Below are 72,089 nucleotides of genomic sequence, written 5' to 3'. Positions count from 1 at the left end.
TCATGTTACCAAGTCATTGATTTTCTATGCTCCTGTACCTAAGAGACCTATTCGGTCACGTATACTCAATCAATTACACTTTCGTGTAAGATTTCTTGTAACAGCACCTCTATGCCCCTGGGCTGTAAGTGCGCTATACAAATGCAAATAAATAAATAAATGTCAGGTATACGGCTCGGGTGTTAGTCCGTTGTCATTCACAATTAACTGTCTGTGAGAAAGTGTTTGTTTCAGGAAAGGGGGGGTTGAATTTCAAGGTATCCTTCCGGGTAGGATGGGGAAAAGATGTTACAGAAAAGGGGATATCGCGTCTCACCCTTTGGTGTCCCACTTCCACTCCCTGAAGACTCCTCATCCAGGTGATCCTCCCGCACTGGTCCACCCTCAGGAACTGGATCCAATAGCGATGGCCGTGTCCAGGCCACCTGGATGACAGATTCCTGGGTACTAGTGGGTGAGACACCTTTAGGTTTCTCACATACCCTTCCCCCATGTGATATAGCCGCATAGGTTTCACAGGGGAACCGGGAGAGGAAATCGCCATTCCTTTGGTTTTTACATTTCGGTGCGCCACAGTGAAACAGTAGGGTTGCAGGTCTAAGGACCATCGCATGACACAAGGGTTGGAGTCCTTGGCTAATCCAAACTAGTGGGGAATGGTCTGTGACAAGTGTGACCTTTCTTCCTAGGAGATAGTATCTAAGGTGGATAATGGCCCACTTGATGGAAAGGGCCTCTAATTCCAACACAGAGTAATTATTTTCATGTGGGAAACGTTTGTGACTTGTAAACAAGATAGGATGCTCTAATCCATTGCAGACTTGTGATAAGACTGCTCCTAACCCTGTAAGGGAGGTGTCTGTTTGCAATACAAATTCTTTTGAGAAATCTACTTCCTTTACGATCGGGTTCTGGCACAGGGTTTGTTTTAGGTTGTTGTAACATATATCATCCTCGTGAGTCCAATGAATTTTCAAGGGGTTCAGCGTTCTTTAGTTTGTCTGTCAGCCTAGTTGTCCTGTCTGAGAAGTTTGGGATAAACCTACGCTAATAACTGATTAACCCTAGAAATGCTCTGAGATCTCTTTTAGGTGTAGGGATATCTAAGACAGCTTTCACTTTCTCGCATTGAGGTTGTACACTGCCAATCCCTACAAAGAAGCTGAGGTGTTTCACAGCTGACTGGGCCAGTCTGCAGTTGGATGGATTGGCAGTTAGGCCGGCCTCTGAGGGCTCTCATAATAGTAAAAAGATGGAAAAGGTGGTCATCTCAAGTTTTACTATAAATGACGATATCGTCAATATAAGCTCCTCAGAAATCGGAGTAGGGCTGTAATATTTTGTCCATAAGTCGTTGGAAAGTGACTGGAGCGCTGTGTAACCCAGAATGGACAACTTCAACTGAAATAGTCCCAGGGGCGTTGAGAGAGCTGTCTTTTCTTTATCAGGCCCATATACTGGGACCTGCCAGTACCCTTTAGTTAAATCTAGGGTTGATAGCAAAGTGGCGTTTCCGAGTTTATCATTTAGGTCATTGAGGCATGGCATGGGATATGCATCACAGTTGGAAATGGCATTAACTGTCAAGACTCGATACGCGCAGACTAGGAATTCCTCTAGCTGTGGTATCCTTCAGATATGAACGCATCTTTGTAACTTCAGGTTTGGACACCACGGCATACCACCGTATGGTGATGGAGCTCCTTCAAGATCAAGCGAGCTATAGACAACTTGGAACGGACCCCACTGAAGCTATCAGACAGCTGATAGTACCAATTCTCGAGGAAGCAAATGCTGAGAACCTCATCAGTAACAAAGAATATGAATTCCTCAATCCAAAATACTCCAAAAAACCGGCCTTCTATGCCCTCCCCAAAGTGCATAAAGGAAGGAATCCACCACCCGGCAGACCCATAGTATCTGGGTTAGGCTCAATACTAGAACCACTGTCACAATTTGTAGATTACTTTTTGAAACCTGAAGTTACAAAGATGCGTTCATATCTGAAGGATACCACAGCTGTGCTAGAACTCATTAAGGACCGACCGTTTGACCCCACAGTGAACATTCTGGTGACACTAGATATTGAATCACTCTACACGAAGATTCCGCAAATGGCTACACTCAGAGTCATTGACAAAATACTACGGGAAAGAGACCCTCCGATGACAACCCCAGTCTCCCTGGTGATGCAATTGGCAGAGATTGCCCTAACTAAAAACGTTTTCATCTATGAGAACTCGTTCTATGAACAAATTTCCGGGACCGCAATGGGAGCTACCTTTGCCCCGAGTCTTGCGAACCTTTATGTAGCAAATTTTGAAGAAGCAATCATCTACAATTTAACCAATCCATGGCTACCCAATTTGGACCTTTGGGCTAGATACATCAACGATGTGTTACTAATCTTTAAAGGTACCGAACCAGAACTTGCAATGTTCATGATATGGCTCAACGGGCAGAACTCTTTTCTCAAATTCTCAGAGACACACAGTACTGAATCTGTACATTTCTTGGATCTCACTATGGAGATACGGAACGCAACCATCATCAGCACAGTATTCAATAAACCTACGGACAGAAACTCACTTCTTACATATGGAAGTTTCCACCCCACCAGTCTGCGAAGGAACCTACCATTTGGACAATTCCTTAGATACCGGAGAAATTGCTCCACACTAGCAGACTACAATCGGCAATCAGCAAGCCTTGCAGCTAAACTCCGTAACAGGGGTTACCCTAAACGAATAATCAAACAGGCACGAAAACGTGCCAGCAACATCCCACGAGAAGTCACTATGGAACATCATGCCAAGCCCAATGAAGCCGAGAATACTATAACTGCAGTAATGAGCTTCTCCCCAATTGCCAACAAAATCAAGAAAGAGATTGTGAAATTATGGCCAATTCTAAACGTTGGCCAGCATAGTATTGGAACCCCGAGGTTTGCATTTAAAAGAAGGAAGAATCTGCACGACACCCTGGTACATTCATATAGAGATAAAGAACCCAGATTGAACACACTGTGGGGGCAGAACCCAGCGACGGGCCACACCCCCTGTGGTACATGTAATGCCTGCTCAAGCACCAAGAGAACCACCTCCATCAACATAGGGTGGCACTATCCGTGGATTCAGAAAACCCTGACGAACTGCAACAGTAGCAACGTGATTTATATGACCACATGCCCATGCGGCAAACGCTACATAGGCATGACAACACGTCCTATAAAAACACGCCTTGCAGAACATAGATCTTGCATCCGCACTAAGAAGATCACGGCACCTATGGTAGAACACTTCCTAGCTGCTAAACACACCCCGGATGACTTCACATGGACAATAATTGAAAAATTGCCCATCCCGACAAGAGGTGGGAACCTACAGAACCTACTGTTCAAACGTGAACAACTTTGGATATTCCGGCTCAAAACAGACAAAGACGGTTTGAACGAAGCAACCAGCTGGCAAACTCTGGCTACTTTATGAATCTAACTGCCAGTTGGTTAACAACTGTCCGGATCGACTGTTACAGGGAGGTGATTCTGATGCACTCCGACTTGGCGTTCCTGATTGTGTTCGTGATAAGTGCTGTATGTGTGAATGGCTGCCTAGGATGATACATATAGGCATTTGCATCATTAATAATGATGGGAAATTGGGGGTTCATTCCACCCACATAATACTTGATGTTGAGTCCCTGGGGACCCGGCTCGTGGGGCCTGACCTAGCGATGGCCGCCGCCTCTTCTCCATGGGACGGCCATGCCAGAGTCAGGCATACGTGATCACGTGACAACGCGCGACCCCATGGCAACATAAATAGTGTACCATTACGGCCCGCGCAGACGTAGCCCTCTCGCGCGCGGCTCGTAATACGGACTGAACTCTGCTCAGAGGTAAGCCCCCTGAAGTACACCTGGTTTAGCCACCCCCACTCCCCTTGTTGTCAGACAAGCGGGCCCTAGCGAGCACCCGGGATGTCCTATATAAATATTTGCTAAACGTGTAGCGACAACGCCGAGTGCGTGTCGCGATAGACAGGAGATTTACTCAATTTGGTTATAACATTTAGTAACGCTTTGTACTGTCACCTTTCTGATCTGAAGTATTCAGATATTAAGTAAGACATTCATTATTGTCCTTTTGGCCCCCAGGTATCGAGCCGTCTCACCGTTCATGATTAAGTCGCCAAATCACACGGAGCGGGTAAGCCTTTTTCCCCTCTTGATGCAGTGTCTTCGAATAGTTCGAAATGACAGCATGTGATATTTACAGCTGTTTTCCCTCTCTCTCTCTTCCCTCCCTCTTGTCACCTCGACAGGGAGAGGACATCAAGAAATGCAGACAGAGCTGCTTTACGAGACTAACAACTGGCACACACCTGATGTCATGCATAAGCCCTGATGAATGTGGCCCACTTATTTGCACCACAGAAACCCGTCGGCTAGGAGAACGACTCTAACCTAGTGCAAAAAACGTACCGCACAGTTTTTGTTCGTTCCATTCGGGGTTACCCTGTTATAAGTATCCAGGGACCCTCTTTTTATCTGAAGCGACCTACTTCAAGAGAGACCTTCGCTGAAGAAAATTCTCCACAATTTTAACTAATTTGCATCTGCACCTGCCTACCCAGAGAAAACCTAATAAAATTAATGTTTATCTTCATTTGGGGGGCAGCTAACACATGCCTAAGTCAAGGTGATAGAGCATGTGTCTTTTAGCACACCACAAGTGCAAAAAAAGAGACTACTCGGAAAGCGCAATTAGGCATACTGGCCTTTCTTTGAAAAACTCTCTACAAATCGATATAACTGTGTTATTATTAGTGTGAAAATGTCATGGAGGCACACCACGCAGATGGGTTCGCCCCGGCACGGCGAAAGCACGTGGGCGGAGCCGCACCATGTGACACTGGAATCGCCACAGCTACCTCCAGCGTGGCCACAGCTCCCAAGGGTTTTGCCTGTGAGAATGGACCGCATAGGTCTTATGGCGTTAATGGAGCATACCACGTATATCCCGCCCAGTGTACTGGTGATTGGTGTAGGATGTATGCATGGGATTGGGACGACTAACTGGAGGGAACGTGACAGGGAGCGTGACAGAGCCACCCCTCAAAGGCCCAGGGACAGGGCTTCAGAACGGAGGTGTGGAAAACAGGATGAATACGCCAAGAGACAGGCAAAGACAAATGATAGGCGACGGGGTTTATCACCTTCGCCACCCTGTAAGGACCAACAAAATGAGGCAGCAGCTTCTTGCAGCCAGGAATGTGACGGTGTCTGGTGGTGTTACGCTCACCTGATATCCACGGGGACACCACCCAGCCAGTTGGTCGTTGGTGCCCTTCCCAATGATTCCCTGGTGTGGTCTCGGTGTCGATGGGATTCGGTCTGGTTGTCGGAATCGGTGGGCTCTCCATCCAGCTCTCTGGGCAGGGGCGCGTTGTCTTTTGTGGGCGCGGGCGGTCCAGTTACTTCACTGACTGCTGCCCTTGTAGTGTCTTTCAGGTAGGTCTTATTGCGATTGATGGCGTCATAATTCTTGCATGACTTTTCTCTGTTCTAAATGTCTCTTTTTTTTATCTCCCTAGGAGCGCGGAGTGTCCGCTTGGAGAACTGGATATGCTGGTTCTCACCGGGAGATGATGGCGCTCTATAGCGCTATGATGCGGTAAGGAGGCGCTATGCGTAGCACAGCGATGTCTTGTCCTCACTGACCTGTGCTTTTCTCTTTTCGTAGGTTGCGGTGAGTTCCCAGCGCAGATGGAGTTCCGGAGCTATGCCGGCCGAAAAGCAACCAACCAGGTAAGTCTTTAAGCGCTTTGTGGTTGTAATGTCTCCACTACCTCCCTTAATGATGTCTTTCTCTTTTTCTCAGGTCCTTCGATCCGGGCGGTGAACTCCACCAACAGAGCTGCCCAGTAGCTGCGAGCAGTGAAGGATGATGAATGCAGGTAAGATTCTGTTGGTAACGATGTTCTTGGTTTTTCTGCAGGTCTGGAATTCACCAGGCTCGTGAGAAAGCTGGACACGGTGAGCATCACGTTGCTAGAAGCAAAGTAACGCGAAGCGTGTTGTCTTGTTCGGGTGTGGTTTAAATAGCCACTGTAAAGTAGTCCAGGTAAAGTAGTCCCTAGGCCACCACACCCAAAACACTAGACCGCATAGCTTGGTTCTAAGAATCAAGCTATGTGGATGCCTCCATGTTGGCTGAAAGCCTAAATAAAGTAGTTCCTCAAGCAGATGTCTTTCCTTACTGATGAGCCTGGCGCCAAAGGCGCCGGGACTGGCCCCAAGAGGGCCTGAGAAGTGGATGCCAGGCCTTATTAGTGATCCGAGCCCTGATTCCACCTGGCCAATGGGCTTGCCAGTGGGGATCAGGGCTGAGGGTCGTGACAGGTGGACAATCAAATCCTGTCCCCTGCAACATAGGACTGGGCCGGGGCATGTTTCTTTTTCGCATCAAGCTGCATCACTGTCTGTGCTTCACGGAGATGAGTGACTGTCTGCCCATGGATGGCGATCAGGTCCCTAAGACAGCCGTTTGCGCAAGTGTTGGCGAAGTAGGCAGTTCAGGGAAGGGTAAGACCTGTGGGTGCTGGCCATAGAGAATAAAACATGGCGAAAAGCCTGTGGAGGCATGAGGAGCGTTGTTATAAGCAAATTCAGCGAGGTACAGAACCTTAACCCAGGGACGCTGTTGTTCTTCATAGGGATAGGTGGAAGAGACAATCGGGAATGGCATGGGTTAAGGCTCTGAGAACCCAGAGTATGTCATCAGGGAAAGTCTATCATCCAATCACAGCCAAGAGAACTTCCTGCTTCCCCAACATGGACAAAGGTTCCCAGCACAAAGTAAGCAGCACGGTCTAGTCTCTGGGCGCAGTTGCCTATATAAACCACGCCCAGGGATCGACACGCGCTTCGTGTGAATTCTGTAGCACACGCTTACCCGGACCTCTCCGCTTACCTGCAGTCCCATGTGGACTTCTCCACTTACCTGCAGTCCCGTGTGGACTTCTCCGCTCACCTGCAGACCTGTGTGGACTTTTCCGCTTACCTGCAGTTCGTGTCGACTTCTCCGCTTACCAGCATTCCCATGAGGACTTTGCGGCCGTCGGTTTGAGATGGAATGAGTACCGATAACAAGTTCATCTCCGGAGTTGCTCGCCTTCGTCCCACAGCCTCCACAGCATACCGGCATCTAAAAAGGAAAACAAGAACAGCAGGTGATTAAGACCGGCTAGTGTCGGAACTTACCTTCGTCTTCTGCAGCGCGTTAAGATATCGCTCTGAGGCCGCTTACAGACACTCACTTCCGGAGTGCGGTCTTCATTTGGAACCGCTGCTGGTCCTGCCTCTTGCTCCTTTTTTTCCATCCAGTACCTCAGCACCTCCCGGAGCGGACCTGGGAAGAGAAAGAGAAGACAAGGTTAGTCTCAGAAAACATTTGCTCACCATTTTCAGACTGCAAATCACGCAGCGCAAGGAACTCGGTGTAACCCAGTGAGGCAACTGGGGAATTGAATTTACCCGGTACCAGAACTTACCTGCCAACTCCAAACCCAGTGAGTTAAGGAAATCTACCAGTGAGGGAACCTGTCCCGAACTGTAACTGAACTAATAAATACCTGAACATTAGCCGTTATAAGCAGCCATCTCCAGTAGCACTCTCCAGTCCCCAGATATTGCGCCCCTGCAAGAGCAGGATGAAGAGTTCGCCCAGTTAAACAGAAAGGTGAGTCATCCCCTGGTTGGGCTCTGGTTAGAAGGGACTGGGTAGAAGGGTGGGGTTTGGACTACTCCCCTCCTCTCCTCTAAAATGTTACCTTTCTTGGCAGATAGTCCTTCCAACAGTAGTGGGGAAGTAGGAGTCAAGAGAAGAGCCGGTGGACTCCATCGCTCCTGCGGAGGCTCAGGTAAGCGTGACAGGTTTGGTTAACACTCACGGTTTGGCCATTGGTTTCAAGGTGGTAAGCGGAAGAAAAAGGGGCATCGATGCCTAATAGGGCCGTGAGTGCTCACCAGAAACGGGAAGCGAACTGGGAACCCCAGTTTGTGATGAGAATGGAAGGAAGACCGAAGAGACAAAAAACTGAGTGAAAGAGCAGAGTGGCAAGAGTGGGAGTGGAAGGAACGCCAGAACAGGTTATAAAACATGCCATCTTGGTGAAAGAGTCCACAACCACCCATATAGTGTCAAAACCCTGAACGTTTGGTAGGTCAGTGACAAAGTCTATGTTTTTTTTTAAAAAAAACATTTTTATTGGTTTATTCAAACAAACAATACAAACCAAACTTGCATATGGTAACATTTCAATTATAAATCGCTTTATTGTGTTCACTGCATCTCCTATCCCATCCCCCCTTTCGAGCCTACTTCCTCTCATGTTCTGTTTCTGCATCTTGTGATAGGGTTTCCTCTTCCATGGGTTCCGTTGGGTCACGCATTGGCCCAAATAACTCTGCTATTAATAATTTGCAGGCCATCAGGGTCTCTGTTTCCTCCTCCCCCACAGCACTGCTCGATTCTTGCCATACCATGGTTTCTGCCTCATGCCATTTCTGTAAATCTTTCCACCATACCTCTAGTCGTGGCCTGTGGCATGTCTTCCACCACATAGCAATTCTCCTCTTAGCAAGTACATACACTGGTCTTTTAGTTTGCTCACATGCTTAAGTTTTCGTGGTCTAGGAAACCCCCCCAACAAGCAGGCCCACACTGTATCCACCACAATCTTAATACCCCTTTCTTCTAGTCTGTGTGCCACTACACTCCAGAAACACTCGATGACTGGGCATGAACAAAACATATGCACCATTCCAGCATTCTCCGCATCACATTTGGGGCATGCTTGTTGTCCTGCATTTTTGAATCTAGCTATCCTCTGGGGTGTCATATACGCCCTACGCGTAATATATAGTTGCATCTGCTTTAGTCTTGCGTTCCTCGATACCTTTTTGTGATACCCTTGGGCTCGTTCCCACATCTCATCATCCATCGGGGCTCCCACTTCCACCTCCCAGTCTTGTCTCAGTTGTACTACCTCCTTTCCCACTTTGGACATCATCATCTCATATATTCTGGATATCTCATGTCCCTCTTCTGCTATGTCATATATTGTATCTATGGTAGCGTCTGGTTCCTCCCCTAGTACCACTTCGGGCCATGTCCTCCTAATACTCTGCACCACTCTATGATACGTGATATACTGGCCTGTGTGTAACCCAGTTTCCTCCCCCAACACTTCGAAATCTATTATCCCCCCCCTTGCCATATATTGCCCATTGTTGCTATCCCAACCGGTTCCCAGTGGTTTCTGTGGGGAACACAGGGATGGGTTCTCCTTAATCTGGCATGCCCTGCGCCACATCTTCCATCCAAGTATCAACATTTTTGGACGCCCTTCCATTTCTGCCTTGGGCAGCCACATAATCTCCTTTAAGTAAAATGGGGCACAATCCTGTCAAAACAGCATGGACTCCTAGGTTGCCTCCTCTGAGAGCCATTTAGCCACATATTGCAGCTGGCTTGCTATATAATACACTTCATAGTTGGGCAGTTGTATACCCCCTCTCTCATAGAAATTCTGTAGCTTCCAGAGGGCCACTCTATTTCGTGTTCCATGCCAAAGGAAATCCCTGCACATACTGTCCAATCTAATCAAGAACTTCTTTGGTATCAAGTGTGGTATAATCCCAAAGTAGTGAAGGAGCCTGGGTAGGACCACCATCTTCAACATTGCCCCACGTCCCATCATTGCTAAGGGCAGCTTCACCCAGAATTTCATACAATTTTCAATTTTTTTAATTGCTACCTCTGTATTGTACTGATGCTCCTCTTCCACCATATGGTATATATCTATCCCAGGATATCGAAATGTGCTAACCTCCCATGGTATCTGTAACACCGGTAGCTGTTTTAATGGGATCCCTTTATATCCACCCAATGGGAACATGCTAGATTTCTGAGGGTTCACCGCTATGCCAGACAGCCCTGCATATCTTTCCATCACTTCCAAAATGTATTTGAGGGTTTCTTCCGGGTGTCACAAATACAACAACATGTCATCCGCATACAGAGGGATTAAATGCTGTTCCCCTCCCACGGCAATACCTATTGTATCATACTGTTGCCTCGAGTATATCGCTAGGGGTTCCTGGGCCAGTATATAAAGCATAGGGAACCATGGACATCCCTGTCTGGTACCCCTACGGAGTTGCCATCTTTCTGATATCAGTGCTCCCGTTTTAACTCTAGCCAACGGTTTGCTATATAACATTTTTGCCCACTGCAGATATCTAGGCCCCATTCCATAGCCAGCCAAGGCCGCCATCAGCCATGGCCGTTTGACCGATTCAAAGGCCTTTATTGCGTCCAGTGACACAATTGTCAATTCGCCTTCGTTCTCGTTCCCATACTCAATAACTTGATGGAGTCATCTGAGATTATTGGATATGTTCCTATTCGGGCAATAGCCCGTCTGGTCGAGATGTATTAATTTACCAATAACCCTCCTCAGTCTGTTTGCCAAAATGGCCGTCTGTATTTTACTGTCTTGATTTAACATTGATAGGGGTCTATATGAACCACAGCTATGTCCAGGTTTATTAGGTTTGGGAAGGGGTATTATAATCGCTTCTCCGAGTGACTCTGATAGTCTACCCATTTCATATGCCTCATTCAACATCTCATAAAGCAGGGGGAGCACCTCTCCTTTAAATGTCTTATAAAATGTGCTTGGGAGTCCATCAGCCCCTGGAGTCTTGCTGGTGGACAACTGCCTCACCACCTCTTCTAACTCTTCTAAAGTAATCGGTGCGTCTAGCTCCTCTCTTTCCTCGGCACTGATCTGCGGCAGTCCTATATCCTCCAATGTTTCTACTATCTTCGTGTAATTACTCTCCTCATCATCTCCATATAGTAGCCTGTAATAATCTGAAAACTCCTGGTTAACTCCTTGGGTATCAACCATATTCCCATCTTCCCTTGTTATTGTTCTAATTGCGGGTCTGGGGGTTTCACTCTTGTATAGCCATGCCAAGATCCTTCCTGGTTTATCCCCTCCTGCATGCTGTCTCTCTATGTTTTTTTTTATAGTTAAGGTTACACAGTTTTTCCCAATGCCCAGCACATTTCTATTGCAGCCTGAGTATTAGTTCAATGACTTCCTTGGTATTATCTTCTCCCCTCAATGCCCTTTCCAATTCTTTCTCCGTTTCCTGTAATTCAGCCAGGATCCCTCCTTGCAGTCCTTTGGATTTTGCTATGGCTACCCCTCTCATCACTACTTTAAAGGCCTCCCACAGCGTACCCGCTGAGTCCACACTGCCAGTATTTATCTCAAAGTAGTTAACAATCTCCTCCCTCATATCCTCTCTGAAAAAGGGGTCTTTCAGCGCCTCTACTCTGAGGCACCATGTCGGGATCCTCGCTCTCGAGGGTCGATATTGCCATCCCAGGATTAATGGCGAGTGGTCTGAGAGGACACTCGCTTTATATTCTGCCTGCGTGATCTACGTCATTATCTCTTGTGTGACAAAAATATAGTCCAACCTTGTATGTAGTTGCTGCAGGGCAGAATAATGCAAATATTGCCTCTCTCAGGGGTGTTGTGACCTCTATACATCCCCGATCCCAAAATCTTCCAGTAGTGTCTGTAGCGCTTTAGCGGCTCGGGCAGGTCTATCCCTCTTCCCATCTGATCTGTCTACTTTAGGGTTTAGTACGCAATTAAAGTCTCCTCACCAAATCACAGTCCTCCCCGCACAGCTGCTGAGGTTGCTACACAGGGCTCTAAAATATGCCACCTTGTTTTGTTTTGGGGCATACGTATTTACAATGCTTATCTCCCTGTTTTCCACCAATCCCCTCATTATAACTATCCTCCCGTCCGTCTCAACTATCGTCTGCAACAGCTGAATGGGACATGTGGCGCCACCCAGATGATCACTCCCCTAGCACAAGCTGAATATGATGTGCCCACCACAGTCCCCTTCCATTTCTTCTCGATCATCTTCATCTTATCCTGCGTCAGGTGAGTCTCCTGCAGCAGGCCTATGTCTATCTTCTGTCTCCGTAGGTATAGCATAACCTTATTCCTTTTTAAATAGCTGTTGTGCACCCTGACATTCCAAGTAATTATTTTAAGGTCCCCATGGTTTGTTAGCGTCCCACTCCTCCCCTCACCTGTGCAGTCCAAATCCAAATATATTTCCCTTCTATATAGGCCTGTTTCCCAACTTGAACTTCCCTTAACTAAAAACACAACAAACTCCCCAGCCTCCCTCCCTCGCACCTCCCTTCCCTGCCCCAACAAAACTCTCCCCAACTGTTGCCCAGCTCCATCCCTGGATCTCAGGCACCCCCGCATCTAGCCCTTTCTGGCAATAGCCTGTACTCGCAGCTCAGCAGGGTAAAGTTGCCCTAGTGGCTGTCTTACTACTAATTCCTGGGGATAGGTTTCCTTCATCCTGCTGCTCCTGTTTACTTCAAGTTCACCACGCTTAATGCTACCCAGCTTACTTGTGAATTTTATACTCTATATTCCAGTCCAACAGGTTCAACGAGTCCAAAAGTATCATAATACGATTTCAATGGTATCTATCTTTGCCCTACTTCTGTTATCTGTGCCACAGTCTCTTCCTGGGACTCCCCCGTATATATCCCCTCATTGTGCATGTTACATCCCTGTCACTTATCGTGCTCCTGGTCCTCATCTCGCTCCGGACAGCTTTGCAAGTCCAGCCATGCCACTGCTTCCTGTGGGGTATAAAATAAAAACGCTCTTCTTTTTTGCAGGACTTTGAGCTTCGCAGGATACAAAAGCATGTACTTGATCCCAGCTGCGCGCAGTCTTCTCTTGACCGCCACATAGCTGTAACGCTGTCTCTGCACCAGCATGGTGTAATCAGGATAGGCTGTGATATTAGTAGATGCCCTTTCTATCGTTCCAACTTTTACGAAAGTACTCAAAGATCTTCTCTCTATCTTCATAGTTCAGGATCTTTGCAATTATTGCCCGAGAGGGGGCCCGGGTCGTGGTTTGCTCATCAAGGCCCTATGTGCTCGTTCAACAGTAAATCCTTGTGAGAGCTTGTCGGCCCCTATCTCTTGCAGGATCATATTCTCCACATAGTCCGTGGGGTCCTGGCCTTCCTCTCCCTCCGGCAGGCCGACCACGCGGATGTTGTTTCGTCTTGCCCTTCCTTCTGCTTCTTCTGCTCGGTTCTCGAGGTTAGCCACCTGTTGCTTTAATATACGGACCTCCTTCGTGTTACTTGTGCTGGTGTCTATGTTAGTTTTCACCGCACTCTCTAGACCACTTGTTCTTTCTGCCAGCGCTCTGACATCCTGTCGCAGCAGGGTGACTTCTATTCCTACTGCATCTATTTTGGTCTCCAAGGCCGTTCGTAGGTCCGTCATTGCTGTCCCCCATGTGGTTTTCAGCTCTGTTATAGCTGCTAGGATCAGGTGGTTTTCTTTCACCGGGGTACCTTCCACGGATGGTCCTGCTGTGCTTTGTGCCGAAGCGGTAGGAGTCTGTTGCGTCTTGGCAAAGACGTCCATTGTGGGTTGCTTGCTCTTGGCCTTAGCTCCTCTCATCGACATCATGCAACCCTGCCTGTGTATCCAGGTCCAGCCGTTCCGTAACATGCAGGTTCTATTTCTCCGTTCTCCTGTGATGCCACAGGGTCAGTTGGGATCTGGAAGCATCGTCCTCAGAGAGCTGCGGTATATGTTAGTATACGCTGTGTTGGGTTTCGAGTGGGTTGTGTCCTCCCACGTCCTCAACCATTGTTATTTTTTCCTACGTACCTTCTTTAGCTCCTGGCAGAGGCATCCGTCGTCTGCACTTTCTATACGCTGTGTGCCACTGTCGGTGTTCATACAAGGTCTGCAGGTACCATCACTGATCTGGCTCAACCCTGCACACAATGTTTCCACAGCCGTGATAATCAATGGCCCACGGGTTTGTTCCATAGGGCCATTAGATGCACCTCCTTCTACACTACTGCTGCGGGCTCATATGGTGCTTGGTGTTATGTGTTCACCTCGATGAGAGCCTTCTGCAGTGTCAGCATTCAGCTTGCCTGCCGCCTTTATTCTTTTTGTGCCATCATCCAGCAACTGTCCAGGATCAGTCCAATTACTATCATGCCAGTGTTCCTCAACGCTTGTATTTTGCGCAGCTGAGTGCTAGCGTGGCTCCGACTTTATTGCATGGGTCCCACTTTCTCTTAGGGGTGGCAATATTGGATTAGTTCCCCGGGCACATGTCCCCCAGCAAAGTAGGAAAGCACTCCCTCCCCCACTGTGACAAGTGGCCGGCGTCCAACGTCTGTGTCCTTTGGGCACCAGTATAGCACTTTGTTTGTGTGGGATACTTGTTCCTACTAATGTAATGGCAGGGCTGCGTTATGTTTGGTATCTTATTTTGACTTCCACGCACAGCTGTAAGTAAAAAATGTATCATTCAAGCCGCGCTGGCTCCACTCGCACAGCGCAGCTCGTTCACTGTTGTTCGTTCAAGATAACAGTATTTCGTTTTCGCCGGCTCTACACATATTGCTACATGTGCAGCCGCTCGGGACGTTCCTTTCGCGTCTGGAGCTCCGCTGCTGTTGTCTCCAAGGTTCGTTACACGCGGCCACTGTATCTGCCGTGCAGATCGTTCCGCCGCTCCAAGTCCTGTGATTTGCCTCAATCACAGAACGCTGTTTTCTGTGAGCGAGCGCTGCTCATAGTTCTAGGAGCGGACATATGCAAAAGACAGAGCGCGGGGAAAGCAGTTGTTAGGGGTCAATTCATAGCTCAAGCAACGCAATACTACAGGGAGAAAGCCCTTATAACACAGAAATTAGAAGAGGAGGTAAGAAATGCTGAAAAACTCCATAAGACCCGTCAGACGCCCAGAGCCTGGCGAGACCTCAAAAAAGCTAGATCCAAACTTGAAAACCACATGGCGGACAGAACAGCGCAATTGCTTTTAAATACTAAGCAGTCATACTACATACACAGGGGGAAAGTGAGCAAATTCTTGGCAGCCAAATTACACAAGCATGCAACCACATTACCCGGCTAAGAAACAGTAGGGGGGTATTACAAACGGGAGACAAGGAGAAATTAGAAACAATGGTCCACTTCCACAAAAACCTGATGTCCAGTGGGAACCTAAACGCAGCGGATCAAGTGTCCTATTTATCGGCCGTACAATTACTACAGATCTCCGAACAGCAGAAAGAACAATTAGGTGGCCCTTTCACAACACAGGAAGTGGGTGACGCGATAGCAGCACTGTTCAGGGGAAAGGCACCAGGCCCAAATGGTTTGGGGAACGGGTTCTACAAAGTTTTCCTCACCCAACTGACAACTCCCCTCACACGTCTCTTCAACCTAATTAGGGATAAGGGAGCTGTCTCAAAAGACATGGGACACTCGGTCACAATTCTTCCCCTAAAGCCGGGGAAAGACCCGGTGGAATGCTCCAGCTACCACCCCATTGCCCTCCTCAATACTGACGTGAAACTGTATGCAAAAATACTCGCAAATCGGTTGGCGACAGTATTGCCTGAGATAATTCATGCAGACCAGGCGGGTTTCGTACGGGGAAGACACACTCAGGATAATGTCAGGCGGGTAATAGATATCATAGACTGGGGCACCAGAAGCGCACAGAAATTCGCTATCGCCGCACTTGATGCCACACGGGCATTCGATAGCATAGACTGGGAATACATTCGGCAGGTGCTAGAAGGTTTCGGCTGTGGGCCAACATTCACCAAGATGGTGCTGGCTAATTACCAGTTTCCGTCCACTCACCTAATAGTAAACGGCTAAACATCAGAAAGACTCAATATCCAGAGAGGTACTCGGCAGGGGTGCCCCCTCTCCCCCCTTATATTTGCCATTGCAATGGAGCCATTCGCCCACAGGATTAGGGTGAACTCGAGTATTAGGGGAGTGCGAACAGGTGAGACCCAACATAAAATAGCCTTATACGGAGACGATATTATGCTTTACATGGCAGACCCAATGCACACGTTATAATTATAGAACTGCAGGGATTCGGAAAAATATCAGGGTTCACAATAAATTACGCCAAATCCAAAGCACTGAATATAACTGAGGGTAGAGGAAACATAACATACCTAGAGGAACGCTACCCCCTACAGTGGCGAAAAACAGTCCCTGGAATACCTAGAGATCCGCATCACTAGATCCACAAAAAACCTGCTTAAGGCGAATATCACTCCCCTTTGGAAGCGCCTGCAAGAGGACCTACAGAGATGGGACCTCCAGAAATTAGCTTGGTTTGCTAGGATAGCGGCGATAAAAATGACCCTGCTACCCAGGTTGCTGTACGTGGTCAGCTCCAACCCGGTGGTGATCCCCCCGAAACTGATTCAGCAACTACAAAAAGCCATGCTCAAATTTATCTGGGGGAATAAGAAGCCTAGAATCCAAAAAAAGATCATGACGCGCCCAACCCTTCAGGGGGGCTAGGAGTGCCGGACATAAAGAGATATGTGTTCTGATCTTGATGGTCGTGCCGATTATTGAATACCTCCGTCCCCAAGTACCACACAGACAGAATGACCGAATACTATATGTGCAATCTTTGAGGTCACAGGTGTAGTGAGCCGTCAACTGGAACCAGGAAACGCCGGAAGAACCCCTTTGACCGCTGTAAGGCAATAGACGGTTATCAAACTAATGCAATATGGACACAGCAATAAGGAATTGATTGTAGCAAGGCTTACCTAGATGAGCTGTGGGCCAGGTTGTAATGCACTAGGGGCAACCAGCAGAGACAGTGGGCCGGGTTTCAGAGAGGCTAGGTTAGGAATTCCACACCTGGGCAAGTTGACAACAAGAGTCCAAACGAGGAGTCCAAAAACACGTAATGGGGTCAAAGCCAGTTCAAAGCACAAGATCCAAGCAATGGGATAGTCTGTTTAAGCAATCCTTGAAGAAGGTGCAGGGTCGAATATCTTTATAAGCAAGCAAGAAAGGTTCCAGGGCAAAGGTAACAGATGAAGCCAAGAAGAAGTAGAGTATCCAAAAAACAGTCCGTGGTCTTAGAGCCAATGAATCCTTGATGAAAACAATAACGCCAAACAGTCCTTACGAGAAGCAGCTGAGAAGCGCTGCCACCTTGGTTTCCGGCGCTTTTGACTGTTAGTTGTAGTCACATGATGCAAAAACGCGGCAGCGTGGGAAATCACTTGAAGGCAGAGGATGAACGTGATTGACAGCAGTTCACCTCACATGACGCGTGAATCGCCGTGTTCCTCGGCGGTGCTGCAAGGCATACGAGAGTTTCCTCTGGAGTTGCCAGGACAATGAAGGTCGGAAAACACCTGGAAAACCAGTCATCCTTCTCCAGTGTTGAGCAGAAGGTCGTTTTCTTGTGCCCTGATGTGCAGTGAGAAATGTGCCAGGTAAATGTGGGCTGATCGTGGGTTGCCTAGTGGGTTGCCTAGTAATGGGCACACTGGGAGACGTGACAGAGCCCTCCCCTAAGGGCCCACGACCCCATGGGCAGGAAGGATGATCCTGATGGAAACGAGCTACCAGTCTAGGGGCATTAACATCCTGGGAAAAAACCCAAGAGCGCTCCTCAGGACCGTAACCCAACCCTGTCCACAAGGTATTGCAGTTGACCCCGTCTAAGACGAGAGCCCAAAATGGCACTGACCTCAAAGACATCTGGAGAGGAGACTGAGACAGGGGCAGGAGGAGAGATGATACGTGTGGGGGGAACGCAAGGCTTGAGCAGAGAGACATGGAATACCGGGTGTATACGCCATGTTGATGGAATCAAAAGACGTAGGGCCACAGGGTTTAGGACCTTGAGAACCCTGTACGGGCCAATAAATCGAGGCAGCAACTTCCGGCAACCAGGGATGTGCAGATGGCGGGTCGACAACCAGACACGGTCACCACACGGTAATCAGGGGCTGCCTTTGCCTTCATAGACACTTGGGCCTCACGTAAATGGAGAAGGGTCTGGTCATGAACCGAAACAAGATCGCGGGCGCAGGCCGTAGCAGCAGGGGCAGTAGAGGAGTCGAAATCAGGGAAAGGAAGGGTTCGGGGATGCTGGCCATATAAAGCATAGAAAGGAGAAAAGCCTGTGGAGGAATGCTGAGAGTTATTGTATGCGAACTCAGCGAGGTGGAGAAGATTCAACCAGGTATCTTGGAACTGAAGAGTCAGGCAGCGTAAGTATTGTTCTAGGGTTTGGTTCACTCTCTCCGTCTGCCCATCGCTCTCCGGGTGGTAAGCGGAGGAGTAGCGGCGTCAATACCAAGGAGCTTAGTGAGGGCTTGCCAAAAACGTGAGGTGAATTGTGAGCCACGATCCGAAACCAGGACCTGTGGCAAACCAAAAAGACAAAACACTGATTTGAAGAATAATCGGGCCAATGTAGGGGCAGAGGGTATCCCTGTACAAGGAATAAAACGGGCCATTTTGGTGTACGAGTCAACGACTACCCAGATTGTGTCATAGCCCTGTCTGCGAGGTAGATCCGTGACTAGATCCATAGAAACAGTGTGCTAGGGCCTGGGGGGTAGAGGCAAAGGTTGGAGCAGACCTAGTGGTCGACCACGGCATGTTTTGCACTGAGCACATATGGAGCAGGAGTTCACATAGCCTTCCACATCGTGCCGCATCGATGGCCACCAGCACCACGCTTTAGTAGTTCCAGGGTACATAACTGTCCAGGGTGACCATTGATGGCGGCATCGTGGGACCAAGCAAGCGCCTGATTGCGTACATCACTTGTGGGGAGAAAGAGTTTCCCGTGAATAAATGGTAACCCTTCCTGAAGTACCAAGTCCCAATCTGTCAATTCATTTGGATGTTGTAAAACCCACTGCCTAATGATGGATAGCATGGGTAGGGATGGTGTGCATAAACAGACTACGTGACCCTTCCCTAATAGTGTTTCAGGATACAAAGACAGGGATTCCCCCTCAGGAGAACGAGAAAGGGCATCCGCCTTGCCGTGGGTAGTCCCCGTCCTATGTTTCACTACAAAATCATATGCAGCGAAGAAGAGATGCCAGCGTACCTGTCAGCTATTTACACATTTAAGGGAGGCCAGGTCTTGGAGGTTTTTGTGATCAGTGTACACTACGGTCTGATGTTTTGCCCCTATAAGGTGATGTCGCCATGTTTGCAAAGCGTCCTTAATGGCCAACAATTCTTTTTCAGTAACCGTGTAGTGATATTCGGAAGACGTAAACTTCCTCGAGTGATAGGCTATGGGATGCCGTTGCCCCGTGGCTGAACAAGGTTGAAAGAGCACTGCACCTAACGCAAAGGAGGAAGCGTCGGCCTCCAGGACAAATGGAAGATCCGGATCAGAGTGTTGAAGCACCGGGGTGGAAGTGAACCTGGACTTCAGGGCCTCAAAGGCCTTTTGAAGCTCTGGTGTCCAACAGAACGGGGCAAGGGGGCTGGTCAAGGCGGTTAGCGGTGATACAATGGAGGAAAACCCAGCGATAAAGCGCCGATAAAAATTGGCAAAACCAAGAAAAGATCGTAACTGTTTCAGGTTGGTCGGGGCAGGCCAGTCTATGATAGCGCGGACTTTTGAGTTGTTCACGGATAGGCCACCAGGAGTTATGTGAAAACCCAAAAAATCCACCTCTTTAGTGTGGAACTCACATTTTTCAGGTTTAGCGAATAAGGCATGATTTTTTAGGCGTGTTAATACTTCTTTAACATGGACGATATGTTCCTCCAAGGATGAGGAAAACACCAGAATGTCGTCCAAGTAAGCCACTACGTATATGTCAAGAATATCACTGAACACCTCGTTGACAAATCGTTGGAACGTAGCTGGGGCGTTACATAAGCCGAAAGGCATCACAGTATATTCAAACAAGCCCTGTTTGGAGCAGAATGCTGTTTTCCACTCGTCTCCCTGACGCATACGGACAAGGTTGTAAGCACCTCGGAGATCCAGTTTAGTAAAGATGGTTGCACGTGTCAGTTTATCTAGTAGTGGGGAGATCAATGGAATGGGATACCTGTTCTTTATGGTAATAGCATTCAGTTTTCTGTAGTCCACACAAGGGCGTACGTCCCCTTCTTTTTTCGGTACGAAAAAGATGGGACTAGCAGCCGGAGAGCAGGAGGGTCGTATGTGGCCTAATCGTAAGGCTTGTTGGATGTACTCCTTTAGGGCCTGTTCCTCTGACTGAGATAGGGAATATATCCTGCCCCTTGGGATCACTGCATCAGGGACTAGATCAATGGGACAATCATAGGGTCTGTGTGGTGGTAACCCTTCTGCCGTGGCCTTGTCAAACACAGTCAGGAATTCATGATAAACCGTGGGGATACCAGCCAACCAGCCATTACAGCCCCTACAGTATGTGTTGGGGGTACACTTTGCATTGTCTCCTCTAGATGGGAAGAGGCCATTGCCCCAAGAATACTGGCAGGAGAGGAGAGCATCTGAGATTCTATCAGGCAGAAGTGTTGACAAATATCAGATTCAAAGGTGACTTGACCCGTACCCCAATTAATTAGTGGCTTGTGTTGTCTCAACCAGGGAATGCCCAGAATGACACCGAATTGCGGGGTGGTGATAAGATCGAATGACATAGTTTCCTTATGGGTGTCTTGGATTATCAGTTCCATAGGAGCCGTTTGATGCATGATAGGACCGGAAGCAAGGGAGGTACCATCAACTGCTTGCACTGGTTCTGGGTGTTCCTTCTTAATCAAGGGTAGATTGAGTTTGTGGGCCAATGCTATATCGATGAAACAGCCAGTGGCCCCAGAATCAATCACTATGTGTACCTGGTGTGTAAGCTCCCTAGTAGGTTTCAATGAAGCTTGTACCACGATAGGTCTGATGGGACCGAAAACGGGTTCAGTGGGGGACATGGAGGTGCTCGACCGTACCCCCGCTCTTAGGGGAGAGCCTTCTGAAAACCCTGATTCTTACTTCTTGGGCGTCATGGACATTCTTTTACATAATGTCCATTGATGCCACAGTAAAAACAAGAATTATCCGTTCTTCTGTGTTCCCGTTCAGCTTGAGTAATGGGACTCTGAATCCCACCGATTTGCATGGGCTCAGGGGCCGACAAAGTCGAGGATGTTTGATTTGAAAAACCGACCTCTGCCTTACGCTCAGATCGGCGTGCATCTACTTGCAGGGTTAGGTCTACCAACTCGGAAAAAACAGAGGGAATGGCCGGGATCACTGAGAGGGCGTCTTTCATAGTATTACATAGCCCTTTGTAGTACACAATAGCTTTCTTTTCCTCCGGCCATGAGGTCTCTGCAGCAAGTTGGTTAAAACGTGTTATATATTCAATAAGTGTTTGTCTGCCTTGTGAGAACTCTAGTAGTTCCAAGTCTCGGGATTGTGCTTTATACCTGGTATCGAATACCTTAGCCATTTCCGTTACTAGAAGATCGAAATCATATAATGCTGGATGGTTATTTTCCAGTAACGGGTTCGTCCAGGTAGCTGCCATGCCAGATAAATGGGAAAGAAGGAAGGCTGCCTTGGTGACGGAATCAGGAAAAGCCTGGGGTCGACATAGAAAATGTAGTTTACACTGGTTCAAGAATGTGCGGTATTTCCTTGGATCACCTTGGAATTGTTCTGGGGCAGCAAGGGGAAAGGAAGTAGGGAGTAGTACAGGAGTGGGAGTTGTGGGCGGAGCGGGTGGAGACTGGGCTTGAGGAGCGTCTTCAATCTTGGCATCAGCCGGTAGAGGATGACGTGTGCTTTGCAAGGTATCGAGATGGTGGTGGATTGCTGTTGTTGCGGTGACCATGTCGGTCCTAAGGGCCGCAACTGCCTGCATTAAAGCGGTCACGGGGTCCCCGGCGGAGGGATCCATAATCAGGGCGACCAAAAATGGCTTCTCAGTCTGTTCTGATCTTGATGGTTGTGCCAATTATTGAATACCTCCGTCCCCAAGTACCACACAGACAGAATGACCAAATACTGTATGTGCAATCTTTGAGGTCACAGGTGTAGTGAGCCGTCAACTGGAACCAGGAAACGCCAGAAGAACCCCTTTGACTGCAATAGACGGTTATCAAACTAATGCAATATGGACACAGCAATAAGGAATTGATTGTAGCAAGGCTTACCTAGATGAGCTGTGGGCCAGGTTGTAATGCACTAGGGGCAACCAGCAGAGACAGTGGGCCGGGTTTCAGAGAGGCTAGGTTAGGAATTCCACACCTGGGCAGGTTGACAGCAAGAGTCCAAAAGAGGAGTCCAAAAACACGTAATGGGGTCAAAACTAGTTCAAAGCACAAGATCCAAGCAAAGGGATAGTCCGTTTAAGCAATCCGTGAAGAAGGTGCAGGGTCGAATATCTTTATAAGCAAGCAAGAAAAGTTCCAGGGCAAAGGTAACAGATGAAGCCAAGAAGAAGTAGAGTATCCAAAAAACAGTCCGTGGTCGTAGAGCCAATGAATCCTTGATGAAAACAATAACGCCAAACAGTCCTTACGAGAAGCAGCTGAGAAGCGCTGCCACCTTGGTTTCCGGCGCTTTTGACTGTTAGTTGTAGTCACATGTTGCAAAAACGCAGCAGCGTGGGAAATCACGTGATGGCAGAGGATGAACGTGATTAGCAGCAGTTCACCTCACTGTTGAGCAGAAGGTTGTTTTCTTGTGCCCCGATGTGCAGTGAGAAATGTGCCAGGTAAATGTGGGCTGATCGTGGGTTGCCTAGTGGGTTGCCTAGTAATGGGCACACTGGGAGACGTGACAATATGTTTTAGCAGCCCAATTGGCGACAGCATTGAAATGGGCATGCAGTGACCCCCTCCCAGGGTGGGGGGAAATAGAACAGTTCGCTACCGACACCCCACTACGTGTGCTTCCATTCCTTAGACCAAAAGCACGAGAGAGTGGTGGCATCCTACTGGAAGCGACAAAAACAACACTTCACAACTGGGACACGGCGATCCATGGCAGGTGGATCAAACTAGGTCTGGGTCCCATGTCCCCTATTTTACACAATCCGGATTTCTCGCCTGGGCTCCAACTAAGATTTTGGGATGGCTGGCAGGGTGCTGACGCAATGTCCCTATGAGACTTGTACCAAGACGATGCCCCACTATCCTTTGATCTATGCAAACAAAGATTTGGCATCACTGAACAGCATAGATTTAAATATATACAAGTGCGTCACTGGATCTCGCACCCTGCAGTAAAAAGGGCCGGCCTACGCCCCCCAGTCATATAAGTTATATTACCAATGGTATCTGCCCCCAAACAGAATACATAAAATGAATCCCACTTACCCCTCAGAATGTTGGCGACAGTGTGGTGAAAGAGATGACCTTTTCCATATGTGGTGGTCGTGCCCAAAGATAAAGATGTATTGGAAAGAAATTCTGAGTTTAATCAAAGACATAACAGGTGCAGACCTACCACAATCCCCCAAAGTCATTCTGTTGGGGGCAGTGGCAGAAGGGACTTACGCAGCTTCAGGGAATAGAGCAGCCCTCATCACCCACCTACTAACTGCAGCAAGGATGACAGTCGCCCAACGATGTAAAACAGTGGAAGGCCCTACAACCCCTTGGTGGTGGATGAAAGTGTGGGGAGTTATGGCGATGGAGAACATTTGCGCCACAAAGTCAGGGACATACCTGAAATTTCTAGCCATATGGGATCCACTCCAGGACTTTGTGGGGGGAAAGGGAGGTCCAATTCTTTAAACCCAGAATTTTAAGAAACATTCGCGTCAGATAATGACAGCAGAAGACATTGTGGAGGGAGAAGCTCAAAAACCTTTTTTTTTTTTTTTTGCTCTGGTTATCACCTTGATACAGTTTGGTTCAGATTTAGAGGGTGGGTGAGGGTGGGGCGTTCTCGGGAGGAAAGTTGGAAGACAATGATAGTTTCAAGGCCAAAGTTCGGGCAGGCCAAAATAATGTTTCTACAGTCAATAATGGTTGTATTGCTGATGTAATCGAAAGCTAATTGTTGTTTTACATGGTAAAATGATTGAATATAAAGTTGGTTAAAAATAAGGGAAGAGGGCGGGAAGGGTGGGCAAGGGTGGGAGGGGTCGAGAAAAGTATGAAGACAATACTAGACCCAATGACAAAGTTTCAGAATGTTGAATAATGGGTTCAAATGGGTAACAATGTTTATAACATATGTGTCACGACCATTGGCGCTTGGAGGATTTGGCGAAGGTGGAAGTTCCGTCGCCATTAGACGGTTCCGTTACGTTTTCGCTTCAACGTACGGTGCAGTCTAGTGTTTTCCAACATGGCCGCCCGCCGTGTATTTCTCCATCCGAATCTCAGCGGGCTGGCGCGTTGCAACTTGCTTTCCCGTTCGTTGCGTGCGCTCTGTAGCTTTGTCCCCTCTTAGCGATCTTCCAACCCCAATTCCTGCTACGCTCTCTCCCGCTTGCTCTCTCCCCTTTTCCTCGCTTCCTACTCTATCGGAAGTACTCCCTGCTGGTCGTTTCCTCCTATCAATGTTTTCAGGAGCTCTCTCCTCTGTGAAGCCCATTCACGCCGCTTCGTTTACCTTCTTGTGATTCCACCGCTTCTGCCTGGAGCCGATTTCTCTGGATACTGCGTTTAGTGCTCCACGCTTCAACGGACCTGCTTCAGGAGTCTTCTATCAACTTGTGGGGGTTTTTTGGGCCTCGGAGGCTTTTTCCCCCGATAACAACTGGCTGTCACGGGAGGGGGTCATCGTGAGGTTTCCTCTGTTGAGATTCACGGTGGCTTCTTTTCGAGGCAGACCGTATCTGCTCTCCAAGAAGAAGTCTCAAAGGGAGAAACCACGTCGAAGGAGAACCCACTACTCTTCTACATCAGGTGAGGAGGAGAACGGTATTCCGGGGGAACCTTTCCTATCAAGTGAGGAGGAGGACATTACAGACCTAGTGGGCAAATCTGCAGGCCAGTCACCAATCCTTGATAATATGTCGGAACTAAAGGCCAATGTTTGTCTTAAGTAAAAATGAAAATAAAGTTGGTTAAAAAAAAAAAAGACAGAGCGCCGCGCGACCGCCAAATGCTGGTCCTCTTCTTTACTCTCCGCCGCTCTGATCTATTCAATTGCTCCTGGGGCCGCGCCTTCGATCCCTTTGTTGTCTGCCATCTTGAGTTACTTTGTTTCCATACGGCTGCATTTTCTTCCTAATACTTCGCCCAATTCACTTGCTTTTTGTAGTTATTGCGCGGCACCTGTTCAGACGCCTTTGCTTTCATTTCTGAGACACACGAGTCATTTTTTCCGTGTGATTTTCCGGATCAGTGTCGGATCCACAGGAGCTGCTCCACAAGGCATGTCCTACACCATGGCTAGATAGCCGCCTCCCCACCCCCGAAGTCCATGGTTATCGTGTGCCAGGGTTTAGTGAGAAGAGGTAGAGGTTGGAGAAGACTCAAGGGTCAACCCTTGCAGGTCTTGCATTGGGCGCAGATGGAACAGCTATTGACATGATTGTAGACATCTCTACGCATGGAAAGCCACCAACAACACCACTGGAGCAGGGCCAGCGTATGTCTCTGTCGTGGATGTCCATTGATGAGGGCATCATGGGACCATTCCAAGGCGTGGGTTCGGATATTGTGCATGGGCAGGAATAATCTATCCTGTAAAAAGGGCAAACCTTCGTGAAATACTGGATCCCATTCACCTACTTGTTCATGGTGTCTGAATACCCACTGTCGAATATCGGAAAGCATACAAGTGGGTGGTGTGCATAAGCACACCACATGTTTTCTTTCAAGCACAGTTTCTGGAAAGACGGTGAGTGAACCCCCACCCGGTAGGAGTGATAGGGCACCAGCTTTGCCATGGGTAGTACTAGGGTGATGTCGGATAACAAAATCGTAGGAAGAGAAAAAGCGGTGCCAACGTACTTGTCAACTGTTAGCACATTTCAGGGATGTGAGATCCTGAAGATTTTGATGATCGGTGTATACCGTGACCTGGTGTTTAGCTCCCAGCAAATGATGTCTCCATGTCTGGAAGGTATCCTTTACTGCCAATAGTTCTTTCTCAGTGACGGTATAGTGGGCCTCTGTTGGAGTGAATTTTCAGGAATGTTAGGCTACCGGATGGAGCAAACCGGTAGTCGGACAGACCTGGGCTAAAACGGCACCTAGTGCAAATGAGGAAGCATCTGCTTCGACTATGAAGGCATGTTCCTTGTTCGGATGTTGGAGCACAGGGGCGGTCGTGAAAGCCGTTTTCAGAGCATCAAATGCTTCTTGCTGTTCCGAGAACCAAAGAAACGGGTTACGGGGACTGCCGAGTCTGGTTAAGGGAGCAGCAATGGTAGAGAACCCGAGGATAAACCTATGATAGAAATTGGCAAAGCCAAGAAAGGACTGCAGTGATTTCAGGGATGTACAGAACAGACTTTTGTGGAGTTCATGGAGAGCCCCCCCAGGTGTGATGTGAAAACCCAGGAAATCGACTGCTGGGACGTGGAAGAGACATTTTTTGGGTTTGGCATATAGGGAGTGTGCTTGTAGGCATGCAAGTACCTCGCGGACATGGGTGATATGTGACTACCTAGTAGGTGAGAAAATCAAGATGTCGTTGAGGTAGACAAGTGTAATGCTTGAGCTAAAACATGGCGCTGGTGCACAGTGTATTCTGGGGGCACTCAGAGCCATAATGGATATTTACTTCATGCCGCAGTGAAAAGCTGTACTTATTTTGCTGAGAGCTGAATTTACTTTGCTGAAGAAAACATGCTTTCCAAACCTGGTATGCAGTCAAGGACATTCTGCTGGGAAGGCTGGCTTTGTTGTGTCTTGTTATGAGTTATGGGACTGTTTTCCGTGGCGCTTGTTCTTAGAGGAGGGAAGCGCTTTGCTCCTTGAGGTTACTGTCGGTTGACCCAGCTGGCAACCAACCGTTGCCTATCAATGTGCAAGTGCATTTGCCAGAAGGTTCGAGAAATTACCACCCCTTTTTGAGGAGTGCATATATGCGTAACCCCTCAACGGTCAGATGGGACAAGTACAAATACCTCAGTCGGAGGGGGGACGCTTCCGTCCGGCATACCTGTCGGCTGTTGTTCTGTCGGCCTGGCTGTTATCGGGGTCTTCCAGCCGCTTCTGGCGAGATGAGGGATTCAGTTACGCCCACGGTGATGTATTTTCTTTTGAATTCTCTGTCTTTTCTATGATTTATTTCTGTGTTATCACTTGTTGCTTCCAAGCTTTGAATAAATAGCCGTATAAGTGCTCATTATTTTCTAAGAGTGCGTGTGGTTGTAAGTCATTGCGTCGTCTACCTGCGTTTAAAGTATTGGCTCTGCAATTGCATTGGTGATTAATGACTGTCCGTGCACTCTGGGCGAGCAATACATTTTGGCGCTGTGAGCAGGGTATTTGTGATGAATTGTTCCAAATATTAAAGAATCTGTTTGAAAGCAGATAGGCTTTGTTTACATTGCAAGCGAAAGTAATTTGGCAGTGAGTGTTGAACTGTGTTAATCTGTTTTTTTTTCTTGTTGGTGTGTGTGTGCCTGTGCGAGTGACTGCAGTGTGGAAAGGAAAAAATATATAGATATAAAGAGGTTTTGTACAGTATTGCAATGATGAATAGTTTGTTCAGGAAAAAGAGCGTTCCCGCTCGCGGTGAATGTTCTGATGTTATCATTCCAGGCTGGGCTAAGAGCCCATATGATAAATTGGCCCAGGTGTGGGCATGCGGCGCAGGGGTAAGTGAAACATGGGATCAGGGATTGGGAGATGCTGATCCGTTTTATGTAATGTTGTGTTTACAACAAGTTTCAGTGGAAAGGGGAAGGGAATGCACTGCGCTGGGTAGGCAGGGTTGGGTCCTTCTGCATGCCTATAGGAAAATACATCAAAGGAATTTGGAAATGAAAAATGAGATTTTGCGATTGGAAAGAGAGCTGGCTGCAGAAAGGCAGACTGTGTTAATGCAGCAGATTCAAATGAAACTTTTTAAAGATAAGGCTGACACATACCAGGCTGTGGCCGAGAGGACGGCAGTCAGAGTAGCCCGGTATAAGTACAGGAAAAGACGGGAGGGGGTCAACCAAAGAAAGGTGGCAGCTGTAATCGCCACCGCCGGTGTGGACTGGGATCTGGATAATTGGGATGGTGACATTTTTGACTCAACCAGTCCAGAGAGTAGTTCAGCAAATGAGTCAGACCCCAAAATGGAAATTAAGCAGAAGACAGTGGTGGCTAAGCCAGTTAGAAGACGGCGAGCTGGGCCCCACCTGCAGAATCCTGCAGGCGGGGTTGTGGATTTAACCACGCTGGAGGATTACACCCAGCAGGAGGTTGGGGAAATTATTACCCGTTTGAGGCAAAAATCACGGGAACCTTTATTGACATGGATGGTGAGGTTGCTAGAAGGGGGCGCTGCGGGGTTGTTGGTAGATTCCACGGACTCACCGCGTTTTCTACCTTTGTCAACTGACACCAATGTACAGGAGGTTTTGAGGGCAGGGCCCCGCCCCCTGATGAGAATGGCCAAGATTCACAGGTGTCTTTGTTGCACCTAGCATCCCAAGCATGTAACCTTAAATACCCCATTACCACAGATTTGCCTAGCGAGGAAACAAAGTGATATACTTTGAAAGAGGCAATTCAAAAGGTCAGAGAGCATGCTATGAAAGAGGCAATTCACGTAGATGCTCCAGGACACATGGGGGCCGTGCCGCTCTCAGTTTCAACTAGAAACATGGTGATCAGAACTGCACCACCCGCATACAAAAGTGTCATTATGACTTTGCTCCTAGGTATGACAGGCAAACCCACTGATGAGGTAGTGGATGCCATTCAGCAACTGGCAGATTTAGGGGAGTGGGACAAGAGTGATGACAAGCCACGGGAGAGAGAGGGGCGTAGTGAGAGAAGAACTGAAGGCAGGAGGCAAGATAGTAGAGACTCCTGAGTGTCCAGAAAGGACATGTTTTTGGCTTTGTTAAAAGATGGTGTGGCATGAGAAGAAATTGATGGCATTGAAACTAGGGTAATGTATGAAGTATACAAAAAGAGAGGGCTTGCAGCCAAAGAGCGCTATAAACAGGTTAAGAAACAGGTAGTGACCAAGCCACAGGAGGACACCTCACCTTCCGCTCCTCCTGAGGAAGAACAAGAAGAAGGGTCTATGGGGACACCTTCCCCATACCAGCCAACATATGCTGATTTGAGGAAGGTGGTGAGTGCGATGCTAGAGGCAGAGTCAAGTCACACTCATTCGAAATTTGACTAGGGTTACGGCCAAGCTCCGGCAGCGTCTGCTCGCATAAAAATTGATAGGCGGCCCCATGTTAATGTTAAGATTTTTTGGGGGCCAGGAAATACGCAAGGGGTGCGAGCATTGATAGACACTGGGGCGGAGGCCTCTCTGATTCATGGCAATCCAGCACGATTCAAAGGCAGACAATTTACTATTACAGGTCTCGGGGGAAAGGAGACCCCCGCAGTACAAACGGAAGTGGAGATGAAAATAGGCAATTTGAATAGGCAGAAATACCAAGTGTTGATTGTCCCGATACCCGAGTACATAATTGGCTTTGGCATTCTGGAAGGGTTGACTTTGGGACTGGGAGGTAAAACGTACCAATTTGGGGTGAGTGCATTGATCTGCACACCCATTACCGTAGGTAAATTGAAGATGCCCCCAGTGCAAGTGCCTGTGGCAACCAAGTGGGTAGCAATGAAGCAATACCGCATTCCTGGGGGGCACAAGGACATTTCTGACACCATCAAAGGGTATGTGGAGGCGGGTGTGTTACGCCCTATCACCACTGCATGGAACAATCCTCTCTGGCCTATTAAAAAGGGGGATGGGTCTTGGAGGATGACGGTGGATTACCGTGAGTTGAATAAACACACTCCTCCCTTAGTGCCCGCGGTCCCAGATGCCATTACCTTGATTGAGAATGTCCCAAAGTTTGAGGGGACTTGGTATGCAGTGGTAGATTTAGCCAATGCATTTTTCTCTGTGCCAATTGCTGAAGAGTGCCAAGAGCAGTTTGCATTTTCTTGGACGGGGCGTCAGTACACCTTTACAAGGTTACCTATGGGGTACATACATAGCGCGACTATCTGTCACCGGCTGGTGGCGGAGCACTTAGACAAGATCCCGTGTAAACCTGACATACAAATCTCTCACTACATTGATGATATTTTGATTCAGGGCAAGGATGAGCACAGTGTACAAAACCAGTTAGAAGTCATTATGGAAGGATTGAAGAAGGAAGGGTGGGAGATTAACCCAAATGAAATTCAAGGCCCAGCTGAAACAGTGATATTCCTAGGGATTCAGTGGCATAATGGGCATCGAGAAATGGTGCCGAAAGCCAGACAGAAAATACTTGAGGTCACCACTCCAATGAACAAAAAGCAAGCTCAGCAGTTTATAGGACTGTTTGGGTTCTGGAGACAGCACATTCCCCATTTAGGGCAGATACTGGCCCCCCTCTACAAAGTGACATGAAAGAAATATGAGTTACAGTGGGGGGGAAGAGCAGCGGAAAGCATTTGATTTAGCAAAAGACACTGTGCAGCAGGTGCTTGATTTATGGCCATTGAAGGAAGGCGAAGTGGAATTGAATGTGTCTGTACAAGACAATTATGCTAACTGGAGTGTGTGTGCCATTGGGGTTCTGGAGTCGTAAGTTACCCGATGCTGGTAACTCATACACTCCGTTTGAGAAGCAGTTGGTGCCATGTTATTGGGCCCTTGTTGATACCGAGAAAATGACGGTGGGCCATGATTTATTGATAAGGCCAGAAATACCGATTATGCAATGGGTACTGAGCTCTCCTAAAACACATAGAATAGGACATGCTCAAGAAGCCAGCATAATTAAATGGAAATGGTACATTCAAGACAGAGCCAAATCAGGGAAGGGTGGAGTTGCGAAATTACATGAGCAAGTAGCCAATATACCGCCCTCAGATTACATACCACCGGAAGTGGCTGAAAAACGTGAGTCTCCCGTGAAATTGGGAGTACCTTATGGCGATTTGACCGTGGAGCAGACAGAGCATGCCTGGTTCACGGATGGCTCTGCCCGATATGTGGGAACCGAGCGATACTGGAAAGCGGTTTCGTACAATCCCAAGACAAAAAAGATTTTGACAACGTCAGGGAAAGGGAAGAGCAGTCAGTTTACAGAGCTTTACGCAGTTTACCAGGCATTGAAACAAGAGACCCCTGGTCGATGTCATTTGTACACGGATTCATGGTCAGTGGCGAATGGGTTGGCGGTGTGGTTGCCAACCTGGCAAAAGAATGGGTGGAAGATTCATTCAAAAGAGTTTTGGGGAAAAGAACTGTGGCAAGATATTGCAGAAATGTTATCACAAAGTGAAATCACTGTGTATCATGTGGACGCGCATTGTGCTACAGACTCATTAGAACGTTGGTTTAATTCTGTTGCAGATGAACACACCAAGATTTCATCTGTGGATGCGGAGGCTCAGGAAGACGATTTGGAGGGTTTGGCCAAGTGGGCTCACCAGAAATGTGGGCTCCTTGGAGAAAAGGCTTCTATCAGGTGGGCACAAGCTCGAGGAATCAGTATTCCTTTAGAGGTAGTGAAAACGATCATTTTGCAATGTCCAGTGTGCCAACACCAACAGCATAGGCCTATCCCTCAGATTGTTCGGGGTACGTTGCGAAGAGGAAAATTACCAGGTCAAATTTGGCAAATTGATTATATCGGTCCCCTGCCAATCAGTAAAGGTTGTCAGTATGCATGCACTATTGTGGATACATACTCAGGATACATGATGATTTTGCCGTGCAAGCGTGCCACACAACTGAACACCATTAGGTTGTTAGATCAAATCATATTGCATTACGGAGTGCCTTTGCAGATTCAAAGTGACAATGGATCACACTTCAAAGACAAATTGATACAGGAATATTGTCAGGAAAAGAGCATTGAGTGGCTCTACCATGTGTCTTATTACCCTGCCGCTTCAGGGCTGATTGAACGAATGAATGGGTTGTTGAAGGAACAGCTGCGCAAATCTGGAGATGGCAATTTGGCAGGCTGGCGTGATCGTGCGTTTGATGCGGTGCAAGTGCTAAACAATAGGCCTGTGAATGAGCATGAAACTACTTTGATGCGGCTAATGACTCCTGCTTTACAGATTCAACCCAATTCAGTCAGAGAAACCCTATTGTACTGGGAAATTACCCCGGGTTCTTTAGCTCCCTATCGGGCGACTCCAGAGTGAGCAGGGGTAGACTTGCATTCCCATGAGGAAATCATATTAGACCCAAGAGGGATGGTTGTAATTGAAACAGGGATTGGAGTACAAATTCCCCCAGAGCATATGGGATGGATTGCCCCTAGATCTGGCCTAGCATTGAAGGGAGTTCAAGTGTTGGGAGGGGTAATTGATGCTGATTACCAAGGCGAGATCAAAGTCATTCTGATGAATAGTGGGGACCAATTGTTACTGATCCACAAGGGCGATCGGGTGGCCCAACTGATTATTATCCCCGTTAAGTTGTCCATGATTAAGAAGGGGGAGCCTCCTACAGTGTTAAATACCTGTGGGGATCGTGGTTACCGGGTGCGAAGGTGTGGGTGGAAATGCCAAGTGGCCCACCAGTGCCCGCAGATGTCATTGCATCAGGCAAAGACCAAGTAGTTTTAGTAATGGAGCCCGGTAGAAAGAAATGGCAATATGTGCCTGCAGATAAATGTTACCTGAGAGAGTGATTTACAACACTGATATCTCTTTTCTGGGGTTTGCCTTGTAGATCCTGTGTCTGGCTGGTGTAATTGTGGGACTAAATGGACTCAGATCGGAAGAGTTAAACGCATGCTGCTACCAATGAAAAATGTCACATCTGTGCCAGCGATCAAGTAGAAACTGATGATGATGAGTAATGATGTCCAAAAGCAGCCTATACCAATGCCGAAAAGCCAGCCAGACCGAAGATATGGATTTGTGAAATGCGGCAAACACGTCAGGCGCAAGTGAAAACAACATTGATACCAGTTATGCGAGAGGCATCTTCAGGACGGCGAAAGCATGCTCCCATGATCACCCAAACGGAGAATATGTGGACATACCTGGCACAACAGGTGCTCAACATTACGCACTTTTGCCTTACTGATGTGCCCAATGCTGAAGCCTTACTGACTACATGCTTAGTAGCAGTGCCGACGCCAGTTCCGGTTCTAAAGCATATTTTCGGCGTCACGCACAATGACTCTTTGGTTCAAGATTCCGATATCGTGCAATCCTTTTCCGTCTATGAGTACTGCAGGTTTTGCCAGGAAACAGATCGCAAATGGAGAAATTTGACACGTATTATAACCTATAATATAACTCAAGGTGATGTGTGTTACCTTATGACATGCAATGCAAAAGAAATTGGCAAATGCCAACAGCTCAATTTAACCAAACAGAAAAATCACACTGTGTTCGAGAAACAATTGTGTTCGCGAGTTCCACGCACATGTACCAGTGTGAATAACACTATGTCTTGTAATCATACAGTGATAGCTGCCAGTTATTTGAATCATGTGAAACTTCCAACAGCATGGCTCTTTTCATGTGGCAACATCACATACACTTATATTCCAGCTAACATTTCCGGAGGTCCATGTGCCTTAACTCGATTAGGACTAATGATGTTCCCTTTACACCCAGCGATATCTCGAGGCAAAAGGTCAACATTTGAGTCTGTGGGTCTATCCCACGATTGTGATTCACATGTGCATTTGCTATCAGAAGCTGAGGTTCTAGCATTAACCCTTTCATTAGTGGGAGTTTGGGGTTTAGCTGCTGGGGGTTACAAATCTTTGATCAAATTAGCATGTTTAGTAGTCAAAGAACTCAATCATACTTCTCAGGCGTTAGAAGAGTTACTCCTTGATAGCAAGGTTATTAGAAAAGCAACTTTGCAAAACAGGGCTGTTGTTGATTACCTATTGCTAAAGCATAATTTAGGGTGAAACGCAGTTGAAGGTATGTGTTGTTTCAATCTAAGTGACCATTCACGATCCATTGAAAGTCATATTCGAGGTTTGAGGGATCGCATTTCTCAAGTGTCCCAAGATCATAATGGGAATTGGTGGGATTGGTTATTTTCATGGATTCCTGACATTGGCGGTACCCTGCGTTACGCTTTTGCTTGTATTTGCATTATATTAGCTATAATAATAGCTTGTTGTTGTTGTATTCAATGCATTCCCAACTTAGTATTAATATTTTGTCGGTTTCAGAGACCGGCTCCTCTGCCACTGGGCTATGGAAGATAAATATCCAAGGGTGGAATTGTAATGCTTGAGCTAAAACATGGCGCTGGTGCGCAGTGTATTCTGGGGGCACTCAGAGCCATAATGGATATTTACTTCATGCCGCAGTGAAAAGCTGTACTTATTTTGCTGAGAGCTGAATTTACTTTGCTGAAGAAAACATGCTTTCCAAACCTGGTATGCAGTCAAGGACATTCTGCTGGGAAAGCTGGCTTTGTTGTGTCTTGTTATGAGTTATGGGACTGTTTTCCGTGGCGCTTGTTCTTAGAGGAGGGAAGCGCTTTGCTCCTTGAGGTTACTGTCGGTTGACACAGCTGGCAACTAACGGTTGCACATCAATGCGCAAGTGCATTTGCCAGAAGGTTCGAGAAATTACCACCCCTTTTTGAGGAGTGCATATATGCGGAACCCCTCAACGGTCAGACGGGGCAAGTACAAAGACCTCAGTCGGAAGGGGGACGCTTCCGTCCGGCATACCTGTGGGCTGTTGTGCTCTCGGCCTGGCTGTTATCGGGGTCTTCCAGCCGCTTCTGGCGAGATGAGTGATTCAGTTACGCCCACGGTGATGTATTTTCTTTTGAATTCTCTGTCTATTCTGTGATTTATTTCTGTGTTATCATTGCTTCCAAGCTTTGAATAAATAGCCGTATAAGTGCTCATTATTAAGAGTGCGTGTGGTTGTAAGTCATTGCGTCGTCTACCTGCGTTTAAAGTATTGGCTCTGCAATTGCATTGGTGATTAATGACTGTCTGTGCACTCTGGGCGAGCAATACAACAAGGTAAACATCAATGATGTCATGGAGCAGTTCATTCATATAGCGCTGGAATGTAGCTGGGGCGTTGCACAGGCCGGAAGGCATGACCGTGTATTCAAACAACCCGTACCGGGTGCAGAAGGTGGTTTTCCATTCATTGCCCTTCCGGACGCGGATTAGATTGTAGGCTGTGCATAGATCAAGTTTAGTAAAGATAGAGGCATGGGTGAGGCCGTCAAGAAGAGGGTTGATGAGGGGTATAGGGTATCTATTCCTTATCGTGATCTGGTTAAGCTGCCGATAGTCCACGCAAGTACACAGGTCACCCTCCTTCTTGGGCACAAAAAAAAATGGGACTGGTGGCTGGCAATTGTGAAGGATGTATGTGCCCCATTTTAAGGGAGTTCTGTATGTATTCCTTCAAAACCAGATCCTCTGTGGGAGACAGTGAATAAACATGCCCACAAGGCACGACTGCCCCAGGGACCAGGTCTATGGGGCAGTCATAAGGACGATGTGGCGGGAGGTGCTCAGCACTCCCCTTGTCGAAGACATTGGCGTAGTCATTGTATTCTGCGGGGATACTAGTAGCAACTGCCCCAACGACATGGCCTGGTGGGTCTAGATCCATGCCTTGTGAGTCATCAAGCGACATGTGTGCAAGCCCGCCTAAGACGTGGGACGGTGAGAGGACCCCCACTGAAGGAGTAAGGCACTGTGTTTGGCAGTAAGGGGACTCAAAGAAAACATCACCTAGAGCCCAATCAATGACAGGATTATGCACCCAAAGCCAGGGGATTCCCAGGATGAGACTGAATTGTGGCGTGGTGATTAAGTCAAAAGTGATTACTTCAGTATGTGTGTCAAACATGGTCAAGGTGAGAAGCGCAGTTTGCTGCCGTATTGGCCCAGATAATAGTGATGACCCATCCACTGGCTGTACGAGTTCTGGGTGCTTCTTGTTCTGTAAAGGTAAATTGAGAGTAGCAGCCAGGGTGATGTCTATGTAATTGCCCGTGGCCCCTGAGACAATCACCAGTTGTACGCAATGTTTAATCCCATCAGAGATGGAAAGGAGTGCCTGTACTGCCATAGGCTTGGTGAGGCTTGTAAGGGTTACAGAAGAAGTCGGTATCGGGCTCGCCCTTGCCCCCTGGTCTAGAGCCGAGCCTTTTGAAAAACCACAGGTCTTGACTTTGGATGCCTGGGGCATTCCTTCACAAAGTGGCCGGTTAACCGGCAGTAGAAACAGGCGTTGGACAACCTTCGTCACTCCCTATCAGTGGGTGTGATCGGGCTGCGAACCCCCCCCCATTTGCATGGGCTCTCCAGAGGTGTCTGTATGGGATAGACTGGGAGGCGTCGAGAAGCCGGATCCCTTCCCTGTCTCGAATTTGCATACCGCCCGTCCGGCGTCTACCTGGGGGCTAGATCTAGATAGGAAGGGATGGTACCACGGCAAGAGTGTCTTTCATAAAGTCACTCAAACCCATATAAAACCGCTTTTTTGTTGTCAGGCCAAGCGGTCTCCACTGCCAACTGATTGAAACGAGTTATGTAATATACCAGGGAAGACTTGCCCTGTGTCAAGTCCAGCAGTTCTAGGTCCCGGTCCTAGGCCTTGTGCCGAGTGTCAAACACTGTGGTCATCTCTGTTACCAGGTGATCAAAGTCATAAAGCACAGGGCTGTTACCCTCCAATAGCGGGTTGGCCCAGGCCGCTGCTATACCGCTTAGGTGTGAAGTCTGCCTTGGTAGTGGAGTCAGGAAAGGCTTGGGGACGACAAAGAAAGTGAAGTTTACACTGATTCAAAAAGGTATGGAATTTAAGTGGGTTGCCCTGGAACTTCTCAGGGGTTTCAACTCAACTGAGCTGTATTTGTCCTCTTTTTAGGGATCGTGTGGGTGAGGACTACAATGGAACATGTACTCAAAAAAATCCCACAAAAACGGCTTCCACCCTTTAAGCCAGAAGGATGTGCCTCATATTCACCTGACACCTATCCACACTTTTTCTATTCAACAGAATTCCATAGATAGCTCTTGTTTATTCAAAATAACATCCATATTTTAATATTTATACATTTGTTATACATATTCATAATACAAACTATGCTCATAAAAAATAATTATATAAGTGGTGAACACACAATAAATCATTTAATTATTAGTGTGTATGCATCAAAACATCAAGTGTTACTATAATTTGATGTGCCAACAACAATCATAAACCCTCTTAAACAGTTCTTTCTTCTAGGAGAGTAGATGTCACAGCTCCTTTTTAGGGGAGATTAGATGTGTCAACATTTCAGATATGTTTCTAGAACCAACGTCTATTTCAGAAATACCATATACAACAACATTCCTTTATATTTCTTGTCGGTTCTGTCTTCAGAACACTTTTTTGTTTGTTTCACTTCACGTCGTTTCATTCAACGTGTTGCATGTCAAGACCACAATATGTGCCATACAATCTACAAATTAAAAACAGACAAAAACCTGCATTAATATCATCTCTGGTTTTGTGTGGTGTGTCTGAATATCTTGAGGTCAACATATCCTGATTATTTTTTTCAGCTTAAGGGCTATCTATTCTCAATTACCAAATTATTATATTGCCATACTTAATTTGACCATGTCATTTTTACACTCAAAAACCTCCTTTTTGTTCTGTTACACATAGACATTTACAGCTGAATTGACAAAGTGCCGACCCTTATCACAACTTTGTGTGTCTGACCATATTTTACCAAATATTCGATTTAATATAAACACATTACCTCTTGTCTCATTTGTATTATCTATGGCTTAACTGGAAACCCCATTCAGTATTTTTGATGTTTCTTATACCTATTATAGATAATGATTTTATCTTTATTGGCCCAGGGGCTGCCAAGGGGAATGGAGTGAGTACATAGACGGGTACCTGTGGAGAGTTGTTAACAGAGGGGCCAGGCTGGGTTAGTTGATCCCCGAATTCGGGATCTGCAGGTAGAGCATGGTGTTCGATAACAGGATCATCTGCAGCGTCATCCATAGGCCGGTGGTGTTTAGGTTTCTCAGTCTGTCAAGACTAGAGATCCGCACAGACTAGGAATACCTCCATCCCCAAGTACCAGTCAGAGAGGTAGCAAAAAACTTGCTGACCAGTTATTGGGGCCACAGGTGACTGGAACGGGGACACCGGGACTCCACGTGGCTGCAAATGAAACAGGCAATACACTATGGGTTAGACAGCAAACAGAATATGCAATCATATACAACAGGGAAATGGCACCTACTTGTGGGTCTTTAGGAATATGTACACCTGAGGGAGTAGATGTTACTGTTCCCTCTGTGTGATGCTGGCCTGTTTCCCCTGTGTGAGTGTGCAGAAGTGGAAGGAGCTGGATGTAGAGGCCTCTGGAACACTCTCAGGGTGTCACCTCTTGGTCTTGGTTCTGTGGGCTGAGGTAATGGAAAATATCCGATAATAGAAAAAGCAAACAAAGTTCAAGGATTCCAGGAGTCCGTGTGGTTCACAGACTGTCCGTGATGCAAGTAATCCAGGGTATGGGGTAGCCGAGGGAAGTAGCAATATCAGTCCATAAAGAATGCTGAGGTCAGTGTCTTCCGTGTAAGCAGGTATCGGAGCATCGTAGCCAAAGGAGAACAAACGCAATCAGTCCGTGCGACGTGGCCGAGGTCAGAACAATCCAAGTTTTCAATCTCCAGAGCGCCGTAGCCAAGGGACAAGAGCAATCCAGATAACGTAAGCAAAGTTCCAAAAATCCAAGAGATGTGGAATAGCTGATAACGCCACTCACCAGGAATTAACACAGCTGAGAAGCAACGAATGCCTGGCAGGACGTTAATTTATGTGGTTGTCATGGAGACATGCCACGCAGACGGGGTCGCACTGACACGGCAAACGCACATGGGTGGAGCCGCGCCACAGGACTCTGGGAACGAGGTGAATTGCCATGGCAATCGCCAGCATGGCCACAGCTGCCAAGGGTTTTGCCTGTGAGAATGGACTGCATAGGTCTTACAGCGTGAATGGTGCATATCACAATATCACGTATATCCCGCCCAGTGTACTGGTGATCGGTGAAGGATGTATGCATGGGATTGGGACGACTACCTGGAGGGGACATGACAGGGAGAGTGAAATTAACTTGGAGGAAATCTATGCAAAAACTCCAGGAATGGTCAGGTTTGGTGACCAGTACGATAGGGGAGGACCAGGGGCTTGAAGAGGGCTCGATAATATTTGCTCTTAACATCTTATTCACTTCCTCAACCACTATCTGTTTACAGGCTTCCGGCAGTCTATACGGTTTTAGATTAACCACTTTTCCCTTAGGTGTTCCGATGTAGTGATAGGTGCCTTTTACTCTTCCTGGTTTCTCAGAGAATACATCAGGAAACGAGGTGACTAAATCTTTTAAATCTTCCTGTTGTTGAACAAACAGCTGTGGAGGAAGTAATTCAAAGTTGTCTATTTCTTATGGCACCAAACAGGATAGTATCATGGCACTGGTGGCCGATGGGTTTTCCTTCCCTTCTTTTTTATTTTTTACCATTTAACCTTAAATTGACATTTTTAGAATTTTCAAATACAACAGTCCTCCCCTGGGACACTCCCCCGAGGATCCTGACCACATTATTTGAATACCATATGCTTTTCTTTTGTCTCTTGGCTTTATCCCCTTGAATCACTTAGTTTTTTGTTTTTATTCCACTATGCCCAACAATCTCATCCTCCTTGGGCACCAGAATGCTCTTGCCCCTTTTTGTAGATATTCCCAGATCCGAGACCAGTCCTCCAGGAAGCCTTGGTGATCCCCTTGCAGTGTGTATATAGCCCATTCCAATCCTACAAAATTCCAAACTTTTCCCACCCAGGCATGCTCCGTAGGAAGCTCTTTTAATTTCCATTTTTGCGCCACCCGCTGAGCCCCCGCCATCATCAGAATTACATATATTTTGCACTCTGTTCTGGAAGGCAGCTTGTCCAACTGGCCCCCGATCCCTATTATAGACAGCCATCTATTTCCACATTCCTTCAGCTGCAACACATCTTCCAGAGCTCCCCATATTCACTTCCAGTAGTCCTGGATTAAAGGTCACTCCCACCAGATGTGTTTCCAAGTACTTACCAATCCACATTGCCTCCAGCACAGATTGGATACTGAGGGGTAAAATTTGTGTAGCTTTTCCGGGGTTAAGTGCCATTGGAACATGAATTTAATCCATATTTCCTGGATCTGGAGCGATCTCGCTCATTTGTAAACATCGGCCCACACTTGCCTCCATTCTGTCTCCTCTATCTCTTGGCCCATACCCTCTCACCAGAGTGGCATATATCTCAGTTTCCCACGTGCCTCGCCTTGTTTGATAAACTTATAAAGTACCCCCCAGAAGATGTTTATCTCCAGATTCTGACACTAAATATTTCTCGAAAGGAGTTAGGGGACAAATCGCTGCCTCCTTAATGGACGGCTGAGAGAGCCAATGCCTTATTTGGCAATATCTCTATCTCTCGGTCTCTTCAACTCCAAAGTCTGACTTGCATTGGGGGAATGACTTTATATCCGGGCCAATGAGCATATCCCTGATCTTTCGGCAGCCTGCATCCCGCCACACCCTGAAACCCCTATCCCCACAGCCAAGGGCAAATTCTGGGTTGCCAAAGATTGGAGTAAATGGAGACGGAAACGTGGTGAGTTGCGCCCGCCTTATTGCCTCATGCCAAGAGTCCCCTCCCACCGTCAATATTCTACTATGGTACACTTTTTTAGGTCTATCCCCCCCCAGGTTCCAGAGTACCTCCTCTAGATAAGCACCTGTTAGAGCCGCGTCCATAGCCCTCCATACCTTCATCCAGTCCCGCATTATCCTTATCTGTGTTGCCATAAAGTGCGCTTTTAGATCCGGTTCCCTCAGACCACCTCTATTTCTGGGCATCATCATGACCCTTCTAGCTATCATGGGTCTTTTATTGTTCCAAACGAATCTACCCGTGTATTTTTGGACTGTCCATAAGAATGATGTCAGAATCTGGACGGGAAGGGTCGCAAAATAATACAACAATTGTGGTAGGGTAACCATTTTTATGATGTTGATCCTGCCCATCCATGTTATTGTTAATGGGCCCCAGTCAACTAGTTTGTTCTTCAGTTTTTTGTGCCAAGGGAGATAATTGGCCTGTAGAGTCCCAAGTAGGTCCCAAGTACAGCTCGCACTCCAAACATCCATTTTGAAGTACCGGGAACTTTCATGCTGACGTATGTGACGTATGATGAGCAAATAAACCAGCAGAGAGCCGCAGTGGGGCTCTGTCCAGTACCTATCAGAAGAACAGCACCTATTGAAGTACCAACACCAAAGAAAACATGGACATTGAGGTACCCATTGAGAAAGCCATATCAACAATTAAAACAAAATGAAGATCGTCTGAGTACAGTCCCTGAAGAAGCCAAAAAGGTCTTAATGGAAGACTAATGGTGACGAACAAGAACCCGGACTGACTCACATGTAGAAGATATGATGACCCAAGAATGACGTAAAGAGACGAAACGCCATGGACAAGGGACATCATGAATTTAAAGTGAAAGGACAATATCAAATGTAAGAAACTTATGCTGTGAGCATGATGAAGATATTCGACCAGTTTACGCATGTACATATGCTTGGCACCACAAGAAAGCTAAGAAAATCTTGCGGCTTGCTATGCTTAGTAGTAAGATAGATTGTGGCACGCGCCACCTATATATATCTACCTCAAAAGAAGCATGTTATATAAGTATACTTCCACTATGCACAAGAAGCAGAATCAACCAAAGGTTGCTAGAGGCCACACAAGGAGAGCTTCATATTTGATAAATCGAGAATAAACGGCAGAAGCGAAACTCAAGAGACAAATTGTGCCAAAAAGCCAAGGTCGTATCAGCTAAAATAGACAAACAGTAACTACAATTAATAAAGTGAAGAGAATTTCCAGATCAGAAAGGTCAAGAGAAGAAACCGAAGGCAGGTGGTGGGTAAAACGTAAATCAAATACACGAGTTACATGAAGAAGAGGCAAATTCACGGTGTCTGAATCACGTGACCAGCCGAGCGAGAAGAAGTGAGACTTTCACACCTATGTATGGCAGTGGGCCAGGAGAAGATATCAGACATTTTCCAGACAGGAGATGCAGTCTTGAGGCCAACCACAGTGAACTAATTGACACATGACCACTAAAGTGATGATTGATTGTAACAATAATTGGAGGAAGGCCGGGGGAGCTGGTGGGCACTCTGCACCTGGCCGACCATTCTGCATGCTGCTAGGCAAAGCAGAAAAGTATGAGTGGGGTTGGTGCCAACCCAATCATAATGGACCAAGTAAACTAGGGTCCTATAGTTATTAGAGCCAATGGGAAGTCGTACTTTTAGTGACGTCTACAGTAGCCATTTTGAAGGAAGGGCTTAGATGCCCCACCTGACAGTGTTTACCCAATCCCCTTACCCCGTTACCCTATACAGATATAGTACCTATATTAAAGTTACCTTCATAGAACCAATAGAGTTACATGGCAACTTTTAAGCGGTAAACGTCAGTGATGACGAGTTTTTAGTATAAATGTTGTGTTTTTTAGGAAGTTCGTTGGAGTTGTGAAGCGAGAGGGAAGATCACGCATCTGCTGATATTCATGAGACTCCCTGTTTTTTGTACTTGTCATTAAACGGACTCCCTTTGCCAAACCATTGAGTTGTCATTATTGATTTGATGCTCGAGTATTAATCTGCATCCCCATCCATCTCATGGGTGTTGCTATTCCATCTTAATGTGCTATTGGGCAAATCTGTCAGTAATGATGTGAGTCATCATAATACTTATAATTGAAACAACTGGCAGGTATCCCCCAGGGACTCACCGTTACTTCTGTTCCTCCTCCTCCTATGTCTGGCACCTTCCTGCAGGGAAAGACTCCTCTTCTTTCAAGCGGAGAGAAGAAAGTGAAAAGTCTCCCAAGTACTTCTTCCCCCCCCTAGATAAAACCAGGCAGGAGAAGAAATCCTAGGGAAACCCTCTGGGGAAGAAAACCCTGTGCCGAAGGTAGCGGTATGATGTCTTCAGTTGCAGACGGAAGTTCCGGTGCAGTCCGAAGGTCGTTCGTCTTGAAAGAGAAAGAGACTGGTAAGTATCAGCAGGTAAGTGAATAGTGGATATGTAAGATTTAGAGTAATGTAAATTACCCTTAAACAGGAACGATGTGTGGGAAAAGGTGCCAGTCAGCCTCAGGATACTTCTATGATTATAAAAGAGGTTGGATGAGAAACCGTGGGAAAGCAGAAAAGAATAATGGGAAGCCACGGGGAAGTCTTTACCTGAGAGGCTAATCGGGAGGAGCTAGGAGTTGTTATGGTGTAGCAGAGTCTTGCGTGGGCGGTCGTAATGTCGGGGTGACTTGTACCTGTACCTATGCGAAGGAAGATAGCATAGTGAGCCGGGAAGGAAGGAAAGACGGGAAAAGATATTCCGAAGAATAATCGAATTAAGCTTACCGCGGTCCGGAGCAGAACCGGAAGGCAGACTTGGGTTAGAGAGGGACGGAGTCCGTGGAATCGGGAGAAATGGAGGCAAAGGGAGCTGCACTAAAAGGGCGAGGCAGAACAGGAAAAGAATTAGAAAGCTGAAATGTAATGTATTTCAAATCGTATAAGGAAGCCTAGAAGCGAACTTACGTAGCGTTGTGATAGCGGAGTAGCAACGCAACTCTGTGCTGATCTCGGAAACAGATATACCAACTCCCGGGTAGGGAGGCAGCACTTCCTGGAAACCGGGTTGTGCAGAGGCTAGGCCCGCAACTCCGGTTACGGCGGCCATCTTGTGAGTAAAAATGGCTGACACCCGCCGTCCTAAGGTCCATTTATGCCACAAGGACCACCGTCCTCGGAGGGGCGTGACAGTATGCCCCCTCAAATGCCTCGGGCCACCCGGTTTAGCCGGATGGGACCGGAAAAACCGGCGGACCAGAGCCGGAGCATGAACAGCCGATGCAGGTTCCCAAGAGCGATCAGCCGGAGAATACCCTTTCCAGTCAACCAAGAACTGCAGACGTCCCCGAAAAAGACGAGAATCACAAATACCAGCCACTTCATATTCGGGTCCCATCGGGGTGATGACAGGAGGGGGTACACCCATCCGTGTTCGGGAAAAACGATCCACCACGTCTTTCTTCAATTGCGACACATGGAACACCGGATGAATCCTGGACCAAGACGGAGGGAGCTTGAGCTTGTAAGCAGACGACCCCATTCGTTGCAAAATGTGAAAGGGACCGAAGTATCTCGGGGACAATTTGGACGGCACCAGATGACGAGGTAAAAATCGAGAAGCCAACCAAACGACATCACCTGGCACCAAACTTGGAGCTGGAGTGCGATGTCTATCAGCAGAGCGTTTGACACGGGCCTGGGCCTCCAGAAGAGAGGTTCTGGCTGTCCGATGTCCCATCCGAATAGCATTGATGAGGAGATCCACATCGGGAAACCTAGATGCGGAGACCGAACTGCTGGGAAAACACTGAGGGTGATATCCGTAGGAGCAAAAGAAAGGGCTAAACCCCAAGGACGAGTGTCGAGAGTTATTATACGCAAATTCCGCCAAAGGCAACAAGGAACACCAGTTATCTTGTGAGGAGGAGATGTAACAGCGCAAATAACCCTCAAGGGTTTGATTTAGACGTTCCGTCTGACCGTTTGTCTGTGGATGGAAACCTGAGCTCAATGCCCGGGAGATATGCAAACTCTTGCATACCTGCTGCCAATATCGAGACGTGTATTGTGAACCTCGATCAGAAACGATGGTCTCTGGAAGTCCGTGAAGAGAAAAAATCTGTGAAAGAAAAATCTTTGCCATCTGGGCTGCAGTAGGAATCCGTGGAAGGGGAACAAAATGTGCCAATTTTGTGAAGTAATCGATTGTGACCATGACAACTGTACAACCGTCCGAGGGTGGCAAATCGACAATAAAATCTGTGGAAATCATTTGCCAAGGACGGTTAGGGACTGGCATTACTGAGAGAAGACCCGAAGGGGCAGATCGCGGGCATTTAGATTGCAAGCAGATGGCACAAGCGGATACGGAATCCATGATGTCTTGAGTCATTTCCGGCCACCAGAAATTACGCCGGACCAGCTCTTTAGTATTAGCCACACCTCTGTGACCGGCCAGGTAGGAGTCGTGACAAAGATTCAGAACCGTTCTTCGTAATTCACTCGAAGGGAGGAAGAGCATCTTGTTATTATAAGCACAACCTTGGACCAAGGTGAGTTTCCAGGTCGCCAGAAACTGTGGATTTGACTGGATAAATCGCAAAGTTGAGTTAGCCACGTTTTGTAGAAATGTGGTAACCACCTGCACGAATGTAGCTCTGGGAAACAGAAGCTCTGTCCGGAAAGGCGTAGAGGAGTTATAATCCTTTCTAGACAAAGCGTCAGCCTTGAGATTGACTCTCCCGGGAATAAAGGTGAAAACAATCTCATACGGTGAAAAGAAGTGTGCCCAACGTGCCTGTCGGCTATTTCGGGTTTGAGCATATTGCAGGACGCGTAAATTACTGTGATCAGTCCGGACCTCCACTGGGTGTCTTGCCCCCAATAGTAGGTGTCTCCACTCTTCAAATGCCCTTTTTATAGCTAGGAGTTCTTTTTCAAGCACTGAATAATTTATTTCAGAGGGAGACAGTGTCTTTGAAAGATAGGCTATAGGACATTCTATTCCTTGGTCGTTTTCTTGGAGCAGAACGGCCCCAAGGGCCTGATGAGAAGCATCAGATTCGACGATAAATCTCTTGGCTTGATCTGGGGAGATCAAAATGGGTCCTGTGAGGAAGCGTTCCTTTAGCCTCTCGAATGCTAATCGTGCCTCCACTGACCAAAGGAATCGGACATTCTTTTTAAGAAGAGCCGTCAGTGGGAGTATTTCTTGAGAATAATGTGGGATAAAACGTCTGTAAAAGTTAGTAAATCCCAGAAATCTCTGTAGATCTTTGACGCACACCGGCATAGGCCAATCGGTAACAGCTGAAACCTTCCTAGGGTCCATGGCTACTCCATTTGCCGAAATTATGTATCCTAGATAGGCAACCTGGTTTCTGTGAAACTCACATTTCTCTAATTTGCAATAGAGGTGATTGTTAAACAGTCTCCGTAGGACTTCTTTAACGTGCTGACGATGTTCTGATGGAGAGGTAGAAAAAACCAGGATATCATCTAAATAGACGATAACTGTGTGAAGAAGAATGTCTGAAAACAGGTGGTCCATAAAGCGTTGGAAGACCGCGGGGGCGTTGGACAGGCTGAAAGGCATTACCCTGTATTCATAATGTCCCAAAGGAGTACGGAAAGCCGTTTTCCACTCATCGCCAGCTCGTATACGGATGAGATGGTAAGCCCCGCGGAGATCCAGTTTTGTAAAGATGGTGGCTCCTTTAACGGCTTCGAGTATATCTGGTATGAGAGGCATGGGATAGCGATCAGGGATCGTGATCTTATTCAAGCCCCGGTAATCGATACATGGTCTGAGTTCCGTAGAGTCTTTCTTGGGGATGAAGAATAAGGAAGCTCCAGCTGGTGAGGTGGATTCTTGAATAAGACCATTACGAAGATTCTTTTGCAGATATTCCATAAGAACTTCACGTTCTCGTCCTGATAGGACATACATGCGGCCGAAAGGAATCGGTGCCTCAGGAACTAGTTCCAAGGCACAGTCATCCCTCCTATGTGGAGGTAGTTCTGCATATTCCGAATCAGAGAAGACCGTTTGAAATTGTCTGTATTCGAGGGGTAATTCCTGTATTTGGTTCAACATAGAGATGGAACCCGAATTTTCCAACATGGAGATAGTCGGACGAAATCCGACCGCTCCCTCCAACAGACAGTGCGTCAAACAATGTTCAGAGCCCAAAAAAAACAGTGCCCGCCTTCCAGTTGATGTAAGGATTGTGAGCACGAAGCCAGGGTAGCCCTAGAATTACTGGATAGTGAGCTGTACGGATTACATCAAAAACTATAGTTTCTTGATGGGAGGATATGTTCATCCGCAAAGCTATGGTTTGTTCCTTTATGGGTCCTGAAGTTAACGGACTACCATCCACTGACTCGACTGGAATTGCCAAGGTCTTAACTGAACATGGTATATTATGAGTGGTCTTCCAGAGGGTATCAACAAAATTTCCCGCGGCCCCGCAATCTATTAAGGCTGTGACCGGAATGGGATCTGAATCACCCCATCTGATCTAGACCTGCAAGGCCAACATAGTAAGATCGGGGATCTCTGTTACTTGTGATGGTATCATAGAGGATGAGGAACCTGTTACTGATTCCCTAGCCGCGGTTCCCCTTGCGGTTGGGTAATGGCGTTTCTCTGTCGTTTGGTTGGGATGAGGGGACAGTCTTGAACTGCGTGTTCCTTGGACCCACAATACATACACAGACCCTTAACCCTACGTCTATTGCGCTCTTCGGGAGTGAGACGACCTCTGATAGACCCTATCTGCATGGGTTCTTCCGTATGAGATTTCCCTAAGCTAGGAGAGTAAGTAATGGGGTGTCTCACGGAACGGCAGCGACGTCGTTCTTTTAATCTTTCTTGCAGTCGGTAGTCCATCTGCATGACCATGGTTATTAATTCTGCCAAATTTGGAGGTCTGGGTACTCGGGAGATCTCATCCTTTAACTCTTCGTTTAATCCTCTACGGAAGATAGTGATCAGAGCATCGTCTGCCCAAGACGTGCCAGCAGCCAACTGCTTGAAATTGGTGATATAGGATAACAGATCTTGAGATCCCTGTTTGAAATCCAATAATTGTTCTTGGGCTGAAACTGTGATTTCTTGCCGGCTGAACATGGCTCTAAGACTGTTCAAAAAGGCAGGGTAGGAATCTAACAAGGCATTATTTGTAGTAACCAGAGGTGTGGCCCATGCTAAAGCGGGACCTGATAGATTGGCAATCATGTGTCCTACCTTATCACGATCGCTCTGAAAAAAGGCTGTCTTGAAAGAGAACTGAACGGTACAAGCCTCAATAAAGGCCTTAAGTTTATGAGGGTTACCATCGTATAAACCCCCTGGAATTGGCCCAGGAGGTATCTCAGAACAGCTAGGGACTCTGCCTACCTGTTGCCGAAGATAGGCATTCTCTTGTTTTAAAGCCTGCACTTCAGCCGTTAACGCCTGTACTGCAGTGACTAATTGTTGTTGTTGAGAGGCGTCCATATTTCCTTGTAACTCTGAACCCCTGGGTTAACCTGCTCAGAATCCAATTAGAGAATTAATAATAATCCTTTCTGTTATAGGGGGCGTTGCTAACTGTCAGTAATGATGTGAGTCATCATAATACTTATAATTGAAACAACTGGCAGGTATCCCCCAGGGACTCACTGTTACTTCTGTTCCTCCTCCTCCTATGACTGGCACCTTCCTGCAGGGAAAGACTCCTCTTCTTTCAAGCGGAGAGAAGAAAGTGAAAAGTCTCCCAAGTACTTCTTCCCCCCCCTAGATAAAACCAGGCAGGAGAAGAAATCCTAGGGAAACCCTCTGGGGAAGAAAACCCTGTGCCGAAGGTAGCGGTATGATGTCTTCAGTTGCAGACGGAGGTTCCGGTGCAGTCCGAAGGTCGTTCGTCTTGAAAGAGAAAGAGACTGGTAAGTATCAGCAGGTAAGTGAATAGTGGATATGTAAGATTTAGAGTAATGTAAATTACCCTTAAACAGGAACGATGTGTGGGAAAAGGTGCCAGTCAGCCTCAGGATACTTCTATGATTATAAAAGAGGTTGGATGAGAAACCGTGGGAAAGCAGAAAAGAATAATGGGAAGCCACGGGGAAGTCTTTACCTGAGAGGCTAATAGGGAGGAGCTAGGAGTTGTTATGGTGTAGCAGAGTCTTGCGTGGGCGGTCGTAATGTCGGGGTGACTTGTACCTGTACCTATGCGAAGGAAGATAGCATAGTGAGCCGGGAAGGAAGGAAAGACGGGAAAAGATATTCCGAAGAATATCGAATTAAGCTTACCGCGGTCCGGAGCAGAACCGGAAGGCAGACTTGGGTGGGAGAGGGACGGAGTCCGTGGAATCGGGAGAAAGGGAGGCAAAGGGAGCTGCACTAAAAGGGCGAGGCAGAACAGGAAAAGAATTAGAAAGCTGAAATGTAATGTATTTCAAATCGTATACGGAAGCCTAGAAGCGAACTTACGTAGCGTTGTGATAGCGGAGTAGCAACGCAACTCTGTGCTGATCTCGGAAACAGATATACCAACTCCCGGGTAGGGAGGCAGCACTTCCTGGAAACCGGGTTGTGCAGAGGCTAGACCCGCAACTCCGGTTACGGCGGCCATCTTGTGAGTAAAAATGGCTGACACCCGCCGTCCTAAGGTCCATTTATGCCACAAGGACCACCGTCCTCGGAGGGGCGTGACAAAATCCCAGCTCTATGGGCTGGTTGAGGGTCCTGGTGCACACTTGGTAGCAGAGATGGGAGGGTTTTTTGATTATCGATTAGATAAGACACCCATTGACCGTCAACATAAAGTAACTCTAGGTCTTCGGCAATATCACAAGTCCTTTTCCATCCGGCTAAGTAGACCGTTAAGCTCCCCGTAGATAGTGGTTAGATTAAAGAGCAAAACCTGCAGGCAAAGGTCTGAAGGGACCTGTGTTTCCCCACAAAACCCCTTCCCCCTTCTACAAGCAGCTGAGCGGGTGAACGGCAGGAGAGGTGGTGACAAAGGCAGTGATCCCGAGCATCCAGAGAGTAAACATGCAAACTTTGAGTGAAAAAGACTAAATGCTTTGGCAAAAAGTGCATGCCTTAGAACAAGTAAGGGAAGGTAACACGGAGGGAGGCATGAAAACAAAAATATAGTTAGGAGTAGAAATATATATATATATGTATATATATATATATATATATATATATATAGACTCAAAGGGTGACCAAGTAGCAGAAAAGAATACCGGGGAGGACACCCGAGAAGAGAGGATACCGGGGAGGACACCCGAGAAGAGAGGATACGCCCAAATTCCTAAGCTTTAATATAGCGGTTAGAAGAAGCCTGCATCCATAGTCCGCAATAAAATAGGAATAAACAGAAAACCACAGCAGGTAAAGACGCTGTGAAAGGGATGGGCTTACACCCCTTGTCGGGGTAACATTAGGGGCAGAGGTCTGTGTAGCCAGCTGGAGTTTGTGTAGTCTGTTAACGTCTGTTTTACGTGTTGTTTGTTGTTACGTCATAGGATCACATTTTTTTCTTCACGAAACTAGCATAAAAATTACACGATTGAGTAACTGAGATATTGTAGAGTACGAATTGATGTTTGTTGATCAAAAAAGGAGGTATACATTTTTGTGAAAAAACAGGATTGGAGCTTGCGATGATTGGTGCTCGCTCATATTGTTGAAGTTATTTAAGAAACGGAAGACATAACAAGTGTTATATATAAGAGAAAGTGAACAGATTTAAACATGGAAGACATGACTCCATTGGTACATCTGTGCAAACAGTTGCCAAAACATGCACCTAAGCTGAAAAAGTACAGTGCAGAATGGGTTAAAGCAACTGCGAGCAAGATGTTTATGCCATGGCCCCAGGGTGTATTGCTATCTAAAACAGTCCTACAGCACATGACGACATATTTGCATGCCACATACACAGGCAAAAGGTTAGACAAATGCATAGCTAGTTTAGAGCTTTGGAAGATGTACCAACAGGATAAGGAGGAGGAGCCGCCGTTAGATTGGATATTTAACATATGCACAGAGGGGGGTAAGATGCCTTCCGTGCCATCCGCCCCATCCAAAACATAAAAATTAAGTCGGCAAGGCCGAAGGTTTATACCCACGAAGAGAACTTAAAGCAGCTGCGGGTTATAGCAACCCGGCATATGAGTCACCTACGCAAAGTAGTGGGCAAAACCCAGAAAAGGACAGAGATAGAGATATCACCTCCAAAGTCCCAAGGGACAATGAGAGACGCGAGAACGAGAGAAAAGACCAGGCACAAGCAAACACATCTCTCGATACAGAGAGAGAGGGCAAAAGATGGACAGGAAATAAGGATAGAACTGATGAGATAGCATTCACACAGAATGAATGGATGGGAGGTCAGATTTTATTGAAACTTGATGGTAAAGGCATTGATGACGCGAAACAAAAAGGGAAGCTAGACGATTTACAGAGAAAGGAAAAAGGATTGAGAGTCGAAAGAATAAGGAAAAAAGATAGGCACAGACGAGAACAGTTAAATCGCGAAGAGCAAGAAAGGCTACGCAATCATAAGCAGAGAGCAGCCAATGATCAGGACAGACAGGAGCAGCAAAGAATAGAAGAAGAGCAAAGGATACGAGAGAAAAGAATAAAGAGACAAAGGGATGAGGAAATTCAAAGGGCAAATTAACGTAGAGACGCAAAGAAAGAGGAAGAAGATAGAGTCAGAGAAGAAGTGAGGAAGCGCAGAGAATTCGATGACGACGTAGAATGTAAGCGAAGACAGAGAGCACGCGATCTTGAATATCTGGAAAGGGAGGTTAAAAAATCATATCCAGTAGTAGATTGGGAAGACATAGAAGAATTCTTTCCTGAGTACGATTCAGACATGAAAAGCGATTCTCAGCAGGGAAAGGGATAAGATGCTCAGATTCTAGTGGGTCTGCACTGAGGGCGTCAGAGTCAGCCACAAAGTCAGACCGACACGAAGAAGTATCTTATGGTTAGAGGGTGGTGTCTCCAACACTCTATTTGACCCGACTAAGGACATTGCCAGGTAGGCGGCGATGCAGGAATATTACTCCTGCAATAGACAGAAAAACAATGAGAGAAGAGAGAGAGGGCTATGCGTCCCAATTTCCGTCGCTCGAGAAAGGTAAAACGATACCACAGTATATTCCATGGCCACACATGGATCGGGAAAACCTGGAAAATAAGCTTCCAATGTTGACATCGGGAGCTGGAAAATGGATACACGAACTAAAAAAAAATGACGGAGGGTACACGTTAGCTATAGGGGACATCAAGGGTCTTTTAATCGCCATACTTCGTGATAGAGCGGACACGGGAAGGTTACCCTGGTGTGACCACAGTTAATACGGCGCATGACGGACCACCGTTTAACAACTGCAGAGCCGCGGTATGGAAAGCATTACGATTGCTATATTCGGACACTTCTGACATGGGAGCAATAATGACACGTAAGATGAAGGAGTCAGAAGATCCTTTGCCTTACATTTAGAATTTCCAAGACGTGTGGGTACTCGAGCCTCGTGAATCTTGGGAGAAGTCTATACCCGCATTTTACCACATTATGCCAATGGCTGCCAGATCAGGTACAAAAGCAGCTCAAGAAATTGGTGGGAATCGAGGCCAAACCTTGGTCTGAAATACAGTTGACCATAGTGAACTATTGCACACTGCTGCAAGAAAAGAATCGCAAAAAAGAGGCAGCACGAAAAAGTGAAGAAGCAAAACTAGTACAGAAAAAATTGTCAAAATATGCCATTGAAGGGGCAATGATGACGGGTCGAGCATGCAGCAGGTTAATAATCTACAACAGAGTAATCAGGGCAATAATGGGTTTTACCCCAGAGGAAGAGGATTCAGAGCAAGAGGATGGCAGAGTAACAAGGGAGGTTTTCAGAGTAATCAAGGAGGTTTCAAAACATGCAAAATGGCAATTAAGATATGTCAATTGGGCAAATAATTAGACCACCGCCAATATTTTGGTTGTGTGGGATGACAGGGCATCTAGCACGCATATGCAGAAGTCAAGGCATGGTGCAAAACGACCAAGGAACAAGAGCAGGTATGATGAATCTACCTGTAGTCTTACAACAGGGAGGAAATGGAGTTGCACAGAATCACACAGTGCAACAGCAAATGCCAGGAGCACAACAAAGCTTGCAACCTCAGAATTTGATGATTTTTCCACAAGGATAGTCAACAGTCACCGATACAACTGTCACAGACAGCAAGTGCAGGACGGGCTGGGAACTCTGGACTGAGAGGTAACACTGGTGATGGGGGAAGTCCATTCATGCAAAATGGGACCAAGTTGTATATGGACTAGAACAGCTCACTGGGAACTCTGATGTGTTCTATCCTATCAGTGACACCAGATCCTCACCAAGAACCAAGGGTGGATGTCATTATAGGGGATAAAGATTATTCCTTCTTAGTTGACATGGGTACAACGCGTTCGTTTATACATGAAGGCAAGTTTTCCTTGTCCGGTGATGCTATAAATACTCAGGGCTTCACAGGAGCAACAAGTCGTGTTCCTTTTACAGACGCACTTCCAGTCTCTATAGGAGAATGTGATATGAATGTAACACTATTAAATTCAAGACAAACCCCAGTAAATATCTTGGGACGAGATCTAATGACAAGGTTACACATGACTATCTCGTTCACAGAGAAAGGCATAGTCTGTTCAACTCCAAGAATGCAATATTTGAATGTATGCGAGATGATTTGAGCATACGCAGGACACACAGCTACGAGAGCTACTGTTACGCTCACCTGGTCTCTGCTGAGGCGTTGGGGGCATGGTTGCAGCCCTCCCTGAACTTGAATCACCCCCTTCAGTCCTCTCCCCCAGTAGAAAAGCTGTGAGTGGTGGTACGTGGTGATACTGCTCCTGCATGGAGATAATAGTGTGAGAGTGCGCCAATCTGTGATTGTTGTACCTCACGAAAACTTCACCCCAAGGTACAGTTTCTGTGAGCATACACCGGCCCATAAAGCTCACCTGTGAATTATGGAAGGTAAGCTCTTAGTCCTGCTACTTCTGGCAGGGACACGCCGAATGGGATCTAGTTCCTTCACTGATCCCTGATAAGGATTAGTCCAGTCCAGCTGCGACTATGCTTCTCCTTATGATTAATAAGTCTTTCTTGAGCTCTTGTGATGCTGTTTGTTCTCTTTAATGTCTGTATATGTTGCTCCTATTTATGCCCGCAATAATGTCTCTCTTCTGTTTTCTCCCCTTCGATGGAAATGCGGCCTCAATGCAGCTGTGAGACGCGAGACGCGGCCGGTTGGAAGATGGATGCAACCGCAATGCTCGACAGCAGGTAAGGGAGAGCGAGAAGTATGGTGAAGCGCAACCTTAAATTGACTGTTTTTTCGATGTCTAACCTTGTCTTCTGTTTTTCCTTGCAGGCGCTGCTGTCGACGATGGAGCGTGTCGTGCTGCGGTGACAGGATGAAGATTTTGTCATTCCGGAAAGTGTAAAGATGAATACTTGGTTGCCGAAGAGATGTACAGGTAAGAACAGCTTCCCCGAGTTGGTAAGTATGCTGGCAGGAAGCAGGATGTCCAGGAAGCAGGATCTTCAAAGGTAAGTCTGACCTCAGGCGACGGTGAGCGTTACGCTGCTTGTGAGTGCAGAATAACGCGAAGCATCTGTCTTGAGGATCGGGCAGCTTATGTAGCTGAGATCGTGGGCACGCCCATTAGGGCCGGCTTACCAGCCACACCCTGCCACTCCTAGAGAGTAAGCACGTGCGAAGGCAATCCATTAGGAGCCACACCCAAGAATACACTTGGGGCTGCTTAATGGATGGAATGTTCAAGGTTAATGCATCCTGCTTAATAGATGGAATGTTCAAGGTTAATGCATCTGAAATGCTATGTCCATAATAAAAGTCTTTTGGTATTAAATGGGTGTTCTTGTTTACTTTTGTTCATGAGCCTGACGCCAAAGGCGCCAGGCAGTGTCCATCCAGGTCTCCTGTGCATGCAACCCCTGCATGCCTGTGCCCGACTTCATGACTATGACAGCTACCCCATTAGAGCCAGAAATATTTGCGTATGGAGTATGTGTGCTAATGGCAAGGCTGCCAGGCCTTGCAGACAAAACCATGAGGACCCCAGATGAATTTCATTTTAGGTTAAGAATACCTAAGCACAAGGAAAAGGGACAAGTATTTCCCTTGGTGATACACAGCCACTATACGAGGGAAAATGGCTTTGATCGATGGTTGTGATGATGAAGGCTGACAATGGTGCACAGTAATCGCCACTGAAGAAGGGTACAGATTGACTGACGCCACTGATGAAGATCTGTTTGACGAGCAAGCAGATGGGGGAGAAACAACAGTTGAGGTGAATCTCACCTTCTGGGTGAAAATCATCAAAAGAGAAGTGCCCCAGAGAATGATATTGGCACAGAACCGGCCTGAATATTTCGAGGACGACATGGCCCAGGTGCCTGTCTCAGTATGGACCACAGGCCCCTATGACATAGGCTTTTTGAAAGGAGTCAGAGAAGTAAAAATTAAACTGAAGCCAGGAGCAATTTTACCTAAAGCACAACACTATACCATGTCCAGGCAGGCAGATGAAGGAATTTTCAAGACAATTGCGGCTATGATGGAACAGGGCATCTTAGTGACGTCATAGTCATCATGCAATACCGCAGTTCACCCTATCAAAAAATCGAAGGGAGGGTCTTGGCGTTTAATCCAGGATTTACGCCCGATAAATGATATTGTTGAGGCAGAGTTCCCTTTAGTCCCAAACCCGGCCACAATCCTATGTAATATACCTGTTCAGACAAAATATTTCACGGTGATTGACCTGAAAAATGCATTTTTCTCAATCCCATTGCACCGAGACTCACAAGCTCTGACATCATTTACGTTCAGACAAATGCATCTGAAAAGCACGAGGCTACATCAGGGGTACTGTGAGTCTCCTTCAATTTTCAACAGAGTCCTGTAGATGGACCTAAGCAATATTGCATTAGAAAGTGTTGTCTTGCAATATGTGGATGACATCTTAATTTGCAGCACTACAGAGGAAAGATGCAGACGTGATTCTGTTCAGCCATTGACTATATTGGCTGAGAAAGGATATAAAGTTGACAAAGAAAAGTTACAATATTGTCAACAAGAAGTGCTATACATAGGCCAGCTGATCTCACATGAGGGGAAAAGGGTTACCCCAGAAAGGGCTGAAGCCATACTGAACACAGCCAAGCCACACACGATAAAACAGATGCAGAGCTTTTTAGGTCTTTGCAGTTATGTCAGAGCATGGGTCTTTGACTACAGCTGATATACCAAGCCCTTGTTGCATGCCCTATAGAAGGAACAGGTGATGAAAGAAGAAATTGAATGGTCTGAGATTATGGAAGAAGTGTTTAATGAACTCAAAAGAGCCGTTTGCACTGCACCAGTTTTAGGGATTCCAAATTATGCAGAGGAATTCTACTTGTTTTCACACACGAATGGCAGCGTTATGACAGCAGTGCTCACGCAGAGAACCACATTGGGGTCCAAGCCCCTGGCATATTAGAGTGGAAATTCAAACCCAGTAATGAGAGGTCATTTCCCTTGCGAACAAAGTTTAGCTGCCGCAGCGTTCGCCATAGAAAAGGCTACAACCATTGTAATGGGATGCTCCAGGACGTTGCACATCGAGCACAAGCTATTTCCTATTCTAGAGAAACCAAAGGGCACATTGACATCGCAGAGGGCTTCTGCCTATGAAGTGATAATACCGAATCCATCGATTAAGATAGTCCGATGCAAGATAGTGAACCCAGCTATGTTCATAACAGAGCCAGTAACTGAAGGAGACCAATTCATGACTGCACAAATTATGAAGAATTTTTATTTATTTATTTTTTTATTTTTTTTATTTGGTTATTTGGCACACTCCTTTTGTGACTCTCCATATTTTCACGTGCCGCATCTGTAAAGAGAGACAAAACACATTTTCCTCGTGCAACATTTACCGGACAGCGCCGTGTAATACAGACTCTTACCCCAGCGCCACCAGCTGCCAAAAGAGCATCTTTTCACAAGCCAGCTGCAAGACAAGAAAGGAAGGGGGGAACAAGAGTGAACATCGGACATATTGAACTCTATGAACTCTATACTCACCAGGAACCTCAGAGTCAATACTCTCCGGAACTCTCCCGTGCATTCAAACCAGTGAAGTAACTGGAATCGACGCGCCCCTGCAAATCCACGCAGGATGGAGAGCTCATCTTTCAAGAATATAAGGTGAGATTGCTGTGAGGGCATTTCGGATATGATTAGTTGGGGAGGACTGTGGGGGTGCCATCACTTCAATCCACAAGTGGCTAAATCCATCTCTCCACTTGCAGGCGAATATTTCTACGGGTTAAGCAGACAAGATTAGGAGAGCAGATCCAGTCAGTCATCGCTTGTCCGGGTCCGACCGATGCCCCTGTGGGAGCCAGGTGAGCGTAACAAAAACAGAATCTCGCAGCAACGCTCGCTGAAGACTGGTTTATACCAAATTTAGCAGAGCCTGTTGCATTTTTTATGGTGAACTGTATAATCTGCCAGCAGTTCACGGCTTGGCACATGGGTACAGGTATCTAGTTGTTGTGCTGTGTCCATTCTCTAGATGGATAGAAGCAGGTCCATGTACACACCCAGACTCTCTTAAGAAATTTCTAGTGAGAGAGGTATTTCCCAGGTGGGGAGTATGACGTTAGTAGACCAGATAAGGGAGCCCACTTTGTCAAAGTTTTTGAACAGATTAGCTTGTTGCTTGGTATAAAGCACAAGTTCTCGTCGGCGTGTCACCCGCATATGTGAGTGGCTCAACGGCATGTTAAAGGGAAGGGCTTACTCTAAGAAAGGGATGGTTCCACTGCCTTCCATTGTCACTGTATGCACTCAGAAACCACCCTGGTTCAGACCATCATCTTACGCTGCATGAGATAGCAACAGGGAGAAGGATGCACACTCCCCTGACACCCCGAGACAGAGCTAGATGAGATGCCCAGCCGACAAGAGAAATCTTAGGGGTTGAAATACAAAATGACTTGAATTGCATCTTGTCTTACTGTAATTTCAGGTCAGCTGCAGCGACGACGAAAAGGGTGCAGGGCAGCACAGAACACAGAAGGAGATACTACTGCAGACACAGCTCAGAATATATGTGTTCCATCAATCTTCCCTGGAGACACCATCCTGGTGAAGAATCACACGAGAAAGAAGTGGGTCAAGCCAAGGTTTAACGGTCCCTTTACAGTGGAAGATGTCACTCCCTCTGCAGTAAAGCTACAAGCAAGAAGAGCTTGGATCTTTTTGGGCGACATCAAGCCTTACATCGGAGAAGGGCCCCTGCCCACACCCCAACGTGTAGGGACTACAGACGACGGGGAAGAACCGCAGCACGTGCAGACGAGATCCATGACGAGGGAAAACGACGCATGACCAGCAGCAATGTAAAGACAAGAAACTTTTGTGCAAGGTTGTGGCTTCCTTTTGAACATTCCTCTGAGCAAAGGAGAGGATAAGGACATAAAAACAGCAACTCTGGCGCACACCGGAAGTGCCTGCAAGTGACTGTTTGGCTGTCCTTGCTGTTCATGCTGCACAGCGTTTTACACCCTGGTTGAACTTGTGGGAGCAGGCGGCGTCAGCAAGAAGAAGTCTTGTTGCTTGGTATAAAGCACAAGTTCTCGTCGGCGTGTCACCCGCATATGTGAGTGGCTCAACGGCATGTTAAAGGAAAGGGCTTACTCTAAGAAAGGGATGGTTCCACTGCCTTCCGTTGTCACTGTATGCACTCAGAAACCACCCTGGTTCAGACCATCATCCTACGCCGCATGAAATAGCAACAGGGAGAAGGATGCACACTCCCCTGACACCCCGAGACAGAGCTAGATGAGATGCCCAGCCGACAAGAGAAATCTTAGGGGTTGAAATACAAAATTACTTGAATTGCATCTTGTCTTACTGTAATTTCAGGTCAGCTGCAGCGACGACGAAAAGGGTGCAGGGCAGCACAGAACACAGAAGGAGATACTACTGCAGACACAGCTCAGAATATATGTGTTCCATCAATCTTCCCTGGAGACACCATCCTGGTGAAGAATCACACGAGAAAGAAGTGGGTCAAGCCAAGGTTTAACGGTCCCTTTACAGTGGAAGATGTCACTCCCTCTGCAGTAAAGCTACAAGCAAGAAGAGCTTGGATCTTTTTGGGCGACATCAAGCCTTACATCGGAGAAGGGCCCCTGCCCACACCCCAACGTGTAGGGACTACAGACGACGGGGAAGAACCGCAGCACGTGCAGACGAGATCCATGACGAGGGAAAACGACGCATGACCAGCAGCAATGTAAAGACAAGAAACTTTTGTGCAAGGTTGTGGCTTCCTTTTGAACATTCCTCTGAGCAAAGGAGAGGATAAGGACATAAAAACAGCAACTCTGGCGCACACCGGAAGTGCCTGCAAGTGACTGTTTGGCTGTCCTTGCTGTTCATGCTGCACAGCGTTTTACACCCTGGTTGAACTTGTGGGAGCAGGCGGCGTCAGCAAGAAGAAGTCTTGTGTCCCCTTTCTGCTCCGTAACTCCAGTGGATCAGCGAGTTACTTGTGACTTCGAGTAAATACTTTATTTTCCATTTTGAAGTAGACACGCGCACAGTACTTGCATTGATTGCCTGTACTCGCGCGCTTTACTGTGCTATATCAAAAGTCCTTGTCAGCTTCACTGACTATTGTTTCTCCCGCTACAGATTTTAATTTGTGGCTCCGCCCCCTTGGCCCGCTATCTGCCTGCCGGAAAGTATAATACACTACTTCCCTGCACACCCCGAAGTGCCTGCAAGTGACTGTTTGGTTGTTCAGCTGCGCGGCGGGTGCGCGGGGTGTCCTATTAATGTTTTTTTTTTTGGTTTGGTACGTTTGTAGTGCTCTGATACGAGCGATTCTGTAGCTCATACAGAGTGTACTTATATGGGCCAATTGTGTTGTGTGTAGTCTGCTGGGCGACTCGTGGCAGGCTTATTGGTCAGTATCCTTGGCTACACACACATTCATACATTAGTCTTATCTATTTACTTTTGTTTGGATATATAGTTCTGCTATAGATTTACATCATGGTAAACGGATTGAGAAGTGGGAGGAAACTCAATGACCCACAATGCTCTGCTTTGTCCATTGCTAGTAATGTCATCACACCGCCCTTTCTTGAAACCCAAACACCAACAGCCGCCTCGTGTGGTGATGGGGGAGGGTCAGGCAGCAATGAACTAACGTCTCTGACTGGTTTGAGGGTAAAGGTTATGGATGAAATGGGTATTATGCCAAGAAAATGTGTAACAGCACTTGTCCATAATGTGAATGTAGGCTGTGATATGACCATTCCTATCATCAAATTTAATCTAAAGGAAATGAATGATATTACGCATTTTGATGTGTCAACCGGGGTATACGGTGAGGAACCCCAGTTGAATGTCTTATCTAGTGTAGAGAATAAGTCATTCCAGGAAGACACGATCGATTGCTCATTGATTGGTCCAACTATTGAAGCAGAATTAGGGAAGCAAGTAAGTCTCTAGGTCCAACCACTCCGGTGAATCAGAGAGCAGTTGGCCGTGAAGACTTATTCATGCTCAGTAACCCACTTCAAAGAAAATCAAAATCATTCCCTCCCTACTTGGATAAGGTTAAGGTTGAGTGGGAGTCTGATTTTGTTAATGATCCTATGCAATCAAAACCAAAAGGTGAGCTCACCCAAATTGTTGAGCCCTCAAACGGTCATAAATGATCGAATGATGTTTGATATTCAAGAGTTTCAATCAAGCTTAAATGATAAAGCTAAAGAGGTTACGGCACTTGAGGCAGAAATAGACATGATGGATGGGCCATCTTTCGGTTCTAGTTTCCCAGTATTGGCGAGAATTTTAGATCTATTAGATAAAGGGCATGAACGGACCCATTGCGAGATTGGAATCTTGAGGGCCGATAAGGGGTTATTTTGAACAAAATCAATCGCATTGAAGGGTTATTGTTTAACTGCGATGCAGTGGCCGCCCTTTCCAAGGCAAGGCTTTTTGGGTTGGAAGGCAGAGTCGACCACTGGACGAAGGAATCTAAAGAAGAACTTGGAAGAGTCGCCTGCTGCAACTCCTGGACCGCTGGTTTGCCCGGTGAAGCCCTGCTGCTATGCGCAAGCTCCGAATTCGCCTCGACTAGAGAAGCCCTGCAAGGACGACTTCTCCCCTTGAGTTGGCGGGATCAATCAACTCCAAAGTAAGCCACCTGGACATCCTCTCAGAGCTGGACTCATAATTGAGTGTGCCCTAATAGTTCAACTTAGAAAGTGTGCCTAATAGCGTCACTGTATTAAAGATGAACTGAGAAAGTGTGCCTAATAGCGTAACTCTAGAAGGTATTCCAACATCATTGAGTGTGCCCTAATAGCCTCACTGTGTTAGAGTTGAATTTTGAAGATATTCCCAACATCATTGAGTGTACCTGGTCACATACACCTTACTGATTGCCACAATATCACACTACTACGCGTACTCTCTCCTATACACCACCATTCAACTAGAACACGGCAGTACTATGACAGATTCGGTAAAGCTGTTCTCATACTAACACGACTCATCAAACTACCCATCATCCTAATAAAACACTTTTAGCTAGCACATATCGGCTAGCTTAGGCGTCTACTCAGGCCTAACGCAGCCAGAACTCAGTCTGGATGTCCACCCCCAGACTGAACACATTCAACTGATCTCCTCAGCACCACACTTACCGCTAAAAGGCGGTTACCATGCAAAAACCACACCAGCTGCACACATACCTGGTGCGCACACGCACTTTACGACTTTCTCTCTCTCTCAACTGACTTGAACTGCGGTTCCCAAGGACGTTCAACCTACCAGCACCTCGAGATCATACCAATGGTACATAAGGTGCTATACAAATGCAAAATAACATAACATAACAAGAGGCCTAAAAAAGAGAAAGTCATGGTTGACATATTTATGCAAATCCACGATGTCTCTGGCATAACAGCTAGGGAAAAGAAAACCTTTGCAGAGGGGTAACTGCCCCTAAAGTGATGACGGCTATCTTCACCCAGACTGAAACCTTAACTTGTCATGATGATGAGATCAATAATGTGGCTATAGCAATTCAGAAAATAGGGCGAGACATTGAAGAAATAAGGGAGTGCCTTGGTTTGCTGAGTCAAGGGGGGTCCGAGATACCAATCTTGCTGGACGGGATTATAAGACATGAGGGTCCCGATAGTCTCTCTCCCCTGACCAATCTCATAGATCTTACTGATGACTGTGCCTCAGCAGGATACCCCCAAGTTCATGACCAAAGGGGCGGGGCGGGGGGGTGTGTGAAGAGCAGGGAAAACCTATTGTTGTCCTCACATGTAGAGAAAAAAGGTTAGCTGGGAGAGCTCAGAAAAGAAGGGCCAAAGCCAATTCACTTAAGATGAAGCTCACAAAGGAGACCTTGAAGGCCACTCATGGGGCTTTCCCACAAGAGCGGAATGCCATCCATGAGGATGAGGTTGTTATTGACCTATCCCAACTGGATGAGGAGTCGAGGGTTCATTTGGATCATAATTTGTCCGATATCACGGCAACCCCCAAGGCCCAGGAAAAAAAGATGCTCAAACAGAAAGTATCTGGGAATAGCGTTCCCAATTATTCAAGGCCAAATGGCGATTGCAAAAATGTAAGCAAAAAAGTTCCCAATGTCTTGGGAGTGGGGAAGGATGGTCTCATATCCTCTCTTTCACAATTCTATCCCATGAGAATTAAGACTACTACTCTGAAAAATCATAAAGAAAGAAATGAGATACCTGCTGACAACAAGTCGGAGGTAATTGTGAATGAGGGTCTTGGTGAGCCATGGATGCTGGGGATATTGGGCAAAGACGCAACTGTCCATGATGACGTAACACATACAAATGCTGTGAGGGCACAGTCTATTGCTATCCCGAATGTTCCAGTGGCCAAAAACAGTGGTAGCCCATCCCAGGGCACTGCAGAGTTGACGCCACAAGTGTCTATCGGTCGGCCGGTTGGCATAGATGCCCCCTCCTATGTCCAGACCTTAGCCGCATCTGGCTCTGAAAATGTGGATAATTGGGACAGCATACGAACTCCTGAGTTACCACTTATTTTAGGATGGGAGAGTAAGGTTAATGGAAAATCCAATCTTAATCGTTCCTTCTTACTAAAAGCCTTTCAGTCGATTCCCACTTTAAGAACGTTATGTTCAGATGACATTGATTGGGTACGTTTATCCACAAATCACAATAACAGGATGATCTGTGGCTTCCACTCAAAGCTGATCATGCGACGGGTGTGGGAGCAGAGGGAACATTTTGAATATGTAGGCTTGATGCCTTGTATTTTTCAAAATGACCTTGAAGCAAAATTCTTTCTTGATAAACCTGCTCCATCAGAGAGTAGTGCTCAGCCAATCACTGAGGTGGGTCCATCAGTACATGTCAATGAAGATATGATTAAACAACTCCTAGCCCTGGCAGCAGTATTTAGTGGAATCAACAATGTCCCGATTACCTCTGCAGGTATGGCCTCTGTAGTGCCACCCTAACCCGCACCAGACCGAGGTTCCTTTTGTGTGTATCATGGAACAGCTGCGGGCTGGCAAACTTCTATCGATGGAGGGGCACAGTGAAATCTACTTGTTATCCAGCTGTTATCTTATTACAGGAGACTATGCATATGTCCCATTTTAATGTGGAGGGATTTGCATCTTATTCCCAACCTGCTTATAGAGGGTAGAAGGGCAGGCCTTCTGGTGGGCTAGCCATTCTCATTAATAATTTGTGCAAGCTTGCGTCGAAAGTCATTTATAAAGGGGATGCCGTTGTAGCTGTAGAGCTATTACCCCGTCAGGCAGATGAGAAACCTATACTGATTCTGTGTATTTATTGCAATAGGAGAGCTATCTCATTTAACGAGCTCTCAGGCATCCTTGATTTCATTCTAGAAGGGGAACTGGCTCGCCATGTTCATGTGGGATTTTTAGTGGGGGGTCTTCAACTCAGCCTGCTTATTTTGAGGGCAGGGTTCTTGCAGAAAACTAATTTCCTCTGTTCAGGAACAGCCATAAATGGGTGGATTTCTTTCTTAACTGGGATATGCAGGTGGTCGATACACAAGATAAATTGTCTCCTTATACTGGGTCGAGAGGTGGGCCGTCTTCTCATATTGACAATTTGTTTTGTCCACCGCACTTTACAAAACCTTCGACCCAATTGTAATCAAGAATCTTGGCTTTGGGGACCATCTTGCGATCACAGTGAAGCTAAAGTTTGCCAACTGGGGATATAAATCAAATCCGGTTCTGGAATTGGTAGAAATTGATAGACCGGGTTTGTCTTTAAGATGGAACTCCTCAGTTTGCCACCAGCTTGTCTGTCGGATAAAAGACAATCCTGTCATAGCAATTATGTTGTCTCAGTCTTATTATGATTCCGATTATATGGATGTTCACCTAACAAGCAGGATACATTTCCATCTATCAGAATTGTCAAAGATGGTGGTGCCGGTCTGCAAACCCACCTTGCATAGACAGTTTCAACATAAAATCCTCAAACTAGAGAAACTGAAGAATTAAAAGATCAGATAATTAATAAAAGCAAAGCATGATACAGAAATGTATTGTTATCTGAAAAAGGGCATTCTTCAAGATCACAAAAAAGCTGTTAAGAACCTGAAAGCCAATCTCTTCTTACAGGATAATCAGAATATGATGTATTTTTTGTTGAAAAGTGATACCCGTAACATTTGGTCTACTTTAAGGTCTATTAATGGGGACAACTTCAGTCAAAAAGAAAATGTCATCACGGCCTCTGTATGGGTACATTTTATCAAGTCTAAATATGTAATGCCCCCAAATTTGACAAGAATAAACTAGTGGTTAACAAAAATGTATGGTTAGCCACGTCCCCATGGTCCTTTGATGTCATTGTCAGGGCAATTGAGGTTAAAGATGTCTAGAGCGGTTGGTCCGGATGGTATTCCGGCTTGCCTATATAAATCAGATCCACAATCATGGGCAGAGATCTTGAAACATAAATTTGATGCTGTGTTTCATAATCATGTAATACCTACATCTTGGTGCTCGGCTATTATAATACCAATTTATAAGAAAGGTCTGATCAACAACCCTAACAACTTCAGACCGATCGCTCTAACTGATGCCTCCTCGAAGGTTTGTCACCTTATTTTAGAAGAACTGCTTGAGTTTATGAGAACAAATTCCATTCTCTCTAAATATCAAACTGGCTTTCGTCGTGGTATCGGTTGTCCTTCAAATGCGACTATAGTATCTCACATCCAATTGAATTCTAAGCATAATCACCTAGGGTCAGTATATATGGCTGCACTTGATTTAAGTTCAGCATTTGATACAGTGATAAGAGAGCTTTTGTGGAAAGAAATGCTGCATTTGAGGTTTCCGGCCCATCTTGTGTCACTCATTGCCCTCTTGCACTCCTCTACTAACTACAGAGTGAGATTAAATAAGGAAGGGGCACTCACCGATTCGATACCAACTGCAATTGGGCTTAAACAAGGTTGAACTCTTGCAGCTGTGTTGTTTAACCTATACATTTATGACATTGAGGTGTCTTGGTCAAATGCAATTATATTTCCGGTCAGAATGGGTTTGTTGAAATTGAATTATATCAGTTTTGCAGATGATATTTTAATTTTTGATAAGACCCCATTCGGGCTCCAAACCAAGTTGAACCTGTTCTCCTGTTATGCAGTAAGACATAACCTAAAGGTGAACCAATCTAAGTCCAACATAATTGTGTTTGTGGATGGCAAGAAAAAGATCTGCAGGTTTAATTGGTTCATGGATGGGGTTAACATCGAGATGGTACAATCTCTTAAATATCTTGGCTATACCTTATCTGATTCGTATTCCCTGACCTGGTGGAAGGACAGACTTTGTGAAAAATCTAGATAATTAATTTCACAAATGAAAGTAATCATAAGGAAATACTTATAGTTTTTCTTTATTACCGGTTATTCAATTCTACCAATTGAAAGTTGAGCCATGTATTCTTTATAGCTTGGAGATGGGTCTCTATGAAATTGATGATGTTCTCGATATTCTACAGGGTGGAATTTGGAAATCAGTGTTGGGTCTGGCCCCCTCTATTCCTAACGATATTATTTGTCATGAACTTGGTCTATTACCATTGTCTGCAAAATGGCACTGGCGGATGCTAAGTAATTATGCTAAGATGTTATTGTAACGCTCACCTGATTCCCGCAGAGGCGCCGGTCTTGACTGGGTGAATGCCGTATCTTCAAAGGTGATGTGTAACACACGGTTGGCTCTTTGGGCTGGACTTCTGTGCTCTGTATGTCTGACTCGAAGAGTAAGATGTCTGCAGATAGAAAATATGGGATTAATGAACTGGGGTTATTGGGTGCCTCTCTCCTCTTCCCTTTCTCTTCTCCTGTAGAACCCCAAAGGTTAACGCCCTCACCTTAGGTAAATGAACGCCGAGCTCTCCATCTGCCTCGGGGCAGGGTGCCGTAACCAGTTTCTTCACTGGATAAGGGTGCAGGCCTCTTGACCTCAGAGGACTGCTGTCTGTCGTTAACTGCACGAACGGTAAGTTCTGGGTACTTCAAATGTCTCAAAAGTCTTTTGTAATGATATCTCTTGTTTTGCAGGGTTCCGGCGATGGCGGATGGCGGGCTGATGAGAGTTGAGGATCGAACCCGCGTGAGGAATAGAAGCGCCTGGAAGCACGTAAGTAAGCGCTTGTAGCCTGCTTCACGATGCGCACTAACTGTCCCTTTTATCTTGCAGGTAAAAGTTCGGAGCTTTAGAGAAGCTGAAGGGTGCTGGAATACCCACTGGATTCGGCGTGGGAAGGAGTAATGGCACGTGAGTAATAAAGTTGCCCAATGTCTTTAAACGCACCTTCTTTTGTCTTTCAGATGTGGGATGCAGCGTCGAAGGCCTCCGGAGCGTGCGAAGAGCTGGTAAGCTTTTGTCTTTCAGATGCCGGAATGCAGTGCGAAGACCTCCGGAGCATGCGAAGAGTAGGTAAGCCTTTGTCTTTCAGATGCCGGAATGCAGCGCTAGGCGTTGGTGACAGCCGATGGACCAGGTAAGAGATGCGCTGCCACTGAAGACCGTAGTGCTAACCTGTTCTTTCTTTGTCTTTACAGGTGCTGCTGAAGACTGGATTCCAGGATGGTAAGCCTTTGTTCCCTTAGGCCCAGGATCAGAAGCAGAAGACACGATGAGCGTTCTGCTGCAGAGAATGCAGAATAACGCAAAGCAAGATTCATCCATCGGGTGTGGTTTAAATAGCCTCCTGTAGTGCTTAGGTGTCTCCTTCCACAGCCACGCCTAGGTAAGAAAAGAGTTCCTGCTTTCCAGAAGAGTTCCAGTGTTCTGAACCTAGGGAGTGGCTCCTGCCCCACCCAACAGGAAAAGTAGTCCCAAACAGAAGAGGATCAGGGGTTCAACAGGCAGGTAAGTAAGCAGCATGGTCTGCTGCAGGTAAGTCCACCCAAGCATTATGAGCCCGGCGCTTCCAGCGCTGGGACTGGGCATCTTTATGAGCCTGGTGCCACTGGCGCCAGGACAGGGTCCAAAAGGTCCCAATTGGGACTGGCTGGCACTCGGAACCGGGGTTATGGGTCTGCTTCCAAGGGAGTCGGGCAAGTCCTGATCTTTTGGAAGCAGAGATCATGACAGTTATCACTGCCACCCAATTCCCTATATGAGGATCTGAATAAACAGCTAAGCATGGGGTGTCCGAGCTCTCTTTCGGCTTTTGTAGAAAAAATGAATGGTCTCCTGGATGTTTCGCTATTTCCAAAGACGACCTAATTTCAGGTTTACCCAGTTGTAAAAGGAAAATGCAACATTATTACTGGAGCTGTCAATCTGACAGAATTGGTTTTTACAAATCATTTCATGAGTTTGGATTGTTTAGAAGGAAATGGGGAGATCGTCCCAGATATATCTCACAGTGTCCGTCTCCATTGGGTCGTAACATGTATTTGCATTTTAAGCTCAATCAATTCCACACTAATGAAAGGTTACACCAGTGGGGAAGAGGTAGTTTGTTGTATCTCGGAGGATCCTGCAGATTCTGTTTAAAAGCACAAGTGACTGAGACCCCCTGCATCTGGTTATGTTTTGTGAATGTTTTGAGCATACCAGACTTTATTTATTTGGTAATTACCTTTACTCGTGCTCTATATTGTCTAGAAATTCGCTATGGACTAGTTGTTTGTGGGGTAACAGTATTAAGCTGGTCATTAAGTTGAGTATGTTACTATCTGTACTCGATACTAAATTGAAGGAAATTAATTCTGAAGATGTATAGGTTATATGTACTAAAGACGTCTGTAATAATGTTATGTATTCTTACTTGAATATGTATTTTTGTGATTTTTTTAAAAGGAGCGAGTATTGACTGAGAGAAAGATTTTAGGTACTTTTGCATAGGACTGTAGTTTTCTTTTATTGTGGTTCTCTTTTGTTTATGAATCCAAAATTTATTGTGTGCTTAAAAAATGTGTTATGTTTATGATTGTAAAAAATGTGATAGTGTTCTTTTTGTATTTTGTGTATTTGCACATTGTAAAGGTTTACAAGTAACCAAACACAATTAAAGAAATTATAAAACACTGTGTATCCTAGTTGCAGGTTGAAGAATAAAGTGCACGTATAAGCCACAACATAGTCTGTTGACTTTGAACTGAGGCACACTGAAGCCTTAAAAAAGAAAAGAATGTCAAATTTTGATCGAGGACACATAAATTGGAAGAAAATACAGTATCCAGATTCTTCCAACATAGAGACTTTGTTTGGAATCACTTATGGTGTCGCACAGTAGTGACATCTCTAAGGACGTGTTAATATAGTTTGTGCTAGTAGTGAGATCATACCCGTCACTGGTGGGGAGGCTCACCAGCATCAGTGAATTCCTTCAAGATCCTGAAAAGGAAACGACAATAAGGAGGCTGCTCACATTGATTGTCGAGCAGTTCCTCCTGCTTCCAAAATACAGCGAGGAAAAACCAAATGTCCCAAGCAGAGGAAGACGCGAATAGGCTTATCAACGTACTGTTCTTTTGCCTAATTGAAGATTGTCCAGATCTTGTCGGGAGAACCACAGGGTTTTGATATTTCTTTGAGATCCAGCAAATACAGAACATTTAAGTATAATCCTGAACAGAATAGTCATCCAAGTTGCTCTCCACACACACTGAAATTGCAGAACTGTTCACAGTGAGTGAGGACCAAACAGTCCCAAAGTTAAGCAAGGGCAGTACAAATGTCCCTGTCACTAGAAGATAGCAGATTGGCAATTAACGTATTTTTCGCCTAATCAAGGATTTTCCAGAACTTGTGGGGAGACCTGCCGGTGTTAACGTCCGCACATTTATCAGTGCATAGCTCTCAACCATTTGGGTCGCGAAGGCGGGTGAAAACACCCGATTTTAGTTTTGGTGGGTGAGACGCCCATTGAAATGAATGGGCGTGCTGGAGGCTTGGCGGGTGAGTCAGCTGTTTACAAGGCGGGTGACACCCGCCAAAAGCGTGAGAGTTGAGAGCTATGTCAGAGACCCAGCTAATTCTACACAGATGAGCATCCTCTTGCAGGGTATCGTGATGCAAGTAGAACTTTCCAATCATCAACAGAACCATCTGAGAAGATTTTAAACTTTCCGCCGAGGGACAGATCGAGAGGGTATTGCCATGGACATCACTTTTGTTATACTGACAGGAACGAGATGTCTTCTGGAGTGAAGTAAATAGGAAACACTGATTGGGAACTAGTGTACTTTGAACATGCACAGTAAAGAGACTTGCTGTAGTATTACTCGATTTTGACATTTCCTCACAGGTAGAAAAAGAAACTGTATCCAGCGACAATAGACAATCCAGTGTTCAAGCAAAGAGGGACAATTGTTTTAGTAACTGCAACCCACAAGCAGAACCAGCAGAATCCAGAAATAATATTGTCTAAGAGTGTATTAAAGTTAGTATCTTTCAACTGATGATCGAGATGGGGAATCAAAATAGCAACCTAGTTCTCCCTCAGGAGGAGAGATACTCGTCTTTATCCGGAACTAAATGCTGTAGATTGATTGATACCTACAGGGGTATCATGTATTTATGTATTGTATTCATCATTGTTTTACTGTCACTAATGGTTAGAACTGCATTTTTTATTGGTGCACAAACATTCCGATTCTATGTCAAGACGGAGGCGAGCATTAAGCTTTCTCTTCTCTTTAATTCACTCTCCAGCAGTTTCAACAAATACATCATATTTCGTGAAAATATTAACTTTTTTTTTCAATAAAACTTCAAGTCCCATCATTCCCTGTAGTTCTAGTCTCTAGTCTCTGTGCCTTAGCCCTTCCTGTTCCTGTGTCCTTCCTCTTCTTTTCCTGCTCTCCAGATAAGTAACACGTTATTGTAGAGCCCCGCAAATGTGTTTATTTAATATACATGTGAGATTGTGTGTTAACATTTTTATAAGGCAGACACTGGCATAAGAGTATTCGCGAGACGTGAGTGCAGCACGCAGCGTAGCAGTTTATATGTAGCTGAGGAGCTTCGGCGGCCCTGTGTCGCGTTACCCGACACAGTAGGGGCCTGCCGATCTCCCCAGGTAAGCCCGCAGCGCTCCATAGCGCGATCGAGGGCTAGCGGCCCCCACCCTTGGGGTGGCGGAGCAAGCAGCGCAAGCGGGAGATCTTGCCTTCCCGCCAACGCTAGGGAGTGAGATAGCCCCCACCCTCGTGGGGGCGGAGCACGAGGACCCGGAAGCTCGCGCTCTAGGAGAGGGGGACTCCCTCCTCCTGGAGGAGTGAAGCGCACGGGAGCCAATCAGAGCGAGAGCGCTCAGCTCCTGACAGCCCCCACCTTTGGGGAGGAGGAGCAATATACACGAAGCGGTGTAATCCGGAATTTGAAAGGGTTTTTCACCGCGTTTCGTGTTCGGGGCACTAATAAGCTCAGGAAAAGACTAATTACACGGCAAGATAGCTGAAAAGCACATTCTTTCACTGATAAATCAGAAAGCCCATATCTGAAGTAACCTGCACCGCAGGACAAAAGGGCAAACAGGTGCAGCCTCATAGAGTGGAGCAGTGGACGTGCACTTACACCTGGAAAGGTATTGAGAAGGCACCTGAACAGCACAATAATGTCTAACTTTGAATGGAGTGATGAGGAGCAAGAGCAGAAGATTTAGCCTACAGCTTTAAAGAAGTGCTGGGAGACTCGCTCACAGAGGCAGTAGCGCAGGGTGTGAGACCCCTGCAAGACAGACTACATACCATAGAATTATACCTGAGTACTCAAGGTAAATGCACCGGAGACAGCACGTCCTGAACAGCACAATAATGTCTAACTTTGAATGGAGTGATGAGGAGCAAGAGCAGAAGATTTAGCCTACAGCTTTAAAGAAGTGCTGGGAGACTCGCTCACAGAGGCAGTAGCGCAGGGTGTGAGACCCCTGCAAGACAGGCTGAGTACTCAAGGTAAATGCACCATAGACAGCACGTCCACCAGGGTCGCTACAAAGGACCCCAAGGGGTGTATCAAGGCCCAGAAGAGCAAGGACTCTTCTGAACCCCCGGGCCAGACTGAGGGGGCGAATACTGAGGCCCCGGAGGCTGGAGACGCTTTTAGTAAGCTAAGAGAAGCGTTCATAAAGAAAACACATGTGCCGAGCCTCGAGACCCCCTACCCAGGGGATGATAATATGGGCAATATAGAGTGAGTTTTTCCTGAAGAGGAAATCCCAGAATCCCCTACCTCCTCGCAAGAAGAGGCGGACAACGAGGAGGACGAGAGCAGCCAACCTCTGCCGAGGAAGAGGCTCAGAAAGCTCAACAATTTAGAGGAGGAAGAGACCTCCGATATGTTTAACCCCGAGGATATCAGAAACCCAAGATCATCAGAATGGGTACCGTCGCCAAGAGTGGCGAAATACATGACGCAGAGATTGCGAAAGGCCTTAGAAAAAGAAGTGAGGCAGAGGATGAGGGCAGAGTGCCCGAAACCAGAATTACCGGGGAAGGTAGCAGAGGCGCCGGAGCTTGATCCGAAAATGCTGTCATTTGTATCAAAGGCGAATAAAGATCCAAGAAAAGGCATTGACCGCTCTTGGAAAAGCTGTCAGGAGAAGCTTCTTGACTTAGCGGGACCATTAGCGAAGATCATGGATCTAGCAGAACG

The sequence above is a fragment of the Ambystoma mexicanum genome, chromosome 6q (genome assembly GCF_040938575.1).
Source record: "Ambystoma mexicanum isolate Mex_15411 chromosome 6q, UKY_AmexF1_1, whole genome shotgun sequence".
NCBI lineage: Eukaryota > Metazoa > Chordata > Amphibia > Caudata > Ambystomatidae > Ambystoma > Ambystoma mexicanum.
Note: the sequence above shows the minus strand (reverse complement) of the source record.